The sequence below is a fragment of the Idiotropiscis lumnitzeri genome, chromosome 5, assembly GCF_059441095.1.
Source record: "Idiotropiscis lumnitzeri isolate Australia: NSW breed Sydney's pygmy pipehorse chromosome 5, RoL_Ilum_1.0, whole genome shotgun sequence".
Classification (NCBI taxonomy): domain Eukaryota; kingdom Metazoa; phylum Chordata; class Actinopteri; order Syngnathiformes; family Syngnathidae; genus Idiotropiscis; species Idiotropiscis lumnitzeri.
Genome location: NC_142395.1, coordinates 13137 through 85225, shown reverse-complemented (window position 1 = coordinate 85225; position 72089 = coordinate 13137). Strand labels below are relative to the sequence as shown.

General features: G+C 40.6%; 1 protein-coding gene across 1 annotated transcript; it reads right to left on the bottom strand.

Annotated features, from left to right (window-relative positions):
• Nucleotides 1-43607: 43607 nt before the first annotated feature.
• LOC148335951 (uncharacterized) lies at nucleotides 43608-47183 on the bottom strand. Its single transcript, XM_088297041.1, has 4 exons — nucleotides 47090-47183; nucleotides 45891-45986; nucleotides 44678-44830; nucleotides 43608-44570 (listed from the first exon to the last, which is right to left on the bottom strand). The coding sequence occupies exons 1-4, from the start codon at nucleotides 47165-47167 to the stop codon at nucleotides 44553-44555; spliced, it is 345 nt and encodes a 114-aa protein (XP_088153167.1). The 5' UTR covers nucleotides 47168-47183; the 3' UTR covers nucleotides 43608-44552.
• Between the last annotated feature and the right edge of the window lie 24906 nt (nucleotides 47184-72089).

Here is a 72089-nt window from a genome sequence, read left to right as displayed (position 1 = left end):
CTGAAGCCTGGAAAGTCATTAATTTGATTGTCCAGTATTTCCTTCATGAGATATTGCAACACTTAGAAAAAGTGTACAGCGCCAGCAGACAATGAATTTTCAGCACTAAAAAAACGAAACTTCATTAACAGCTAAACCAAACGTTTCCAATGTAAATTTCCACATTTATAGTGTGTAAAAAGGCATCCTGAAGCCTGGGAAGTCATTAATTTGATTGTCCAGTATTTCCCTTATGAGATAATGCCTCACATAGCAAATGTGTACAGTGCGAGCTGAAAATGCATTTTCAGCACTAAAAAACCAAACTTTTATAACAGCTAAACCAAACGTTTCCAATGTAAATTTCCACCTTTATATAGTGTAAAAAGACATCCTGAAGCCTGGGCAGTCATTAATTTGATTGTCCAGTATTTCCCTTATGAGATAATGCCTCACATAGCAAATGTGGACAGTGCGAGCTGAAAATGCATTTTCAGCACTAAAAAAACCAAACTTTTATAACAGCTAAACCAAACGTTTCCAATGTAAATTTCCACCTTTATATAGTGTAAAAAGACATCCTGAAGCCTGGGCAGTCATTAATTTGATTGTCCAATATTTCCCTTATGAGATAATGCCTCTCATAGCAAATGTGTACAGTGCGAGCTGAAAATGCATTTTCAGCACTAAAAAACCAAACTTTTATAACAGCTAAACCAAACGTTTCCAATGTAAATTGCCACCTTTATATAGTGTAAAAAGACATCCTGAAGCCTGGGCAGTCATTAATTTGATTGTCCAATATTTCCCTTTTGAGATAATGCCTCTCATAGCAAATGTGTACAGCGCGAGCTGAAAATGCATTTTCAGCACTAAAAAAACAAACTTTTATAACAGCTAAACCAAACGTTTCCAATGTAAATTTCCACCTTTATATAGTGTAAAAAGACATCCTGAAGCCTGGGCAGTCATTAATTTGATTGTCCAGTATTTCCCTTATGAGATAATGCCTCACATAGCAAATGTGTACAGTGCGAGCTGAAAATGCATTTTCAGCACTAAAAAAACAAACTTTATAACAGCTAAACCAAACGTTTCCAATGTAAATTTCCACCTTTATATAGTGTAGAAAGGCATCCTGAAGCCTGGAAAGTCATTAATTTGATTGTCCAGTATTTCCTTCATGAGATATTGCAACACTTACAAAAAGTGTACAGCGCCAGCAGACAATGAATTTTCAGCACTAAAAAAACGAAACTTCATTAACAGCTAAACTAAACGTTTCCAATGTAAATTTCCACCTTTATATAGTGTAAAAAGACATCCTGAAGCCTGGTCAGCCATTAATTTGATTGTCCAATATTTCCCTTATGAGATAATGCCTCTCATAGCAAATGTGTACAGCGCGAGCTGAAAATGCATTTACAGCACTAAAAAACCAAACTTTTATAACAGCTAAACCAAACGTTTCCAATGTAAATTTCCACCTTTATATAGTGTAAAAAGACATCCTGAAGCCTGGGCAGCCATTAATTTGATTGTCCAATATTTCCCTTATGAGATAATGCCTCTCATAGCAAATGTGTACAGCGCGAGCTGAAAATGCATTTACAGCACTAAAAAACCAAACTTTTATAACAGCTAAACCAAACGTTTCCAATGTAAATTTCCACCTTTATATAGTGTAAAAAGACATCCTGAAGCCTGGGCAGTCATTAATTTGATTGTCCAATATTTCCCTTATGAGATAATGCCTCTCATAGCAAATGTGTACAGCGCGAGCTGAAAATGCATTTACAGCACTAAAAAACCAAACTTTTATAACAGCTAAACCAAACGTTTCCAATGTAAATTTCCACCTTTATATAGTGTAGAAAGGCATCCTGAAGCCTGGAAAGTCATTAATTTGATTGTCCAGTATTTCCTTCATGAGATATTGCAACACTTACAAAAAGTGTACAGCGCCAGCAGACAATGAATTTTCAGCACTAAAAAAACGAAACTTCATTAACAGCTAAACCAAACGTTTCCAATGTAAATTTCCACATTTATAGAGTGTAAAAAGGCATCCTGAAGCCTGGGAAGTCATTAATTTGATTGTCCAGTATTTCCCTTATGAGATAATGCCTCACATAGCAAATGTGTACAGCGCGAGCTGAAAATGCATTTACAGCACTAAAAAACCAAACTTTTATAACAGCTAAACCAAACGTTTCCAATGTAAATTTCCACCTTTATATAGTGTAAAAAGACATCCTGAAGCCTGGGCAGTCATTAATTTGATTGTCCAATATTTCCCTTATGAGATAATGCCTCTCATAGCAAATGTGTACAGCGCGAGCTGAAAATGCATTTACAGCACTAAAAAACCAAACTTTTATAACAGCTAAACCAAACGTTTCCAATGTAAATTTCCACCTTTATATAGTGTAGAAAGGCATCCTGAAGCCTGGAAAGTCATTAATTTGATTGTCCAGTATTTCCTTCATGAGATATTGCAACACTTAGAAAAAGTGTACAGCGCCAGCAGACAATGAATTTTCAGCACTAAAAAAACGAAACTTCATTAACAGCTAAACTAAACGTTTCCAATGTATATTTCCACGTTTATATAGTGTAAAAAGACATCCTGAAGCCTGGGCAGTCATTAATTTGATTGTCCAATATTTCCCTTATGAGATAATGCCTCTCATAGCAAATGTGTACAGCGCGAGCTGAAAATGCATTTACAGCACTAAAAAACCAAACTTTTATAACAGCTAAACCAAACGTTTCAAATGTAAATTTCCACCTTTATATAGTGTAGAAAGGCATCATGAAGCCTGGAAAGTCATTAATTTGATTGTCCAGTATTTCCTTCATGAGATATTGCAACACTTAGAAAAAGTGTACAGCGCCAGCAGACAATGAATTTTCAGCACTAAAAAAACGAAACTTCATTAACAGCTAAACCAAACGTTTCCAATGTAAATTTCCACATTTATAGTGTGTAAAAAGGCATCCTGAAGCCTGGGAAGTCATTAATTTGATTGTCCAGTATTTCCCTTATGAGATAATGCCTCACATAGCAAATGTGTACAGTGTGCGAGCTGAAAATGCATTTTCAGCACTAAAAAACCAAACTTTTATAACAGCTAAACCAAACGTTTCCAATGTAAATTTCCACCTTTATATAGTGTAAAAAGACATCCTGAAGCCTGGGCAGTCATTAATTTGATTGTCCAGTATTTCCCTTATGAGATAATGCCTCTCATAGCAAATGTGTACAGCGCGAGCTGAAAATGCATTTACAGCACTAAAAAATCAAACTTTTATAACAGCTAAACCAAACGTTTCAAATGTAAATTTCCACCTTTATATAGTGTAGAAAGGCATCCTGAAGCCTGGAAAGTCATTAATTAGATTGTCCAGTATTTCCTTCATGAGATATTGCAACACTTAGAAAGAGTGTACAGCGCCAGCAGACAATGAATTTTCAGCACTAAAAAAACGAAACTTCTTTAACAGCTAAACCAAACGTTTCCAATGTAAATTTCCACATTTATAGAGTGTAAAAAGGCATCCTGAAGCCTGGGAAGTCGTTAATTTGATTGTCCAATATTTCCCTTTTGAGATAATGCCTCTCATAGCAAATGTGTACAGCGCGAGCTGAAAATGCATTTACAGCACTAAAAAACCAAACTTTTATAACAGCTAAACCAAACGTTTCCAATGTACATTTCCACCTTTATATAGTGTAGAAAGGCATCCTGAAGCCTGGAAAGTCATTAATTTGATTGTCCAGTATTTCCTTCATGAGATATAGCAACACTTAGAAAGAGTGTACAGCGCCAGCAGACAATGAATTTTCAGCACTAAAAAAACGAAACTTCATTAACAGCTAAACCAAACGTTTCCAATGTAAATTTCCACATTTATAGAGTGTAAAAAGGCATCCTGAAGCCTGGGAAGTCGTTAATTTGATTGTCCAGTATTTCCCTTATGAGATAATGCCTCACATAGCAAATGTGTACAGTGCGAGCTGAAAATGCATTTTAAGCACTAAAAAACCAAACTTTTATAACAGCTAAACCAAACGTTTCCAATGTAAATTTCCACCTTTATATAGTGTAAAAAGACATCCTGAAGCCTGGGCAGTCATTAATTTGATTGTCCAATATTTCCCTTATGAGATAATGCCTCTCATAGCAAATGTGTACAGCGCGAGCTGAAAATGCATTTACAGCACTAAAAAACCAAACTTTTATAACAGCTAAACCAAACGTTTCCAATGTAAATTTCCACCTTTATATAGTGTAGAAAGGCATCCTGAAGCCTGGAAAGTCATTAATTTGATTGTCCAGTATTTCCTTCATGAGATATTGCAACACTTACAAAAAGTGTACAGCGCCAGCAGACAATGAATTTTCAGCACTAAAAAAACGAAACTTCATTAACAGCTAAACCAAACGTTTCCAATGTAAATTTCCACATTTATAGAGTGTAAAAAGGCATCCTGAAGCCTGGGAAGTCATTAATTTGATTGTCCAGTATTTCCCTTATGAGATAATGCCTCACATAGCAAATGTGTACAGTGCGAGCTGAAAATGCATTTTCAGCACTAAAAAACCAAACTTTTATAACAGCTAAACCAAACGTTTCCAATGTAAATTTCCACCTTTATATAGTGTAAAAAGACATCCTGAAGCCTGGGCAGTCATTAATTTGATTGTCCAGTATTTCCCTTATGAGATAATGCCTCACATAGCAAATGTGTACAGCGCGAGCTGAAAATGCATTTACAGCACTAAAAAACCAAACTTTTATAACAGCTAAACCAAACGTTTCCAATGTAAATTTCCACCTTTATATAGTGTAAAAAGACATCCTGAAGCCTGGGCAGTCATTAATTTGATTGTCCAATATTTCCCTTATGAGATAATGCCTCTCATAGCAAATGTGTACAGCGCGAGCTGAAAATGCATTTACAGCACTAAAAAACCAAACTTTTATAACAGTAAACCAAACGTTTCCAATGTAAATTTCCACCTTTATATAGTGTAGAAAGGCATCCTGAAGCCTGGAAAGTCATTAATTTGATTGTCCAGTATTTCCTTCATGAGATATTGCAACACTTAGAAAAAGTGTACAGCGCCAGCAGACAATGAATTTTCAGCACTAAAAAAACGAAACTTCATTAACAGCTAAACTAAACGTTTCCAATGTATATTTCCACCTTTATATAGTGTAAAAAGACATCCTGAAGCCTGGGCAGTCATTAATTTGATTGTCCAATATTTCCCTTATGAGATAATGCCTCTCATAGCAAATGTGTACAGCGCGAGCTGAAAATGCATTTTCAGCACTAAAAAACCAAACTTTTATAACAGCTAAACCAAACGTTTCCAATGTAAATTTCCACCTTTATATAGTGTAAAAAGACATCCTGAAGCCTGGGCAGTCATTAATTTGATTGTCCAGTATTTCCCTTATGAGATAATGCCTCACATAGCAAATGTGTACAGTGCGAGCTGAAAATGCATTTTAAGCACTAAAAAAACAAACTTTTATAACAGCTAAACCAAACGTTTCCAATGTAAATTTCCACCTTTATATAGTGTAAAAAGACATCCTGAAGCCTGGGCAGTCATTAATTTGATTGTCCAATATTTCCCTTATGAGATAATGCCTCTCATAGCAAATGTGTACAGCGCGAGCTGAAAATGCATTTACAGCACTAAAAAATCAAACTTTTATAACAGCTAAACCAAACGTTTCAAATGTAAATTTCCACCTTTATATAGTGTAGAAAGGCATCCTGAAGCCTGGAAAGTCATTAATTTGATTGTCCAGTATTTCCTTCATGAGATATTGCAACACTTAGAAAGAGTGTACAGCGCCAGCAGACAATGAATTTTCAGCACTAAAAAAACGAAACTTCATTAACAGCTAAACCAAACGTTTCCAATGTAAATTTCCACATTTATAGAGTGTAAAAAGGCATCCTGAAGCCTGGGAAGTCGTTAATTTGATTGTCCAGTATTTCCCTTATGAGATAATGCCTCACATAGCAAATGTGTACAGTGCGAGCTGAAAATGCATTTTCAGCATTAAAAAACCCAACTTTTATAACAGCTAAACCAAACGTTTCCAATGTAAATTTCCACCTTTATATAGTGTAAAAAGACATCCTGAAGCCTGGGCAGTCATTAATTTGATTGTCCAATATTTCCCTTTTGAGATAATGCCTCTCATAGCAAATGTGTACAGCGCGAGCTGAAAATGCATTTACAGCACTAAAAAACCAAACTTTTATAACAGCTAAACCAAACGTTTCCAATGTACATTTCCACCTTTATATAGTGTAGAAAGGCATCCTGAAGCCTGGAAAGTCATTAATTTGATTGTCCAGTATTTCCTTCATGAGATATTGCAACACTTAGAAAGAGTGTACAGCGCCAGCAGACAATGAATTTTCAGCACTAAAAAAACGAAACTTCATTAACAGCTAAACCAAACGTTTCCAATGTAAATTTCCACATTTATAGAGTGTAAAAAGGCATCCTGAAGCCTGGGAAGTCGTTAATTTGATTGTCCAGTATTTCCCTTATGAGATAATGCCTCACATAGCAAATGTGTACAGTGCGAGCTGAAAATGCATTTTAAGCACTAAAAAACCAAACTTTTATAACAGCTAAACCAAACGTTTCCAATGTAAATTTCCACCTTTATATAGTGTAAAAAGACATCCTGAAGCCTGGGCAGTCATTAATTTGATTTTCCAATATTTCCCTTATGAGATAATGCCTCTCATAGCAAATGTGTACAGCGCGAGCTGAAAATGCATTTACAGCACTAAAAAACCAAACTTTTATAACAGCTAAACCAAACGTTTCAAATGTAAATTTCCACCTTTATATAGTGTAGAAAGGCATCCTGAAGCCTGGAAAGTCATTAATTTGATTGTCCAGTATTTCCTTCATGAGATATTGCAACACTTAGAAAGAGTGTACAGCGCCAGCAGACAATGAATTTTCAGCACTAAAAAAACGAAACTTCATTAACAGCTAAACCAAACGTTTCCAATGTAAATTTCCACATTTATAGAGTGTAAAAAGGCATCCTGAAGCCTGGGAAGTCATTAATTTGATTGTCCAATATTTCCCTTTTGAGATAATGCCTCTCATAGCAAATGTGTACAGCGCGTGCTGAAATGCATTTACAGCACTAAAAAACCAAACTTTTATAACAGCTAAACCAAACGTTTCCAATGTACATTTCCACCTTTATATAGTGTAGAAAGGCATCCTGAAGCCTGGAAAGTCATTAATTTGATTGTCCAGTATTTCCTTCATGAGATATTGCAACACTTAGAAAAAGTGTACAGCGCCAGCAGACAATGAATTTTCAGCACTAAAAAAACGACACTTCATTAACAGCTAAACTAAACGTTTCCAATGTAAATTTCCACCCTTATATAGTGTAAAAAGACATCCTGAAGCCTGGGCAGTCATTAATTTGATTGTCCAATATTTCCCTTATGAGATAATGCCTCTCATAGCAAATGTGTACAGCGCGAGCTGAAAATGCATTTACAGCACTAAAAAACCAAACTTTTATAACAGCTAAACCAAACGTTTCCAATGTACATTTCCACCTTTATATAGTGTAGAAAGGCATCCTGAAGCCTGGAAAGTCATTAATTTGATTGTCCAGTATTTCCTTCATGAGATATTGCAACACTTAGAAAAAGTGTACAGCGCCAGCAGACAATGAATTTTCAGCACTAAAAAAACGAAACTTCATTAACAGCTAAACCAAACGTTTCCAATGTAAATTTCCACATTTATAGAGTGTAAAAAGGCATCCTGAAGCCTGGGAAGTCATTAATTTGATTTTCCAGTATTTCCCTTATGAGATAATGCCTCACATAGCAAATGTGTACAGTGCGAGCTGAAAATGCATTTTCAGCACTAAAAAAACAAACTTTTATAACAGCTAAACCAAACGTTTCCAATGTAAATTTCCACCTTTATGTAGTGTAAAAAGACATCCTGAAGCCTGGGCAGTCATTAATTTGATTGTCCAGTATTTCCCTTATGAGATAATGCCTCACATAGCAAATGTGTACAGTGCGAGCTGAAAATGCATTTTCAGCACTAAAAAAACCAAACTTTTATAACAGCTAAACCAAACGTTTCCAATGTAAATTTCCACCTTTATATAGTGTAAAAAGACATCCTGAAGCCTGCGCAGTCATTAATTTGATTGTCCAATATTTCCCTTCTGAGATAATGCCTCTCATAGCAAATGTGTACAGCGCGAGCTGAAAATGCATTTACAGCACTAAAAAAACCAAACTTTTATAACAGCTAAACCAAACGTTTCCAATGTAAATTTCCACCTTTATATAGTGTAGAAAGGCATCCTGAAGCCTGGAAAGTCATTAATTTGATTGTCCAGTATTTCCTTCATGAGATATTGCAACACTTAGAAAAAGTGTACAGCGCCAGCAGACAATGAATTTTCAGCACTAAAAAAACGAAACTTCATTAACAGCTAAACCAAACGTTTCCAATGTAAATTTCCACATTTATAGAGTGTAAAAAGGCATCCTGAAGCCTGGGAAGTCATTAATTTGATTGTCCAGTATTTCCCTTATGAGATAATGCCTCTCATAGCAAATGTGTACAGCGCGAGCTGAAAATGCATTTACAGCACTAAAAAACCAAACTTTTTTAACAGCTAAACCAAACGTTTCCAATGTACATTTCCACCTTTATATAGTGTAGAAAGGCATCCTGAAGCCTGGAAAGTCATTAATTTGATTGTCCAGTATTTCCTTCATGAGATATTGCAACACTTAGAAAAAGTGTACAGCGCCAGCAGACAATGAATTTTCAGCACTAAAAAAACGAAACTTCATTAACAGCTAAACCAAACGTTTCCAATGTAAATTTCCACATTTATAGAGTGTAAAAAGACATCCTGAAGCCTGGGCAGTCATTAATTTGATTGTCCAATATTTCCCTTTTGAGATAATGCCTCTCATAGCAAATGTGTACAGCGCGAGCTGAAAATGCATTTACAGCACTAAAAAACCAAACTTTTATAACAGCTAAACCAAACGTTTCCAATGTACATTTCCACCTTTATATAGTGTAGAAAGGCATCCTGAAGCCTGGAAAGTCATTAATTTGATTGTCCAGTATTTCCTTCATGAGATATTGCAACACTTAGAAAAAGTGTACAGCGCCAGCAGACAATGAATTTTCAGCACTAAAAAAACGACACTTCATTAACAGCTAAACTAAACGTTTCCAATGTAAATTTCCACCCTTATATAGTGTAAAAAGACATCCTGAAGCCTGGGCAGTCATTAATTTGATTGTCCAATATTTCCCTTATGAGATAATGCCTCTCATAGCAAATGTGTACAGCGCGAGCTGAAAATGCATTTACAGCACTAAAAAACCAAACTTTTATAACAGCTAAACCAAACGTTTCCAATGTACATTTCCACCTTTATATAGTGTAGAAAGGCATCCTGAAGCCTGGAAAGTCATTAATTTGATTGTCCAGTATTTCCTTCATGAGATATTGCAACACTTAGAAAAAGTGTACAGCGCCAGCAGACAATGAATTTTCAGCACTAAAAAAACGAAACTTCATTAACAGCTAAACCAAACGTTTCCAATGTAAATTTCCACATTTATAGAGTGTAAAAAGGCATCCTGAAGCCTGGGAAGTCATTAATTTGATTGTCCAGTATTTCCCTTATGAGATAATGCCTCACATAGCAAATGTGTACAGTGCGAGCTGAAAATGCATTTTCAGCACTAAAAAACCAAACTTTTATAACAGCTAAACCAAACGTTTCCAATGTAAATTTCCACCTTTATATAGTGTAAAAAGACATCCTGAAGCCTGGGCAGTCATTAATTTGATTGTCCAGTATTTCCCTTATGAGATAATGCCTCACATAGCAAATGTGTACAGTGCGAGCTGAAAATGCATTTTCAGCACTAAAAAAACCAAACTTTTATAACACCTAAACCAAACGTTTCCAATGTAAATTGCCACCTTTATATAGTGTAAAAAGGCATCCTGAAGCCTGGAAAGTCATTAATTTGATTGTCCAGTATTTCCTTCATGAGATATTGCAACACTTAGAAAAAGTGTACAGCGCCAGCAGACAATGAATTTTCAGCACTAAAAAAACGAAACTTCATTAACAGCTAAACCAAACGTTTCCAATGTAAATTTCCACATTTATAGAGTGTAAAAAGGCATCCTGAAGCCTGGGAAGTCATTAATTTGATTGTCCAGTATTTCCCTTATGAGATAATGCCTCACATAGCAAATGTGTACAGTGCGAGCTGAAAATGCATTTACAGTTCTAAAAAACCAAACTTTTATAACAGCTAAACCAAACGTTTCCAATGTAAATTTCCACCTTTATATAGTGTAGAAAGGCATCCTGAAGCCTGGAAAGTCATTATTTGATTGTCCAGTATTTCCTTCATGAGATATTGCAACACTTAGAAAAAGTGTACAGCGCCAGCAGACAATGAATTTTCAGCACTAAAAAAACGAAATTTCATTAACAGCTAAACTAAACGTTTCCAATGTAAATTTCCACCTTTATATAGTGTAAAAAGACATCCTGAAGCCTGGGCAGCCATTAATTTGATTGTCCAATATTTCCCTTATGAGATAATGCCTCTCATAGCAAATGTGTACAGCGCGAGCTGAAAATGCATTTACAGCACTAAAAAACCAAACTTTTATAACAGCTAAACCAAACGTTTCCAATGTAAATTTCCACCTTTATATAGTGTAAAAAGACATCCTGAAGCCTGGGCAGTCATTAATTTGATTGTCCAATATTTCCCTTATGAGATAATGCCTCTCATAGCAAATGTGTACAGCGCGAGCTGAAAATGCATTTACAGCACTAAAAAACCAAACTTTTATAACAGCTAAACCAAACGTTTCCAATGTAAATTTCCACCTTTATATAGTGTAGAAAGGCATCCTGAAGCCTGGAAAGTCATTAATTTGATTGTCCAGTATTTCCTTCATGAGATATTGCAACACTTAGAAAAAGTGTACAGCGCCAGCAGACAATGAATTTTCAGCACTAAAAAACGAAACTTCATTAACAGCTAAACCAAACGTTTCCAATGTAAATTTCCACATTTATAGAGTGTAAAAAGGCATCCTGAAGCCTGGGAAGTCATTAATTTGATTGTCCAGTATTTCCCTTATGAGATAATGCCTCACATAGCAAATGTGTACAGTGCGAGCTGAAAATGCATTTTCAGCACTAAAAAAACAAACTTTTATAACAGCTAAACCAAACGTTTCCAATGTAAATTTCCACCTTTATATAGTGTAAAAAGACATCCTGAAGCCTGGGCAGTCATTAATTTGATTGTCCAGTATTTCCCTTATGAGATAATGCCTCACATAGCAAATGTGTACAGCGCGAGCTGAAAATGCATTTACAGCACTAAAAAACCAAACTTTTATAACAGCTAAACCAAACGTTTCCAATGTAAATTTCCACCTTTATATAGTGTAAAAAGACATCCTGAAGCCTGGGCAGTCATTAATTTGATTGTCCAATATTTCCCTTATGAGATAATGCCTCTCATAGCAAATGTGTACAGCGCGAGCTGAAAATGCATTTACAGCACTAAAAAACCAAACTTTTATAACAGCTAAACCAAACGTTTCCAATGTAAATTTCCACCTTTATATAGTGTAGAAAGGCATCCCGAAGCCTGGAAAGTCATTAATTTGATTGTCCAGTATTTCCTTCATGAGATATTGCAACACTTAGAAAAAGTGTACAGCGCCAGCAGACAATGAATTTTCAGCACTAAAAAAACGAAACTTCATTAACAGCTAAACTAAACGTTTCCAATGTATATTTCCACCTTTATATAGTGTAAAAAGACATCCTGAAGCCTGGGCAGTCATTAATTTGATTGTCCAATATTTCCCTTATGAGATAATGCCTCTCATAGCAAATGTGTACAGCGCGAGCTGAAAATGCATTTACAGCACTAAAAAACCAAACTTTTATAACAGCTAAACCAAACGTTTCCAATGTAAATTTCCACCTTTATATAGTGTAAAAAGACATCCTGAAGCCTGGGCAGTCATTAATTTGATTGTCCAATATTTCCCTTATGAGATAATGCCTCTCATAGCAAATGTGTACAGCGCGAGCTGAAAATGCATTTACAGCACTAAAAAAACAAACTTTTATAACAGCTAAACCAAACGTTTCCAATGTAAATTTCCATTTTTATATAGTGTAGAAAGGCATCCTGAAGCCTGGAAAGTCATTAATTTGATTGTCCAGTATTTCCTTCATGAGATATTGCAACACTTAGAAAAAGTGTACAGCGCCAGCAGACAATGAATTTTCAGCACTAAAAAAACGAAACTTCATTAACAGCTAAACCAAACGTTTCCAATGTAAATTTCCACATTTATAGAGTGTAAAAAGGCATCCTGAAGCCTGGGAAGTCATTAATTTGATTGTCCAGTATTTCCCTTATGAGATAATGCCTCACATAGCAAATGTGTACAGTGCGAGCTGAAAATGCATTTTCAGCACTAAAAAACCAAACTTTTATAACAGCTAAACCAAACGTTTCCAATGTAAATTTTCACCTTTATATAGTGTAAAAAGACATCCTGAAGCCTGGGCAGTCATTAATTTGATTGTCCAGTATTTCCCTTATGAGATAATGCCTCACATAGCAAATGTGGACAGTGCGAGCTGAAAATGCATTTTCAGCACTAAAAAAACCAAACTTTTATAACAGCTAAACCAAACGTTTCCAATGTATATTTCCACCTTTATATAGTGTAAAAAGACATCCTGAAGCCAGGGCAGTCATTAATTTGATTGTCCAATATTTCCCTTATGAGATAATGCCTCTCATAGCAAATGTGTACAGCGCGAGCTGAAAATGCATTTACAGCACTAAAAAACCAAACTTTTATAACAGCTAAACCAAACGTTTCCAATGTACATTTCCACCTTTATATAGTGTAGAAAGGCATCCTGAAGCCTGGAAAGTCATTAATGTCATTGTCCAGTATTTCCTTCATGAGATATTGCAACACTTAGAAAAAGTGTACAGCGCCAGCAGACAATGAATTTTCAGCACTAAAAAAACGAAACTTCATTAACAGCTAAACTAAACGTTTCCAATGTAAATTTCCACCCTTATATAGTGTAAAAAGACATCCTGAAGCCTGGGCAGTCATTAATTTGATTGTCCAATATTTCCCTTATGAGATAATGCCTCACATAGCAAATGTGTACAGTGCGAGCTGAAAATGCATTTACAGCACTAAAAAAACAAACTTTTAGAACAGCTAAACCAAACGTTTCCAATGTAAATTTCCACCTTTATATAGTGTAGAAAGGCATCCTGCAGCCTGGAAAGTCATTAATTTGATTGTCCAGTATTTCCTTCATGAGATATTGCAACACTTAGAAAAAGTGTACAGCGCCAGCAGACAATGAATTTTCAGCACTAAAAAAACGAAACTTCATTAACAGCTAAACTAAACGTTTCCAATGTAAATTTCCACCTTTATATAGTGTAGAAAGGCATCCTGAAGCCTGGAAAGTCATTAATTTGATTGTCCAGTATTTCCTTCATGAGATATTGCAACACATAGAAAAAGTGTACAGCGCCAGCAGACAATGAATTTTCAGCACTAAAAAAAAAGAAACTTCATTAACAGCTAAACTAAACGTTTCCAATGTAAATTCCCACCTTTATATAGTGTAAAAAGACATCCTGAAGCCTGGGCAGTCATTAATTTGATTGTCCAATATTTCCCTTATGAGATAATGCCTCACATAGCAAATGTGTACAGTGCGAGCTGAAAATGCATTTTAAGCACTAAAAAACCAAACTTTTATAACAGCTAAACCAAACGTTTCCAATGTAAATTTCCACCTTTATATAGTGTAAAAAGACATCCTGAAGCCTGGGCAGTCATTAATTTGATTGTCCAATATTTCCCTTTTGAGATAATGCCTCTCATAGCAAATGTGTACAGCGCGAGCTGAAAATGCATTTACAGCACTAAAAAACCAAACTTTTATAACAGCTAAACCAAACGTTTCCAATGTACATTTCCACCTTTATATAGTGTAGAAAGGCATCCTGAAGCCTGGAAAGTCATTAATTTGATTGTCCAGTATTTCCTTCATGAGATATTGCAACACTTAGAAAAAGTGTACAGCGCCAGCAGACAATGAATTTTCAGCACTAAAAAAACGAAACTTCATTAACAGCTAAACTAAACGTTTCCAATGTAAATTTCCACCCTTATATAGTGTAAAAAGACATCCTGAAGCCTGGGCAGTCATTAATTTGATTGTCCAATATTTCCCTTATGAGATAATGCCTCTCATAGCAAATGTGTACAGCGCGAGCTGAAAATGCATTTACATCACTAAAAAACCAAACTTTTATAACAGCTAAACCAAACGTTTCCAATGTACATTTCCACCTTTATATAGTGTAGAAAGGCATCCTGAAGCCTGGAAAGTCATTAATTTGATTGTCCAGTATTTCCTTCATGAGATATTGCAACACTTAGAAAAAGTGTACAGCGCCAGCAGACAATGAATTTTCAGCACTAAAAAAACGAAACTTCATTAACAGCTAAACTAAAAGTTTCCAATGTAAATTTCCACCTTTATATAGTGTAAAAAGACATCCTGAAGCCTGGGCAGCCATTAATTTGATTGTCCAATATTTCCCTTCTGAGATAATGCCTCTCATAGCAAATGTGTACAGCGCGAGCTGAAAATGCATTTACAGCACTAAAAAACCAAACTTTTATAACAGCTAAACCAAACGTTTCCAATGTAAATTTCCACCTTTATATAGTGTAAAAAGACATCCTGAAGCCTGGGCAGTCATTAATTTGATTGTCCAGTATTTCCTTCATGAGATATTGCAACACTTAGAAAAAGTGTACAGCGCCAGCAGACAATGAATTTTCAGCACTAAAAAAACGAAACTTCATTAACAGCTAAACCAAACGTTTCCAATGTAAATTTCCACATTTATAGAGTGTAAAAAGGCATCCTGAAGCCTGGGAAGTCATTAATTTGATTGTCCAGTATTTCCCTTATGAGATAATGCCTCACATAGCAAATGTGTACAGTGCGAGCTGAAAATGCATTTTCAGCACTAAAAAACCAAACTTTTATAACAGCTAAACCAAACGTTTCCAATGTAAATTTCCACCTTTATATAGTGTAAAAAGACATCCTGAAGCCTGGGCAGTCATTAATTTGATTGTCCAGTATTTCCCTTATGAGATAATGCCTCACATAGCAAATGTGTACAGTGCGAGCTGAAAATGCATTTTCAGCACTAAAAAAAACAAACTTTTATAACAGCTAAACCAAACGTTTCCAATGTAAATTGCCACCTTTATATAGTGTAAAAAGACATCCTGAAGCCTGGGCAGTCATTAATTTGATTGTCCAGTATTTCCTTCATGAGATATTGCAACACTTAGAAAAAGTGTACAGCGCCAGCAGACAATGAATTTTCAGCACTAAAAAAACGAAACTTCATTAACAGCTAAACCAAACGTTTCCAATGTAAATTTCCACATTTATAGAGTGTAAAAAGGCATCCTGAAGCCTGGGAAGTCATTAATTTGATTGTCCAGTATTTCCCTTATGAGATAATGCCTCACATAGCAAATGTGTACAGTGCGAGCTGAAAATGCATTTTCAGCATTAAAAAACCCAACTTTTATAACAGCTAAACCAAACGTTTCCAATGTAAATTTCCACCTTTATATAGTGTAAAAAGACATCCTGAAGCCTGGGCAGTCATTAATTTGATTGTCCAGTATTTCCCTTATGAGATAATGCCTCTCATAGCAAATGTGTACAGCGCGAGCTGAAAATGCATTTACAGCACTAAAAAACCAAACTTTTTTAACAGCTAAACCAAACGTTTCCAATGTACATTTCCACCTTTATATAGTGTAGAAAGGCATCCTGAAGCCTGGAAAGTCATTAATTTGATTGTCCAGTATTTCCTTCATGAGATATTGCAACACTTAGAAAAAGTGTACAGCGCCAGCAGACAATGAATTTTCAGCACTAAAAAAACGAAACTTCATTAACAGCTAAACCAAACGTTTCCAATGTAAATTTCCACATTTATAGAGTGTAAAAAGACATCCTGAAGCCTGGGAAGTCATTAATTTGATTGTCCAGTATTTCCCTTATGAGATAATGCCTCACATAGCAAATGTGTACAGTGCGAGCTGAAAATGCATTTTCAGCATTAAAAAACCCAACTTTTATAACAGCTAAACCAAACGTTTCCAATGTAAATTTCCACCTTTATATAGTGTAAAAAGACATCCTGAAGCCTGGGCAGTCATTAATTTGATTGTCCAATATTTCCCTTTTGAGATAATGCCTCTCATAGCAAATGTGTACAGCGCGAGCTGAAAATGCATTTACAGCACTAAAAAACCAAACTTTTATAACAGCTAAACCAAACTTTTTCCAATGTACATTTCCACCTTTATATAGTGTAGAAAGGCATCCTGAAGCCTGGAAAGTCATTAATTTGATTGTCCAGTATTTCCTTCATGAGATATTGCAACACTTAGAAAAAGTGTACAGCGCCAGCAGACAATGAATTTTCAGCACTAAAAAAACGACACTTCATTAAACAGCTAAACTAAACGTTTCCAATGTAAATTTCCACCCTTATATAGTGTAAAAAGACATCCTGAAGCCTGGGCAGTCATTAATTTGATTGTCCAATATTTCCCTTATGAGATAATGCCTCTCATAGCAAATGTGTACAGCGCGAGCTGAAAATGCATTTACAGCACTAAAAAAACAAACTTTTATAACAGCTAAACCAAACGTTTCCAATGTACATTTCCACCTTTATATAGTGTAGAAAGGCATCCTGAAGCCTGGAAAGTCATTAATTTGATTGTCCAGTATTTCCTTCATGAGATATTGCAACACTTAGAAAAAGTGTACAGCGCCAGCAGACAATGAATTTTCAGCACTAAAAAAACGAAACTTCATTAACAGCTAAACCAAACGTTTCCAATGTAAATTTCCACATTTATAGAGTGTAAAAAGGCATCCTGAAGCCTGGGAAGTCATTAATTTGATTGTCCAGTATTTCCCTTATGAGATAATGCCTCACATAGCAAATGTGTACAGTGCGAGCTGAAAATGCATTTTCAGCACTAAAAAACCAAACTTTTATAACAGCTAAACCAAACGTTTCCAATGTAAATTTCCACCTTTATATAGTGTAAAAAGACATCCTGAAGCCTGGGCAGTCATTAATTTGATTGTCCAGTATTTCCTTCATGAGATATTGCAACACTTAGAAAAAGTGTACAGCGCCAGCAGAAAATGCATTTTCAGCACTAAAAAAAACAAACTTTTATAACAGCTAAACCAAACGTTTCCAATGTAAATTGCCACCTTTATATAGTGTAAAAAGACATCCTGAAGCCTGGGCAGTCATTAATTTGATTGTCCAATATTTCCCTTATGAGATAATGCCTCACATAGCAAATGTGTACAGTGCGAGCTGAAAATGCATTTTCAGCACTAAAAAAACAAACTTTTATAACAGCTAAACCAAACGTTTCCAATGTAAATTTCCACCTTTATATAGTGTAAAAAGACATCCTGAAGCCTGGGCAGTCATTAATTTGATTGTCCAGTATTTCCCTTATGAGATAATGCCTCACATAGCAAATGTGTACAGTGCGAGCTGAAAATGCATTTTCAGCACTAAAAAAACCAAACTTTTATAACAGCTAAACCAAACGTTTCCAATGTAAATTTCCACCTTTATATAGTGTAAAAAGACATCCTGAAGCCTGGGCAGTCATTAATTTGATTGTCCAATATTTCCCTTATGAGATAATGCCTCTCATAGCAAATGTGTACAGTGCGAGCTGAAAATGCATTTACAGCACTAAAAAAACAAACTTTTATAACAGCTAAACCAATCGTTTCCAATGTAAATTTCCACCTTTATATAGTGTAAAAAGACATCCTGAAGCCTGGGCAGTCATTAATTTGATTGTCCAATATTTCCCTTATGAGATAATGCCTCTCATAGCAAATGTGTACAGCGCGAGCTGAAAATGCATTTACAGCACTAAAAAACCAAACTTTTATAACAGCTAAACCAAACGTTTCCAATGTAAATTTCCACCTTTATATAGTGTAGAAAGGCATCCTGAAGCCTGGAAAGTCATTAATTTGATTGTCCAGTATTTCCTTCATGAGATATTGCAACACTTAGAAAAAGTGTACAGCGCCAGCAGACAATGAATTTTCAGCACTAAAAAAAACGAAACTTCATTTACAGCTAAACCAAACGTTTCCAATGTAAATTTCCACATTTATAGAGTGTAAAAAGGCATCCTGAAGCCTGGGAAGTCATTAATTTGATTGTCCAGTATTTCCCTTATGAGATAATGCCTCTCATTGCAAATGTGTACAGCGCGAGCTGAAAATGCATTTTCAGCACTAAAAAAACAAACTTTTATAACACCTAAACCAAACGTTTCCAATGTAAATTTCCTCCTATATATAGTGTAAAAAGACATCCTGAAGCCTGGGCAGTCATTAATTTGATTTTCCAATATTTCCCTTATGAGATAATGCCTCTCATAGCAAATGTGTACAGCGCGAGCTGAAAATGCATTTACAGCACTAAAAAACCAAACTTTTATAACAGCTAAACCAAACGTTTCCAATGTACATTTCCACCTTTATATAGTGTAGAAAGGCATCCTGAAGCCTGGAAAGACATTAATTTGATTGTCCAGTATTTCCTTCATGAGATATTGCAACACTTAGAAAAAGTGTACAGCGCCAGCAGACAATGAATTTTCAGCACTAAAAAAACGACACTTCATTAACAGCTAAACTAAACGTTTCCAATGTAAATTGTCACCCTTATATAGTGTAAAAAGACATCCTGAAGCCTGGGCAGTCATTAATTTGATTGTCCAATATTTCCCTTTTGAGATAATGCCTCTCATAGCAAATGTGTACAGCGCGAGCTGAAAATGCATTTACAGCACTAAAAAACCAAACTTTTATAACAGCTAAACCAAACGTTTCCAATGTACATTTCCACCTTTATATAGTGTAGAAAGGCATCCTGAAGCCTGGAAAGTCATTAATTTGATTGTCCAGTATTTCCTTCATGAGATATTGCAACACTTAGAAAAAGTGTACAGCGCCAGCAGACAATTAATTTTCAGCACTAAAAAAACGAAACTTCATTAACAGCTAAACCAAACGTTTCCAATGTAAATTTCCACATTTATAGAGTGTAAAAAGGCATCCTGAAGCCTGGGAAGTCATTAATTTGATTGTCCAGTATTTCCCTTATGAGATAATGCCTCACATAGCAAATGTGTAGAGTGCGAGCTGAAAATGCATTTTCAGCACTAAAAAACCAAACTTTTATAACAGCTAAACCAAACGTTTCCAATGTAAATTTCCACCTTTATATAGTGTAAAAAGACATCCTGAAGCCTGGGCAGTCATTAATTTGATTGTCCAGTATTTCCCTTATGAGATAATGCCTCACATAGCAAATGTGTACAGTGCGAGCTGAAAATGCATTTTCAGCACTAAAAAAACCAAACTTTTATAACAGCTAAACCAAACGTTTCCAATGTAAATTTCCACCTTTATATAGTGTAGAAAGGCATCCTGAAGCCTGGAAAGTCATTAATTTGATTGTCCAGTATTTCCTTCATGAGATATTGCAACACTTAGAAAAAGTGTACAGCGCCAGCAGACAATGAATTTTCAGCACTAAAAAAACGAAATTTCATTAACAGCTAAACTAAACGTTTCCAATGTAAATTTCCACCTTTATATAGTGTAAAAAGACATCCTGAAGCCTGGGCAGCCATTAATTTGATTGTCCAATATTTCCCTTATGAGATAATGCCTCTCATAGCAAATGTGTACAGCGCGAGCTGAAAATGCATTTACAGCACTAAAAAACCAAACTTTTATAACAGCTAAACCAAACGTTTCCAATGTAAATTTCCACCTTTATATAGTGTAAAAAGACATCCTGAAGCCTGGGCAGTCATTAATTTGATTGTCCAATATTTCCCTTATGAGATAATGCCTCTCATAGCAAATGTGTACAGCGCGAGCTGAAAATGCATTTACAGCACTAAAAAAACAAACTTTTATAACAGCTAAACCAAACGTTTCCAATGTAAATTTCCATTTTTATATAGTGTAGAAAGGCATCCTGAAGCCTGGAAAGTCATTAATTTGATTGTCCAGTATTTCCTTCATGAGATATTGCAACACTTAGAAAAAGTGTACAGCGCCAGCAGACAATGAATTTTCAGCACTAAAAAAACGAAACTTCATTAACAGCTAAACCAAACGTTTCCAATGTAAATTTCCACATTTATAGAGTGTAAAAAGGCATCCTGAAGCCTGGGAAGTCATTAATTTGATTGTCCAGTATTTCCCTTATGAGATAATGCCTCACATAGCAAATGTGTACAGTGCGAGCTGAAAATGCATTTTCAGCACTAAAAAAACCAAACTTTTATAACAGCTAAACCAAACGTTTCCAATGTAAATTGCCACCTTTATATAGTGTAAAAAGGCATCCTGAAGCCTGGAAAGTCATTAATTTGATTGTCCAGTATTTCCTTCATGAGATATTGCAACACTTAGAAAAAGTGTACAGCGCCAGCAGACAATGAATTTTCAGCACTAAAAAAACGATATTTCATTAACAGCTAAACTAAACGTTTCCAATGTAAATTTCCACCTTTATATAGTGTAAAAAGACATCCTGAAGCCTGGGCAGCCATTAATTTGATTGTCCAATATTTCCCTTATGAGATAATGCCTCTCATAGCAAATGTGTACAGCGCGAGCTGAAAATGCATTTACAGCACTAAAAAACCAAACTTTTATAACAGCTAAACCAAACGTTTCCAATGTAAATTTCCACCTTTATATAGTGTAAAAAGACATCCTGAAGCCTGGGCAGTCATTAATTTGATTGTCCAATATTTCCCTTATGAGATAATGCCTCTCATAGCAAATGTGTACAGCGCGAGCTGAAAATGCATTTACAGCACTAAAAAACCAAACTTTTATAACAGCTAAACCAAACGTTTCCAATGTAAATTTCCACCTTTATATAGTGTAGAAAGGCATCCTGAAGCCTGGAAAGTCATTAATTTGATTGTCCAGTATTTCCTTCATGAGATATTGCAACACTTAGAAAAAGTGTACAGCGCCAGCAGACAATGAATTTTCAGCACTAAAAAAACGAAACTTCATTAACAGCTAAACCAAACGTTTCCAATGTAAATTTCCACATTTATAGAGTGTAAAAAGGCATCCTGAAGCCTGGGAAGTCATTAATTTGATTGTCCAGTATTTCCCTTATGAGATAATGCCTCACATAGCAAATGTGTACAGTGCGAGCTGAAAATGCATTTTCAGCACTAAAAAAACCAAACTTTTATAACAGCTAAACCAAACGTTTCCAATGTAAATTGCCACCTTTATATAGTGTAAAAAGGCATCCTGAAGCCTGGAAAGTCATTAATTTGATTGTCCAGTATTTCCTTCATGAGATATTGCAACACTTAGAAAAAGTGTACAGCGCCAGCAGACAATGAATTTTCAGCACTAAAAAAACGATATTTCATTAACAGCTAAACTAAACGTTTCCAATGTAAATTTCCACCTTTATATAGTGTAAAAAGACATCCTGAAGCCTGGGCAGCCATTAATTTGATTGTCCAATATTTCCCTTATGAGATAATGCCTCTCATAGCAAATGTGTACAGCGCGAGCTGAAAATGCATTTACAGCACTAAAAAACCAAACTTTTATAACAGCTAAACCAAACGTTTCCAATGTAAATTTCCACCTTTATATAGTGTAAAAAGACATCCTGAAGCCTGGGCAGTCATTAATTTGATTGTCCAATATTTCCCTTATGAGATAATGCCTCTCATAGCAAATGTGTACAGCGCGAGCTGAAAATGCATTTACAGCACTAAAAAACCAAACTTTTATAACAGCTAAACCAAACGTTTCCAATGTAAATTTCCACCTTTATATAGTGTAGAAAGGCATCCTGAAGCCTGGAAAGTCATTAATTTGATTGTCCAGTATTTCCTTCATGAGATATTGCAACACTTAGAAAAAGTGTACAGCGCCAGCAGACAATGAATTTTCAGCACTAAAAAAACGAAACTTCATTAACAGCTAAACTAAACGTTTCCAATGTAAATTTCCACCCTTATATAGTGTAAAAAGACATCCTGAAGCCTGGGCAGTCATTAATTTGATTGTCCAATATTTCCCTTATGAGATAATGCCTCTCATAGCAAATGTGTACAGCGCGAGCTGAAAATGCATTTACAGCACTAAAAAACCAAACTTTTATAACAGCTAAACCAAACGTTTCAAATGTAAATTTCCACCTTTATATAGTGTAGAAAGGCATCCTGAAGCCTGGAAAGTCATTAATTTGATTGTCCAGTATTTCCTTCATGAGATATTGCAACACTTAGAAAAAGTGTACAGCGCCAGCAGACAATGAATTTTCAGCACTAAAAAAACGAAACTTCATTAACAGCTAAACCAAACGTTTCCAATGTAAATTTCCACATTTATAGAGTGTAAAAAGGCATCCTGAAGCCTGGGAAGTCATTAATTTGATTGTCCAGTATTTCCCTTATGAGATAATGCCTCACATAGCAAATGTGTACAGTGCGAGCTGAAAATGCATTTTCAGCACTAAAAAACCAAACTTTTATAACAGCTAAACCAAACGTTTCCAATGTAAATTTCCACCTTTATATAGTGTAAAAAGACATCCTGAAGCCTGGGCAGTCATTAATTTGATTGTCCAGTATTTCCCTTATGAGATAATGCCTCACATAGCAAATGTGGACAGTGCGAGCTGAAAATGCATTTTCAGCACTAAAAAAACCAAACTTTTATAACAGCTAAACCAAACGTTTCCAATGTATATTTCCACCTTTATATAGTGTAAAAAGACATCCTGAAGCCTGGGCAGTCATTAATTTGATTGTCCAATATTTCCCTTATGAGATAATGCCTCTCATAGCAAATGTGTACAGCGCGAGCTGAAAATGCATTTACAGCACTAAAAAACCAAACTTTTATAACAGCTAAACCAAACGTTTCCAATGTACATTTCCACCTTTATATAGTGTAGAAAGGCATCCTGAAGCCTGGAAAGTCATTAATGTCATTGTCCAGTATTTCCTTCATGAGATATTGCAACACTTAGAAAAAGTGTACAGCGCCAGCAGACAATGAATTTTCAGCACTAAAAAAACGAAACTTCATTAACAGCTAAACTAAACGTTTCCAATGTAAATTTCCACCCTTATATAGTGTAAAAAGACATCCTGAAGCCTGGGCAGTCATTAATTTGATTGTCCAATATTTCCCTTATGAGATAATGCCTCTCATAGCAAATGTGTACAGCGCGAGCTGAAAATGCATTTACAGCACTAAAAAAACACACTTTTATAACAGCTAAACCAAACGTTTCCAATGTAAATTTCCACCTTTATATAGTGTAGAAAGGCATCCTGAAGCCTGGAAAGTCATTAATTTGATTGTCCAGTATTTCCTTCATGAGATATTGCAACACTTAGAAAAAGTGTACAGCGCCAGCAGACAATGAATTTTCAGCACTAAAAAAACGAAACTTCATTAACAGCTAAACCAAACGTTTCCAATGTAAATTTCCACATTTATAGAGTGTAAAAAGGCATCCTGAAGCCTGGGAAGTCATTAATTTGATTGTCCAGTATTTCCCTTATGAGATAATGCCTCACATAGCAAATGTGTACAGTGCGAGCTGAAAATGCATTTACAGCACTAAAAAACCAAACTTTTATAACAGCTAAACCAAACGTTTCAAATGTAAATTTCCACCTTTATATAGTGTAGAAAGGCATCCTGAAGCCTGGAAAGTCATTAATTTGATTGTCCAGTATTTCCTTCATGAGATATTGCAACACTTAGAAAAAGTGTACAGCGCCAGCAGACAATGAATTTTCAGCACTAAAAAAACGAAACTTCATTAACAGCTAAACCAAACGTTTCCAATGTAAATTTCCACATTTATAGAGTGTAAAAAGGCATCCTGAAGCCTGGGAAGTCATTAATTTGATTGTCCAGTATTTCCCTTATGAGATAATGCCTCACATAGCAAATGTGTACAGTGCGAGCTGAAAATGCATTTTCAGCACTAAAAAACCAAACTTTTATAACAGCTAAACCAAACGTTTCCAATGTAAATTTCCACCTTTATATAGTGTAAAAAGACATCCTGAAGCCTGGGCAGTCATTAATTTGATTGTCCAATATTTCCCTTTTGAGATAATGCCTCTCATAGCAAATGTGTACAGCGCGAGCTGAAAATGCATTTACAGCACTAAAAAACCAAACTTTTATAACAGCTAAACCAAACGTTTCCAATGTACATTTCCACCTTTATATAGTGTAGAAAGGCATCCTGAAGCCTGGAAAGTCATTAATTTGATTGTCCAGTATTTCCTTCATGAGATATTGCAACACTTAGAAAAAGTGTACAGCGCCAGCAGACAATGAATTTTCAGCACTAAAAAAACGAAACTTCATTAACAGCTAAACTAAACGTTTCCAATGTAAATTTCCACCCTTATATGGTGTAAAAAGACATCCTGAAGCCTGGGCAGTCATTAATTTGATTGTCCAATATTTCCCTTATGAGATAATGCCTCTCATAGCAAATGTGTACAGCGCGAGCTGAAAATGCATTTACAGCACTAAAAAACCAAACTTTTCTAACAGCTAAACCAAACGTTTCCAATGTAAATTTCCACCTTTATATAGTGTAGAAAGGCATCCTGAAGCCTGGAAAGTCATTAATTTGATTGTCCAGTATTTCCTTCATGAGATATTGCAACACTTAGAAAAAGTGTACAGCGCCAGCAGACAATGAATTTTCAGCACTAAAAAAACGAAACTTCATTAACAGCTAAACTAAACGTTTCCAATGTAAATTTCCACCCTTATATAGTGTAAAAAAACATCCTGAAGCCTGGGCAGTCATTAATTTGATTGTCCAATATTTCCCTTATGAGATAATGCCTCTCATAGCAAATGTGTACAGCGCGAGCTGAAAATGCATTTACAGCACTAAAAAAACCAAACTTTTATAACAGCTAAACCAAACGTTTCCAATGTAAATTTCCACCTTTATATAGTGTAAAAAGACATCCTGAAGCCTGGGCAGTCATTAATTTGATTGTCCAATATTTCCCTTATGAGATAATGCCTCTCATAGCAAATGTGTACAGCGCGAGCTGAAAATGCATTTACAGCACTAAAAAACCAAACTTTTATAACAGCTAAACCAAACGTTTCCAATGTAAATTTCCACCTTTATATAGTGTAGAAAGGCATCCTGAAGCCTGGAAAGTCATTAATTTGATTGTCCAGTATTTCCTTCATGAGATATTGCAACACTTAGAAAAAGTGTACAGCGCCAGCAGACAATGAATTTTCAGCACTAAAAAAACGAAACTTCATTAACAGCTAAACTAAACGTTTCCAATGTAAATTTCCACCTTTATATAGTGTAAAAAGACATCCTGATGCCTGGGCAGTCATTAATTTGATTGTCCAATATTTCCCTTATGAGATAATGCCTCTCATGGCAAATGTGTACAGCGCGAGCTAAAAATGCATTTACAGCACTAAAAAACCAAACTTTTATAACAGCTAAACCAAAACTGGGTTTAGCTAGTCAGTAAAACACTCTTTATAGTGTAGCAACGTTAGTAACGCTAAATTCTTACCTAGTTTATGAGACGAGTGCTGTACTTGACTATTTTTTGTAATTTATTATTATTATTTTTTTTTAATGCTTTAGAGAGCAAATTGCACCTATGACAGTTGTTATTACCACAGAAGCCATCTCAAATGGTTGCAAACTCTGAGGGTGACTTTGAACCGGAAGTCCCGCCTCAATCGTCATCTGATTGACAGCGGAATCCTGGAGCCAGAGAAGAGAAAAGAATCAGACACGAAGTTGAAGAAGCGAAAAAAAATAAACATCGAATCTTAAAGTTCTCGCAACGAGGGTGACTGTTGGGGTCTGGAGAAGTGACCGGGAGATGGGGAGCCCCGTATTTTGGTCTTGGTAAGAGGGTAACTCACTTGATGTTGACGAGGGAACCTATGCCGCTATGCTATATACCGACGTGAGAAAACTACGGCCTGGGGGCCACATGCGGCCCGTTAAACGTTTTAATCCGGCCCGCCGAATTTGAAAAAAAAAATAATAAACCTTGTTAATGTTTTATTTTCAAAATAGTGTGGTTTTTCAAAGACAAGCTTTTGTTCACTTTCATTTAAAATCAAATGTATTTTTTTTCTCAGATGAGATGAGGTTACCAAAACACTCCATCCATCTGCTCCTGGTCCAGCCCCTCTGTCAAATTTTAGAACCCATTGTGGCCCGCCAATAAAAAAGTTTTCCCACCCCTGCTATATACTATAAACTATGTTAATGTCGTCAGGCCATTATAGAGTATTTCTTCTGACATTTTGAAGGAGAAATAATACTCAACGTTTTATTTTTTTATGATGTTTGAGGCATTCTGACTGAAATACAGTTAAATTGAGGTTACCAGTAGTCATTTCCATTACCTGTAAATGTAAATTAGAATGTAACTTACTACAGTGAACCCTCGGTTATCGCGGTTAATGGGGACCGAGACCACCCGCGAAAACTGAAAATCCGCGAAGTAGCGGCGCACCTTCAAAAATGCTTAAAAAAAAAAAAGTGCGAAGTAGCGGCGCACCTTCAAAAATGCTTAAAAAAAAAAAGTGCGAAGTAGCGGCGCACCTTCAAAAATGCTTAAAAAAATAAATAAATAAAATAATATATATATATATACGGGTAGAGAGAGAGAGGGTGAAATTCATGTTATAACAAAAAAAAAAAATTATTAAAACATTTTTTTATTCCCCAGCCATTATTTTTGTATTTATTCAATTACTTCTTTTTGTATTTATTTAATTACTTCGACTTTTACCTGCTGGTACGCCGTCCGGTGTGCCCTGGCATTCTTCATTTATTTATTCATTTATTCATTCATAACTGACAGCCTCGCGCTCCGCTCATGCCCGGGCGGAAGGTGTTCCTCTTCGGCTTAACTGCCACGCACGCTGGCCGGAGCTCTGGTACGGTCCGAACCGCGCGAAACGTCGCCCCAAATCGTGCCCGGGGGAACGTGCTCTTCTTTGTCCACTCTCCTCTTCGCCCACGTTCTTCTTCGGCGCACGCCGGCCGTCTAACCACTCCAGCGCCCCGTCGTGCCGCTCGGCGAAACTACAATGCCCCCGAATATTTTTTAGACCCGCGAAGCACTGAACCCGCGAAAGGTGAACCGCGAAGTAGCGAGGGTTCACTGTATTGCAGCCAGATACCTATAAAATGTCATTTAATTTGCACTGTTTTGATCGCCACTGTTTTGCTCATTGAACAACAAATGAAAAGATGAATCATACACAGTGTTTGTAAAGATAATTGTCAATGTTTTATTAAATGAAATTCCAATGTAAAATTGTGTAATATTGTGTTATATAATGGGTCTACAACATACATTTCTCACAGACAAGTAGAGCTTTTTCTCATGAAATGTGTTGAAAAAAAACTAACATTTGAACATTGTTTTGCGTTACAACATCCGTGTTTACTGGTCATAAATTATTAACTTAAGTTTAATATACACTACACGAGCTGGGTAGCCACCACGCCTCAACCACCATAACAAGTTCGCTAACCCTTTAAGTCAAACGAGGTAGCTAACATATCGGGTTCAATTTGTACCAAAAATATGCTGTTGTGCCTTGTGTCTCTGTATATGTCGTCATGACGTGTCATTTGACAAAGCCTTGTGTCGATGTTAGTTGTCGATGTAACAGTCTATGTTAGATGTCAATGTATGTCTATGTTAGATCTCAATGTGTCGATGTTAGATGTCAATCTATGTGTCTATATTAGATGTGTTTATGTTAGATGTCTATGTAAATGTTTGTTAGATGTCGATGTGTGTAAGATGTCTATGTAAAGGTTGGTTAGATGTCGATGTCTATGTAAATGTTTATGATGGATGTCGATGTGTCTGTTAGATGTCCGTGTTTGTTAGATGTGATTGTAATGGTTTATGTTATAGACGTCAATGTAAGTGTCAATGTTAGATGCCCATGCATGTTTGTTAGATGTCGATATATGTGTCATTGTTACATTTCAACGTAAATGTTGTTCGTGCAAGTTTCCAGTCCTCCAGCCACGTGACATCATGCGCGTCAAAGTGATAACTCGTACATTTCACGGAGGGAAAAAAAACAGACACCATTGGTAGTTTTGACCGGGAAAAAAAAATCATTTATTTTTTTCGAACACCTCATGTCTCTTTCAGCGTAAGAATAAACATGACACGACCAAAATAAAATATACCAACACAGGCAAATATTTAAGGAGCACTCAAGAGATACACTTCAGCTCATTTAATCCCACCTATTTTTACTAACGCAAACCCTTCAATTCTAGCGCCCACAGAATAGTGTGCTATAATGCTATAAAAATATGGAGCCTTTACCTGACAGCGTTTGAATATAACTGAATTCCCATTGCTCACGAAAAACTGAGAAACTAAGAACAAACATTTCAAGCACAAGCTTGACTTAATAATAATAATAATAATGCCTTTATTAGTCCCACAATGGGGAAATTCGAGATTCGAACCCAGGCCTCCTGGGGAGACTGGGTCCTGAACGCGGCGCCTTAGACCACTCGGCCATCCTGGCAGCCACGAGATTCGAACCCAGGCCTCCTGGGGAGACTGGGTCCGGAACGCGGCGCCTTAGACCACTCGGCCATCCTGGCAGCCAAAATTCGAGATTCAAACCCAGGCCTCCTGGGGAGACTGGGTCCTGAACGCGGCGCCTTAGACCACTCGGCCATCCTGGCAGCCACGAGATTCGAACCCAGGCCTCCTGGGGAGACTGGGTCCGGAACGCGGCGCCTTAGACCACTCGGCCATCCTTCAACAGTTCTATTTTTTCTTTTGTGACAGCTCAGACATCAAAATAATGCTTTCCTTCTATAAAATAAAAACAGCATGACAAAAGGTGCTGAAATAAACTATATACGGAAGTGCGTGAGTGACAGTGTGTGCATGTGTTTTTGCAACGCATGTGTACACCCCGCCATACAAATTACACAATTCGTTGGGTATGTGGTATACACTAAAACAATTGCCTTGGAGCAAGTGAACACAACACGTCTCACACTGTATACATGCTGTAGAAGGGCTGGGCGATATGACCTCAAATCAATATCGCGAGAAATCGAGCAATTTTACCTCGATAACGATAAATGCACGATAAATTCCCACGTGGACTAAAATCAAAATAAATGCAGGAATTGCATATTGACTGTTTTTTTTATTGACCAACTGGTACACTTTACTTTCAATGAAAAATAAAAGTACAAAAATCATTTGTATGAACATTCCAAATAGCTTGCAGGGTTCGCGGTTAACTTTAAAAACTGCTTGCCCATAGGGCAAGTGCCACTAAAATTTGCCTTGCCCGAGTGGCCAAATTACTTGCCCGACTTGGGCAAGTGACAATTTTTTTTCTCTAAGAATAAAATGTTTATGGTTGTAAAATGTGCGCCACAAATGTAAATAAACATATAATCTGATAAGCATAAATTAATCTTGTTTTCATCGTCAACCATGAAACCCTACTCACAAGAGCAAATGTATCATCCTGTGCAGTTATTGAAAATGTTAATTGTAGTTTTAATAATTAACAAATCTGCATGTTAAATTGGGAAAATGATATTACAGCAATCCAGATGATCAATTTTAAGTCCAGGAGAGCGTATTAATTGAGGAATCACATGAGTAAATTATGAGTGTGGCAAATTTGTGTATTCCTTTAAGACCAGTGCCTGTGGTGCTGCCTCCATAAGTTTCATAGCATAAACAGAACACAGTCACTGACACTATGTCAGGTCACATCATGGAGCTAATGAATTAACAGCCAATAATCAAATATTACTCCCTTCCTTACTCACAACTGAATTGTCTACTTAAAAATATTCGAGCTATTTTAGTCATGTCAGAGGAATCCGAAATTTTCGGCCAAAATATCGTAGGTTTTTGTTGTGTTTTTCAAACTTCAAATGAGGATGCTACGACAGCGAGTTCCAATACTGCGGGATTTATTGACGTCCACTTTAACTCGACATTCACTGAACTAACTGATCCCCGTAGCGCCCGCCCATTGCCCCCGATAAGGCCAATGGACCATACCAAAACATAAGGGGTTGTCTGGGTTAAACCATCACCATACAGTGCACACAAACAGATCACACCACCGTTTTCGTCAAAATTAAAGATATTTGGCTGCTTTAAAAAATGCTTGCCCGGTCGGGCAAGTTGCCCATAATTTTACCTTGCCCGTGGCCAAATTTCACTTGCCCCGGGCAATCGGGAAGCGGTTAACCGCGAACCCTGAGCTTGCTTTGCATGACTTGAACAATGTCACAAAGAAAAAGGGTACCTCTTGCGAAATCTTTTTCTGCAAATAGATTGCGCCAAGATGCTCTCATGATGTAAATAATGGCAAATAAAAAAACGCGAAATAAAATGAAAGAAAATGTCAATGCAAGCCAAATAAACAAGTGGGTATTATCGGGGAAAATGTGCCGTCTCGAGTACTCTGCTGCGCAGTCGCCACTTGTCATCTATGTAATGCACAGTTAGGCTCAATCAGGGATCCATGTTGCGACCCGACCACAAGTCGGATGTAGATGCAAAATGCTTGACATGTCTAAGCTCCCGGCCCGATGTAGTCCATATCGGGAAATACGGCTTTCATGAAGCGTTTAAATCCTGTGCGCGCCACGTAACTAGAGGAGCTTTATCTTTAGCTATGTGCTAGGCTATCGCGTCCACCTCTGAGACGTTCTCTCGTATGGTGTCGCCTCCGTTCATGGGCTGTTGTCACTTGTCGAACCTTGCTTCTCACTTTGAACTTTCAGCACAGCATGGTTGTGTTGTGGGTGGTGAGAAAGCTTCTGGATTTGAATCGCCAGCAACGAGAGCGACAGACGGGTGGAGTCACATGACTAGAGGCGCTGTAGCGGTCTTAAAGGGGCATGAACATTGCCGCAGACAAAAGGCTTTTCTTTTTTTATTCATCGAATTTACCGACATGGGCAAAATGATTTCGGTCATTGTAATAAATTTCGGTAACGGTAAATTTTCGGTTTATCGCCCAGCCCTATGCTGTAGCATGGCTTTTTTTGCCGTGGGTGTCAAATATTTTACTTTGTTTTCAGAGTGCTTACAGACCTCTTGGTTTTGCCTCAAAATAATTGTCTGCAAAGCAGTCTGTGCCATCCGCATCATTGATGTGCAGGAGTAGCTTGTTGGTAATAAATAGCTGCAAGAAGTCCGCTGTTTGCCGCAGCATCCAGTGGTCCAGCGCTCGCAGTGAAAGTCTTGTCTGGCAGCCCGAACCATCCCCAAACATTTCGAGATGCACGCCCACTAAATTCCAGAAATATAAACATGGACAAACTTGACATTCTTCCAGATTCTGTCTCTTTGCATTGTTTTGAAGTTACTCCTGCAACTTTTCCACTTCTTCGATCCTCCCCATTGTCTGAAAAAGAAGTGTATATTTTGATTTGAAATAATGACCTCAACATACCAATACATTTGTTTATCATCTGAACTGGATTATTTTGAAACAACATTTGGGTTGGACATCTGGGATTTGTTGTTGTGTATATTCAGAGTAATCCTTTTCTTGTATATAGCAAAAGCAATAGTCGCTGGCCTTGAAAATGGGTACAAGACTTGACCAAATTAAGATGCCATAAGGTCTAATTTGCCCCTTCTCTACCACAACTGATTTAGAGGCCATTAGTAACAGATTTGAGAAGACCACTTTTAAAGATATGAAGCCAGAGCTCGGCACCGGACCCATTTTAATTATTTATTATAATTTTAATGTATTATTGAGCAAATGACACAATATGTCAGTAGTGATTACCACAGAAGTCATGTCAAAATAGTGCAAATTCTGAGGTCGACTTCAAATCAGACAGGCGGAGACGAGCGCCAGAGAAGAGATGAGAATCAGAAGAGATGTTGAAGAAGCTAATAACAAAAAAAACAAAAAACACATCAAATCTCCATGTAGTAGCAACGGGGATGGCTCATGGGGTCAGGAGAAGTGAGCGGGAGATGGGGAGTATGAGGTGCCGTTGGGGACAAAAGTCAGGAATCGCTTCACACTTCTGAAATGCACTCTTACACACCAGTGAAATTGTTGTTGCTCATGCATACTTATGAAACGCTATCATACATACGAGTGAAACGCTCTCATACACACTAGTGAAATAGTTGTTGCTCATACACTCGTCAAATGCGCTCATACACATAGGTGAAACATTCTCATACACACCAGTGAAAGGCGCTCAGGCACAATTGTGAAATTATTGTTATTCATAAATACAACTGAAACATGCTCATGCCCATACACGAGTGAAATGCTTTCATACAAACACCCACACTGTTGAAAATGCTGTCATGAACACAAGATCGCTTACAAATACTAAAATGTAAAAATTAATCATTTATTTAGCAGGGATGCATGGTGGGCGACTTGTTAGCACGATGGTCTCACAATGCAGAGGTCGCGGGATTGATTCCGGCTTTCCTGTTTGGAGTTTGCATGTTTCCCACACGCCTGCGTGGGTTCTCCGGTTTCCTCCCACATTCCAAACACATGCATGGCAGGTTGTTTGGACACCCTAAATTGGTGTGAGTGTGAGCGCGGATGGTTGTTTGTCTTTGTGTGACCTGCGATTGGCTGGCAACCAGTTTAGGGTGTACCCCACCTACTGCCCCAAGATAGCTGGGATAGGCTCCAGCACCCCCCGCAACCCTTGTGAGGAGAAGCCGTACAGATAATGGATGGTGGGATGGCATTCATAATGGACGGCCGCCACGGTGGGCGACTTGTGAGCACGATGGTCTCACAATGCAGAGGTTGTGGGATCGATTCCGGCTCCGGCCTTCCTGTGTAGAGTTTGCATGTTCTCCCAAGCCTGCGTAGTTTTCTCTGAGTTCGCCAGTTTCCTCGCACATTGCAAAAACATGCATCCATTTACTCTGATGCCAATGTTTTCTGTACCTTATGGCAGATTTTTCTCTTTGCCGAAGACTATTAGCACTTGTAGAGCGAGGACCTGTGCCACAGTCGTCAACTGCACCCTAAAATCTGATCATTTTGTATTTTAGACATTACACACTACACAGTTAAAGATGGTCCAAAAAAGAAAAATGGATTAATGTATTTCAACTTACATAATACTCTTTAAAGAGCTGACCAGCTCATTCCCAGAGGTACGTATTGGGGCGTATTGGTCGTCTTTACAGAAGACTCCAGGAGGTAACTCAGGTTTGACCTTCAGCCACAACAGAGTGTTGGGTGTGAGTGCTTCCAAGTCGTTGAGGTCGGAAGATGTCCTTGTGATAGGCCTGCTGTTTATAACTGCTTCAGCCTCACCAAGCAAGGTATATTGACTTTCTTCACCCGAAATTTGTTCTTTTACAGTGACATTCAGGATTTTTCTCACAGACCAAATAAGTCGCTCACAGCTTCCTCCGTGGTGGGAACCTGCTGGGGGATTGCTATGCCACTGAATACCTTTTTGCAGCAAGTGTTTCTCGATTTACTTAGTGTTCCATTCTTTGATTGATTTCTTCATTTCACTGTCAGCTGATCTAAAGTTGGTTCCGTTATCAGAATACATCTCTCTCACTTGTCCTCTTCTGACAAGAAATCTTCGGATTGCGTTGAGACAAGCATCTGTGTCACGTGAAGATGCAATTTCCAGATGTACGGCTCGTACAGCGAGACATGTAAAAATCACGCCGTATCTCTTTACTTGTCCTCTAACCCTACTTACTTAGAATGGACCAAAATAATCAACGCCAATTCTCTTGAAAGGCGGATCGTCAGGTAGCACTCTTCTGATGACTCTAGCAGCTCGAGGTATCCAAAACTGTTGATGCAGATTAGCCATCATGTGGTTCCTTCCAGCGTGAGCTGTAATCTCATGAATGTATCTCAGGACTAGCTTTGTGTTATGTGAATCCTTGGCAAGATGGCTTGCTGTTTTGCTGTTTCAGGCATGGCTGCGTGGCTCAACTGTCCACCAACCCTCATGACACCATCTTGAAGTACTATATTGAACTTGTAAAGTGGGCTACTTTTCTTCACCCTTTTTTGTTTTTCAAATATGGCTAAATCTTTTTTGAAACTTCGCCTTTGACAGTATTTCACAAGTTCTCTTTCTGCTTTATCCAAGTCGTCGCAGGTCAAATACTTTCCTTTGACAGTTCTCTTGAATAAATTCATCTTGCCTTCTTCACCTAATGTGATTAACTCCTTTCTATTTTCCTTTACTCTGTCAGTAAGTCTTTCAGCTTTAGAAACCAGGCTACGGCCTGCTTCAATGCTGTCCAAGACGAATAATGGTTCATCCACTGGCCCAGAGAATCTTTGGGCTACAGTGACTGAATTACATGCACTTGAGTCACTCATTTGACCTCCAGGTCATTAATTGGTAATTTGAAGTGGTTTTTGTGTTTAACTAAATTCCTGGACACTGCCTGATTTTTTTCAGAGCTGTACAACCACTAGAAAGGGTGGTTCCCACAATGTGAGTTTTGCTCAGGTGGCCCAACAATGTCACAAAAACAAGTAGGGGTGTGTGTGTGTGTTTGTATAAGCTACATGTTGGGGACCAACATCGGACAGCACACCCACTGTAGGGGACCAAAATTTTTGTGGGGACCAAAAATCTGGGCCCCACAAAAAAGAGCATTGAATTCAGTGATAAGAAGCTCAGGGGGAGGTCCTGTCAAAGTTTCAGGGCTTCCCAGGAAGGTCACAAAAACAAGACGAGTGTGCTAGAAATGTGTGTGCGGAAAAATTACTCAGGATCGCTGTCTAGTGGTCGGTCCCGGTACTGCACTTACGCACACTTCACACACTCGGCTGGTCTGCGCATGTGCAGGACAGTCTGCTTTATGTCAGGCAGCCACCCTCCCCTCCCCCACAGCCCAACCCGAAAAATTGAGATGTTAGTTAAGTATTTATTCCTATTATTGAGTGAGATTACATATTTTTACTTGGCAGCTGGCACAACAGCTAAGCTTGGAGCACAGTTATTGCAAAATAAAATAAATAAACAGTAACAACAATAACGATTGTTAATATTGTTATACTTTATAGCGTAACCTATTTATACTAATTTTCTGTATGCAATTTCAAGTGCAACTAATATAGTTGTGCATATAGATAGCCACCAAACTCCATACATTAGATAAAAATAAGAGCCACGATGTTAACCAATTAACAGTTCAAGAAAAAAGCAGACATCCAAGAACTTGCTTTGTTACTTTTGCGTGGCCAGAACTACAAACCCCGAAGCAGAGCAAACCCAAAACATCAGAGAAAGTACAATACTTTTGTCAAGGAGTGGTGCTGCTGCTTTGCGATCGCTGCCACCATAGTGAACGCGCTCCCACATTCGTGCACACGGCCACACACCTGTTTTCCACGTCCTGTCAGTCCACTCCGTCGGTCCGCATTTATTTCGTTGGTCAGCCATCACGGTTGGGTGCGCACTAGATCGCTGTTAAACCATCTTCTACGCCACAGTCCTCGTGTTCAACAAACATTTCTCCCGAATTCGCCTACCATGCACAACTCTCCACTTTCAAACCGAGCGCCGCTGTTACTTCCGGGTTTTTAGCGCCAAGCACTTGACGCTAGCGTGTGACGTCATGGCGAAATACTAGGTTTTAAAATAAAAATTTTCTTTTTTTTGTACAGTCTAAGTGCATGGGGTTATGATAGATCGAATGAGTATACCTTTATGTACTCACTAACATTTATGTTGATCATAAAATGTTGTTTTGATGAAGAAAACTGTTATTTTTTAGAATCAATTGGCTTAGGGCACTTGGGCAAACTACGGCCCGGGGGCCACTTGTGGCCCGTTAAACGTTTCAATCCAGCCCCCCAAACTTGAAAAAAATTAAATGAATAAGCCTTGTTAATGGTTTATTTTCTAAATACTGTGGTTTTTCAAAGACATATATATTGTTGTAATGCTTTTGTTCACTTTCGTTTAAAATTAAATGTATTTTAGGACTCATTGTGCCCCCCCCCCCCTCCCAATCAAAAAGTTTGCCCATCCCTGGCATAGTGGATGGGCCGAGGAGTTTAAAAGGCACACATCATGCATTTTTCAGTCAGTTTTAGCCAGGGCTTGGTATGGGGAAGACCAGCTGGTTTACATGTAATCATTAAATTTTCCCAAGTTTTATTTAAGTTAATTGGACAAAACAAAAAAAACGCAATATTCTTCTGCCAGAGAGTATGTAATATTCTTCTGCCATTTTATTGTAGAGGGCCATTTTGAGCCCCTAACAATATTATTCAACCAAGAGATCATGAGTCGTCGCCCACTTACTTTCTGAAGTCAGCTGGGATGTCACGGCTGTGACCCTCGTGAGGATAAAGTGGTTCAGATGGAAAAGTAGGACTAAGGGCTTTTTCTCAGGTTTCCATGCGCAAATCCATGTATATTAGGTTAATTGGAGACTCTAAATTCTCTACTCATCAAATGACATTCGTGACCCTGATGGATAGATAAAATAGATTATTAATCTGCCATGGGAAGTCCAAGGTGTCTGGTAGAAAGAAATGCATTCATACACTCATTACACAGTCAACCAAGCAAAGACACAAAGCCTAGGGCAGGGGCGGGCAAACTTTTTGATTGGAGGACCACAATGGGTTCTAAAATATGACAGAGGGGCCAGACCAGGAGCAGATGGATGGAGTGTTTTGGAAACCTCACCTCATCTGAGAAAAAAAATACATTTAATTTTAAATGAAAGTGAATAAAAGCATTCCAACAATAATATTTGTCTTTGAAAACCACAGTGTTTAGAAAATAAAACATTAACAAGGTTTATTCATTAAATTTTTTTCAAGTTCGGCGGCCCGGATTAAAACTTAACGGGCCGCATGTGGCCCCCGGGCCGTAGTTTGCCCTCGCCTGGCATAAACACATACATGTAATATCCAATCCGCTTATTCTCACAAGGATAGCGTGCTGGAGCCTACCCAGCTGTCAACTGACAGTAGGCGGGGCACACCCTGAAGTGGTTGCCAGCCAATCGCAGGGCACGCAAAGACGAACAACCATCTGCGCTCAAACTCACTCACAAATGCAACCTCCACACAGGAAAGCTGGGTCCCGGGATCGAACCCTGCACCTTGGGACTGCGAGCCGGATGTCCTAACCAGTCTTAACTCATTAAATACCAGCCATTTTCACTGGAGCAACCCGCTCAATCCCAGCGTTTTCCTGGGTTTTGACTAATATTGCAAGGCCCACAGAATATAGTATTCTAATGCTATATAGACATGGAGCACACCCGAAAAAAGATGAGACTCTCTTCTTTCAACAGAAAAAAAATGTTTGTTCCCATCTTTTTCCATTCTTGAGCAATCGGCATTTGAAAATAGCTAAATTTCATGAAAACTCCAATCCCTGGGGAAAAAACTGAGAAAATGAGCTTTTTGTAAACTGATGCATTTTGACCATAATTTGAATTTTGACACTATTATTTATGGCTTTTATGACACCTCTAACATCTAAATAATGCATGCCTTCTATAAAATAACAAAAAAAAGCACAAAAAATGTTTTTGATAAAATAAATTTATTTGCACATAACACTAAACGACTGAACTGTTGAACTATGTACAAAAATGAAATACATCAGTGTCATACATACTTTTTTTTTGTGTGATATAAAATAAAACAGTTGCCTTGATGCAAGGGCACACAACATAGTTCACACCACATTCTTGTTTCACTCCGTTTGCCTTTGCGCAAACAGACCCGACACTTTCGTTGTGGTCTGGCTTTGCTGGTCCGTGGAAAATAGGCGAGCTTGTGTTTGTCCACTGGGGTTTGTGTGAAAATAATTGTCTGGGAAGTGATTGCTGGCATCCGCGATGTGCTGCAGAAGCTCATCCGTGAGAAACAGCTGCAGGAAATCAGCTGGCTCCTCAGACTCCAAATGGGCAGCGGCATTCAGTGGTCCAGGGGTTGCTGTAAAGTCGATTTTCCTCGGTTGCCATCCAGTGTGACGCCATCCGGAACCACTGCTTCCTGATGCACAACCTGTAAATTACAGAAATATAAACAATTGGAAATATATATTTATTGCTGCATTTTATTGCTGGCGTGTGAAGTTTCATATTATAATTTACCTTTCTTTACACCAACAAGACGAGGAGGAACTTTCTTGCCGCGGGATGCACAATCTGTGAATTTTTGAAAGTATGCATGATTACCACACCATTCAGTATTGTTGTTTCCTCGTCGGGGAGGAGATGCGCTCGCGCGTAACTGCACATTTACGCGACATTTTCTGCCCGCAAGATGCATGATATGTACAATAAAAGCATGAGGGCTAAAACCACATGTTCAATGGTAACTTGCGAGCGTTTACTTCCTCGTCGGCGAGGACTTACGCTCGCGTGTAATTGTGCAATAGGCGCCCGGACGAGAAAGTCAGCGAGCAAGCTTGCGTCTAACTGCACATTTACGCGACATTTTCTGCCCGCAAGATAAAGATAAGATAAAGATAAAGATGTCCTTTATTAGTCCCACAATGGGGAAATTTGAAGTGTTACAGCAGCAAAGATATAGATCACACAGAGTCGGCGGCGTAATGTAGCCGTTAATGTATAACATTAGCAGCAGACATTCATAAAAAGCATGCAAATATACACAGTATAAACGTATCTAAGTGTAAGGAAACACTCCTAATGCCTGTCCATTATACAGAGGGGGAAACACTGTAATGATAAAAACTACTGAATGATTGAAAATACTGCAATGATAAAGATATTACACTGATAAAAGTACTGTAATGGTGAGAGTACTGAAATGACAGGAAAGTACTGCAATGATAGAAAATACTGCAATGATAAAAATACTGTAATGGTAAAAGTACTGCAATGATAAAATATACTGCAATGATAAAAGTACTATAATGGTAGAAGTACTGCAACGATGGAAAAATACTGCAATGATGAAGTATTGTAATAGTAAAAGTACCGCAATGATAGGAAATACCGTAATTATAAAAGTACTGTAATGATAAAAGTACTGTAATAGTGAACATCCTGCAGTGGTAGAAATACTACAGTGATAGAAGTATTGTAATAAGAATACTGTAATGGTAAACAAAATACATCATTGGTCGATGTTTAAGTACACCCTTGGCTGAAAGTAAAGTAGTAGTGTATATTGCATTCTAGGACTGCACAATTGCACTAATGCCCTCCTGTTTGTAGGCCTGACCCAATGTTCTTGTTAAAAAGCCTGACAGCAGTCGGCAGGAAGGAGCGGCGAAATCTCTCTTTGGTACAGCGAGGGTGTAAAAGTCTGTCACTGAAGGAGCTGTAGAGTGTTCTCAGAGTGTCATTGAATGGGTGGGCTGGTTTGTCCAGCATTGATGACAGTTTTGCCGTCATCCTTCTGCCCCCCACTGAGTCCACAGAGTCCAGGGAGCAGCCCAGGACAGAGCTGGCCCTCCTCACCAGTTTGTCCAGTCTCTTTTTGTCTCGGCCCGAGATGCCTCCTGCCCAGGAGACCACTCCATAGAAGATGACTGATGAAACCACCGAGTCATAGAAGTTCCTGAGGAGTGTTCCCCGAACGCCAAAGGACCTCAGCCTCCTGAGTAGGAAGAGTCTGCTCTGACCCTTCCTATAGAGAGCGTCTGTGTTGTCGCTCCAGTCCAGTTTATTGTTCAGATGAACACCCAGGTACTTGTAAGTTGAGACCCTCTCAACGTCTGTTCCCTGGATATTCACTGGTGCAGGTGGAGAGTGCCGACGCTTGCGGAAATCCACCACCAGCTCTTTGGATTTCCCAGCGTTGATTTGGAGGCGGTTCTGCTGACACCAGTCCACGAACCCCTGCGTAACCCCTCTGTACTCCCGATCGTCATCGTCAGTGATGAGGCCGACAATCGCAGAGTCATCAGAGAACTTCTGCAGGTGACAGGTTGTGGAATTGTATTTGTAGTCCGAGGTGTAGAGGGTGAACAGGAAGGGAGCCAGCACAGTTCCCTGCGGCGCTCCCGTGCTGCAGAGGAGCACGTCAGACACACAGTCCTGTGTTCTCACGTACTGTGGCCGGTTTGTGAGGTAGTTGTGAATCCATGTGATGAGGTGGTGGGCCACTCCCGCCTGCTCCAGCTTGTCTCCCAATAAGGCGGGCTGGATGGTGTTGAAAGCACTTGAGAAATCAAAGAACATGATCCTCACCGTGCCCCCCGCCTTCTCCAGGTGGAAGAGTGAAGTGTGGAGCAGGTAGATGATGGCATCATCCACACTGATGCCAGGCTGGTATGCAAACTGGAGTGGGTCCATTGAGGAGCTGACCAGGGGGCGCAGATGGACGAGGACCAGTCTCTCCAGGGTCTTCATCAGATGAGACGTCAGCGCCACTGGTCTGAAGTTGTTGAGCTCCTTCGGATGGGGTGTCTTTGGAACCGGAACCAGGCAGGATGTTTTCCACAGCTGGGGGACTCTGCCCAGCTTCAAGCTCAGGTTGAACATGTGCTGGACGATTCCACACAGCTGGTCTGCGCAGGATTTGAGGAGCTGGGAGCTGATCCCATCTGGGCCTGCCGCCTTCCTCGCCTTCATCTTCCTCAGCTGGTTCTTCACCTGAGATGTTGTGAGGAACAAGGCTGAGCAGGAGGAAGTGGTGGTTGTCTGATAAGGCTGGGAACTGGAGCCTGTGGAGAGAGAGAGGGGCGAGAGAGGGGGAGAGAGGGTCTTGTTCGCAGTGGCAGGAGGGGTGGGTGGGGGCTGCGTCAGGGAAGCCTGAGCGGGGTCAGACATTTGATCAAACCTATTGAAAAATAGGTTCAACTCATTTGCCCACTGAAGCCCCCCCCCCTTCTGGGTCTTACCTGCTTGTCCGTGGCCTGAGATGGTCTTCAGGCCCCTCCAGACATCCCTGGCCTTGTTCCGCTGCAGTTGTTCTTCCATCCGCATCCTGTAGGACTTTTTCCCCTCTCGGATCCTCCTTCTCAGCTGACGCTGCACTCTCTTCAGCTCGTCCTTGTCGCCTGACACAAAAGCCCTCTTTTTCTCCTTCAGGAGAGCTTTAATGTCCGGTGTGATCCAGGGTTTGTTGTTGGAGAAACATCTTACAGTCCTGGTGGGAATGGTGTTCTCCATGCAGAAGTTAATATAGTCTGTAACTGTGTCTGTTAGACCATTAATGTCCTCACCGTGAGCTTCGCTGAATACCTCCCACACAGTTGTGTTGAAACAGTCCTTCAAGGCCTCCTCGGCTTCTCCGGACCATCGCTGAACTGTGCGTGTCACAGCTGGCTGCCTGCGGACGAGAGGTTTGTACACAGGCAGGAGAGCAACCAAGTTGTGGTCAGCTTTGCCCAGCGGGGGGAGGGGCAGTGACGTGTACGCCTCCTTGGTGTTGGCATAGAAGAGGTCCAATATTTTAATGTCTCTGGTTTGGCATGTTACATATTGTGTGAATGAAGGCAGAGAGGAGGAAGGAGAAGCATGATTGAAGTCACCAGAGATAAGGAACAAGGCATTTGGGTGCTGTGTTTGTAGCCTGCTCACAGCTGCATTCAGTACATCACAGGCTGTCTCACCGTTAGCAGAGGGAGGCACGTACGCTGCCACCGCGATCACATGACTGAACTCTCGCGGTAAATAGACCGGACGCATGCTAACAGCTATCATCTCAATGTCCCGACTGCAAAGTTGATCCTTAACAGTTATATGCCCAGGGTTACACCATCTATCATTAACAAACACAGCCAGCCCTCCCCCTTTTCTCTTACCGCTCTCCAGTGTCCTGTCCGCGCGTAGTATTTGGAAGCCGTCCAATTCCACGACGGCGTCCGGCGTTAGCTCTGTTAGCCACGACTCCGTGAACACCAGCAAGCTAGCCTCCCGGACAATCCTCTCGTGCCGGGTTAGCGCTGTTAGCTCGTCCATTTTGTTGGGGAGGGATCGAACATTCCCCATAATAACGGACGGGAGGACGGGGTGATAACGTCTCCTCCTTGCCTGGCGTTTAGCCCCCGCACGACATCCCCGTCTCTTCCTCCTCAGCTCGCGGGGAATATCGGGTCTCGCTCCGGGAGCCCACGCGGGGTTAGCACGGAGTGCTAACAGCTGATCTCTTGTGTACACGATCGATCCGTAGCTCCGAGTTTCGTCTCCGGACACGATCGCGCAAAAAACAGCCCCCAACAGTAGTAAAACCACCGCAAGTTGGATGTCCATTGCTGAGGTGAGGTAAAAATAAAATAAAAAAGGGTAAAGGGAAAAAACACACGAAAAAGACTCAATAGTGAGCCACGCTGCTGTAAACAGGCAGCCACTCGCGCGGCGCCGGAACCGATGCATGATATGTACAATAAAAGCATGAGGGCTAAAACCACATGTTTAATGGTAACTTGCGAGCGTTTACTTCCTCGTCGGCGAGGACTTACGCTCGCGTGTAATTGTACAATAGAGGCGGCCGGACGAGGAAGTCAGCGAGCAAGCTCGCGTCTAACTGCACATTTACGCGACATTTTCTGCCCGCAAGATGCATGATATGTACAATAAAAGCATGAGGGGTAAAACCACATGTTCAATGGTAACTTGCGAGCGCTTACCTCCTCGTTCGGGGGGATCTGGTGAGGACTCTCAGCTGCTTTGGCTATTGTCCGAAGGCAGGCGATGCAGGCCGCAAGGCACGCGCACCCTCTTTAGACGCCGTTTTGTTGTGACGACGACGAAGCGTCATCCTCTCAACCAAAGCGTCTCCATCGCCTTGATGCTTTTAGGAAGCTTTTTTTTACAAAAAAGCATTCCTCGATCGTCATTTGCTTGGAGGATTTCATTGCTAACGCTACTAATGCGACTGCTGCTAGTGCTGCCGATGCTGCTGCTACCCACGCTGCTCTCCACACTTATAAGTCTACCCCAGGATCCCGCCCCCCCATTTGTACCTCTGGCGCAGATTCAAGGCGGATCTTTTGCACCTCTGCCCCCTGCTGGGTGATTTTTACATGATTCACAATGCGGACAAGGCTGATTCTCAGTCAGAGGTTGCATCAGACCCTTATGTACACTATGACGTAAAAAAGACAGGAAACGTACTTATACGTCTTTGGTAGAGGGCGCCATTGCATTAAAAGACGTCTTTGTACGTCTAAGGGAGTAAATGAGTTGAACAAAGTACAGGGTCCTTCACCTGACTACAGATGATCCTCTGGGGACTTTATTTGGTTTTAATCACTTTTGGGGTCTGTATCTATGCACACTCCCTGGTTTTGCTACCTTCCTGGGTACCAGTCACACAAACGTCAGACGACTCAGCACATACCGACTGTCTCAGCACTACACACTTTCACTCCAAGGCAGTGCTGTGAACCAACTTACTGACAAGAGGTAGTATTTAGAATTTTAAAAAGTGCTTGAAAGGTTTTGTTCATGTAAAACCAACAGATTATGACATTATTATTATTATTTAAATCAGTATTAAACAGCATCAGCATAGGTTAAAGATATTATACAGACTATATACGATAAAAAAATACTAAACCACCCTTGCTTTTCCGTCATTTCTTGTATAAGTTAACACACAGATGTATAACATTTGTTTATACAAATATAACGATTAAAAAGTAGCTGATTAGAGTTTTAATTTTGTATTCATTAATCTGTAATAAAAATGGACATATTTTGGTTAATAAAATTAACAAGAAATAAAAGTAAAGGGTGTTCTAATACTTTTTTCAAGATTGTCCTAACATACATTTAATGTTTACAGTATATGTCTTCGGAAGAAGCGCAGCATTAGATTTTTTTTTTGTTCTCTCTCTTTGACTTCTGAATTTGAATTTCTGTCACAGATGTGCTTGAATTCTATTTTGGATGATTTGTGTTAAACTGCACAAATATTTGAAGAGCCATAGAATTCAAGAATCACACCAGTGCTGCTACTCCTCCGAACGGGTGAACGCCCTTGATTAACAACCTGCGTTGAGGTGGCTTTTGAGATTCGTGGTGTGGGAGAAAAATCTCTGAAGGCATTCTTAGACTTCAAGAGAGGGTCCACAATTTTCAAAGATTCACTTCCGTCTGAATCAGAGGCCTCACTTGTATCCGGAATATATTCATCTCCACTGTCATCTGAGTTGGAGTAATAATGCTTATCCATTCCAAAGTCAGCCTGTTTTTTTAATCTAAAAAACAACAACAACAACGAAATATAAAGGATAGAAGGCAGGAGACCAATAAAATATATGCAATTTGCTTGTAAGATTCCCTGAAATCTATATGGGTTGTTTACCTGTATACTTTTGGTCCTCCTGAGCCTTGGGATAGTAATATGGTCTGGGTCTGAGGCACAAAGTTCAGGGGCAGGATTTGACAATGATTCGTCAGAATCTGTGTCGTTATTCCAAGGAAGATTCAGCCCATATTTTTTGTCCAATGGAGGAGACTGGGTTGCATCAGAGTCCAAGAGAAAATTGAGAACCCATTAAATACTTAATCCCCAGAGGAATCTGCACAGAAAAAGGTCTTAATTCTATTTGAAAAAAAAAAAAAACTAAAATATTGATGAATGATATTATGACAAAATAATGTAATAACAAAATTAGAATGATTTTAGGAAATTATTTGCAAAACCAAAACATTGTGGTACGATAATAATGCATATAATTATTCTACGCAGCTATATTTAACAAAAACACTTAATTGACCGTAACAAAAAGCTCCCGGGAGGAAAACTACATTAAATGTTTTTTTAACAGGGCAGTGAAAATATTGGAAAATAAAAAAAATAATGAATAAAATAATATGAAAAAAGAATTCAATGTGTATCGATGGACCCATATGAAATACTTATATCTCTATGTACTTATCAGCCATATCGCCCAGCCCAATATGTAACTGCAACTTCAAAACCTCGGGCCATAACAGGATTGTAACATGGGATGCATATCTTCATTCCTAAATTTGTAGATCCCGAGGAGGCTGCTCAATGGTCCTGGTAATGTAAACCTCAACCAATTCGGTCACAGCCAATGTTCTCCATCCTTGTTAAGAAGTTTTGAAATGATTTAATAGATATACTATTGCAAACTATACCAGAATTTTATACATTTTAAACTTTTGATCACAATTTTACCTATTTTCTAAAAATCTGAAGAATCCACATGCCAAATCACCTGCTGTGGACACATAGGTTCTGTTCTGACAGATAATTCAGTTACAGGTTGTGTACTTAAAGCCAATAAGAGGGCAATGCAGCAGTCGACAGCCTGACGAAAGCTTAAGTCTCCCAATGAGAGAACTGTAGTGGCTGGTAGGTTCTTAGATTGTAACATAGTAAAGACATACACTACGCATAACTGTATATCATATGATGATGAGGGAAAATATTATTAGCTACGATTTATGTCCAGATATATTAGAAAACTTGTCCAACCAGCACAGGTCTATCTAACTGTAATTTTAACATCTCAAGACACGACAGGATGACCACATGATACGCATACCTCCTTTTCAGAGTCTGTCAAAACTTGAGAAGGCTGCTTCGATGTTCTGGTGGCATCAACCTCAGCCGATTCAGTCATTGTCGGTTGTCCTCCATCCTAATGAACAAGTTGAATATTAATTTAATGAATTAAAAAAAGAAAATGGATCAGAATTTTACACATTTTAGGCTTTGGCCACCCAAAACAAAAACTAACAAGTTCACGAATGAAACAAAACCAATTACTTTAGCGCATGACAATTAATCTTCAGTAGAGATATGTTGTGACTGATATTTCAGTCACAGGTTGTCTTTTGAACGCCACCAGGGCCGCAATGGAGCACAGGACAGCCAAAAGTCTTCTTGTCGGACACCTGTAGTGGCTGGTAGGTTCTAAGATTATAACATAGTAAAGGCACATACAACTCCTAACTGTATTTCATATGATAATGAAGGAAAAGATGATTAGCTATGATTTATGTCAACAATAAAAATGGCTCTACGGGGTCCCCACGAACGCAAACCTGACAGTTGGGTGTCAGATGGCCAACATACCTGACTCGCAATTCAACTCAACTGGACCCCACAACACAAGAAAAAGCTGAGTGAGCCTCAAACCAGACATACACATTCACTGACAAATATCCTGTGACACCAGATATATTAGAAGTCTTGTCTAATCAGCACACGTCTATCTAACTGCAATTTTAACATCTCGAGACACGACAGGATGAGCACACGATACGCATACCTCCATTTCTGAGTCTGTAAAGCCTGGAGGAGGCTGCTTCGATGTTTTAGTAGCATCATAAATTTATTGAATTAATTATATTTGAGGTTGGATTAGATTTTTACACATTTTAAGCCTTAGCCACCCAAAACAAAACATAAGCTCATGAATGAAATAAAACTAATTAATTTCGCCCATGCCAATTAATCTTCTGTAGACACGTGTTGTGACCAGTGTTGTTTTTGGCAGGCATTTTAGATTTTGTCCAAGTCATTTGGACAAAGTGCTGATTTGTTTACATCACATTTAGTCATCCCAATTCGTTATAGTTTTAGTCCAGTTTTAGTCAACGAAAACTAAAAAAAGGGTTTTAGTCCAGTTTTAATCGACGGAAACGCAAAAAAAGTTTTACCCTAGTTTTCGTCAATTTATTCACAAAGGTTTTAGTCCAAGCGGCACGGTGGCCCAACTGGTTAGCATGATGGCCTCACAATATTGAGGTCGTAGGTACGATTCTGGCTCCGGCCTTCCTGCGTGGGTTTCCTCTGGGTAATCCGGTTTCCTCCCATATTCTTAAAACATGCATGGCAAGTTGCTTGGACACTCTAATTGCCCCGAGGCATGATTGTGAGCGTGGATGGTTGTTCGTCTATGCATGTCCTGCGATTGGCTGGACACCAATTCAGGGTGTACCTCGCCTACTGCCGAAGACAGCTGGGATAGGCTCCAACACCCCCCGCGACCCTAGTGAGGAGAAGCGGTACAGATAACGGATGGATGGATGGATGGATGGGTTTAAGTCCATTTGAGTTAAAACAAGGCATTCAAGGTTTCCACCCAATAACAAAGACTTTTGGATGGACTACTAAGGATTCTTCATCACAAACAGAAAAAAGTGGCAACAGTGGAATCAATACTCACTGCTCCAAAATAAGCAGAGAAGCAAAACATTTTGTTGGGCAACTGTTGTGGCTTTATTTCACTAAAAGCAACATAAAATAATTTATGAACCACATGCTAACAATTTTGTCTAGTCAACGAAAAAAATTCATGTACATCACGTCATGTTTTCGTCATAAAAGAACCTCGTATAGCTTGTCATCGTCATTAAAAAAGGGGCGTTAACGAAGTATTTTCGTCATAGTCATCAGTGACGAAAACAACACTGGTTGTGACTGATATTTCAGTCCCAGGTTGTCTCCTGAACACCACCAATTGGGCAAGGGCGCGCAGGAAAGCCTGGGGTCTTCTATTTTTACAGTATAGAAAGGCTAAATATCAAATTGAAACAGTGTTTTATATCATGAATATACAGGGTTGGTGCTGGTTCTGGTAGGGAAACCACAACATAAAGATGTCCTTAATTAGTTCCACAATGGGGATATTTGCAATATGGCATATGATGGCCTAACAGGGCCACCGCCCAGAAAGGAGTAACGCAGAACTTTGTAATACTGTCACTCCCTGACCAGTTCGTTGTTCCTGCAGAGCCAAACTTTGACTCAGACCCACAAATTTGAATTACAGATAGTGGACAATGGAGAACTCCCCCAGTCAGTCAGCATGTTCAACTTCCATAGAAACCTCACATACATTTATTAGATTGCCAAACTAATTGGAAACTACATCACCAGAACACCACAAGTGGGCTCTGTTATTGTACTTAAAGATGCATCTTACAAACCTGTGTTCTCCAAGGCCAGCTGGTCCATAGTCTTAAGTTATTTCTTCGCCAACATCAATGTCTCGGAGCGCAAACAGACAGAGGTGTGGTCTGTCCTCTGTTGTCATCTTCTTCATTTTACAGTTGGGGTGCATGTGGTCATCATTAACCAGTCTTCCCAGACTGCCATCTTCTTGAGCTGCATCAACACTTAAAATAGATTAAAAAAAACAAAAACAATTATTCAATCAATGTCAGAAATTAATCTTTGAGACAATCTTGTGTACACAAAACATAAAAATAGGAAATCCACAATTTTTAAATCTAAATCAAATCATACAAGAAATTTCTATTGGAATCAGACCCTATTAACAGCTTGTCTTTGAGACTTCATGATCTATATTTTCATTTGTACAGATTCAACGCATGAATAAAAGTAATTATACATTTTTGCTTAGAGAATGATTTTTCCCCTAACACTTATGGGATGAGTATGTGTTTATTTTTTTAAATAAAAACAAAAATAAGATAACATCTCAATCTTTGCCTCACCTCCAAGTTTTTTCTTGCCGGCGGAAGTCAAACAAAAAGACAGTGCCTCTTCCATCCATCTTCCTGCGTTGAGATTCATCAGAATCTATCAATTTTCCTCTGTACTCCATAATAAAGAATAAAGTCGTCTTTCCTGAAAGGGGCCTTGGTAAATACTCCTCGACCTAGTTAACAGGGAAATCAAGTTAGCTTCGTCATATTTTTAAGCACACAAATAAGGAGTCATCATATTCATTTGGGCCACTATACTAATGTAGGGTGGTTTGAAACATTGCTTCTTGTGAGGGATAGAGCAGAGCCCTTCTTTATGATTTTAAAGGAACAGACCAGCCAAAATTCATTTTCCAGCATTGCATTAGCCAGTATGTATTAGGACTGAAAGTACAAATGTCAATTGCACCTGGTTACGTAAAAAAAAACTTTAAGATTATTTAGTTTCAAAACAATGACATACACTGTACACAGTCATATTGGATCGCGTCACGTGATCTCTGTGACGTATTACGTGCTTTACACTAGACTATCAATATCGGACTTGTTCACTGGTCTATTGTGGTATAAAAATGCTGGAGGGCGTCATCAAGTACAGCCTTAATTTAGATAGAACTCCTACCATCAGGTTTCACACTCACTGAAATAACTTGAAACTGACAAAAGTGGCAAAAGAAAAGGTCAAGACACTCTTAATGTAAAATAACCACTTAAAAAACGATGTCAGCTTGGTTATCAGAAAACAATAATATATCTTAGCAAAAGCGTTAACATCATACCTTTAAATTAGTTTATATACTTCGCTTCTAACTCTGCAGTCTTGTCCAGACCCTTGACTGCATGTTCAATAGTATCCTGCTTTGGGGACTTCCTGCATCTCAGGGAAGGCATTGTTTATTCTATAAAGAAAAAAGACAGTATTGTGTTGAGAATTATTAATACTATGGGCTAAATGGAGTTTTAACAATATCAGTGTAAGAAAAATAAATTATAAATTAAAAAAAATATCAATTCCTCCATCCCAATTAACGATTTCAACCATAATAGTTTATATTGAAGTTTAAACAACAGACACAGACAGATTTATGCAGTGTGACTACAAAAATCTTACCAAAATTGCATTCACAGTAACCTTTGCTTTAAGAATCATGTAATTAACCAGTGAACATCGTGTCTTACACAAAAATTAATGACAGAAATTATCATGGTACTTGCATTCTGTGGTTCTCTAACAAAAGTGCAAGCTGTTAGCTCCGCAAAGCTAACGCAACAAGCTAGCGTCCCTCGTGCTCACATTCAATGCAAACCTGACCACCGGATGACAATACGCGTCGGTTTAGTTCTTTAAATGAGTAAAAGCACCATGACGTTTTATAATTATTCAATGCTTAACTGGAGCTCGTCAATTATGTCGATGTAGGAGCACATGTTTGCTAGGCCAGTGTTGTAGGCCCACATCCATGGTGCTACTTTGTATAGTGTTTTCCACACAACTATCTCTAACTATGAACAAATGCACTCGACGCATGTTTTGAAAAAAACCCAACGAAAAACACTTACCTCTCCGTTTCAACAGCAGTTCGAACTTCGAAGTGGTGATATTCTCCAGCGTTAAGCACCTGCTAGAACTGCGAATAGGTCAAATTCAACAGCGTCTTTTTTCTGTCTTAATAAGGACGCGATGAGAGGAGGAGCGCTTGCCTTTTCGTCAGCACGCCCCGCGCGGGTGGTGCTGCTTTATCACTCTCTATCTGTGCCCGCCCGCCGGCACGTCGATAGAAAAATAATATTCCTTCAAACATTACTTTCATCTTCTTAACGTTTTGTAGTGAATTTAACAGGTTCACCACTTTTTTCAAATACACCAATGGAAAACAGGTCTTAATTGAGGAAACATACAAAGAGCGTCTCACAAACACCTTATGATGAGCAATGTAATTTGATCACGTTTTTTGTCACTGCCTGGACGTTGGGTTCACTGGCCTGGTGGCAGTGGCTTGTAGACACTGTCACTGAGTGGGAACGGATCTCAAGGTGGGTCAAACTAACCCAAGCAGTGGATCGGTCCGTTTTTTAAATTTATTAATTTTTTTATTTTATGTATTTATTTACTATTTAATACAAGGGCTTCGGCTCACTACCAGTGGGCGGGACCAAAGAATTTGGGTTTCCTTTGAGCTAGGAGGCAGTCAAAGGCAGTCCAATCCCCGGCAACATAAAGCGCCTAGCTCTGGGGACATGGAATGTCATTTCTCTGGTAGGGAATGAACCCGAGCTGGTGTGTGACTAGACCAGTGGTTCTCAATTATTTCCTGTCATGCCCCCCCTACCAAGAAGAAAACAATTCGCACCCCCCCACCACAATTTTCTTTTACATTTCGTACTAATGTACATGTTCTTTGCATATTAATGTTAGATTGTCAATAAAATATCTTACCTTAACAAAGCTAAATTGATAAAAATAAAATATCATTTTGAGAACGACTATTGTGAGGATCTCGAAACTCAGTACTCTGTGGTGCTAATATTGATGAGATGATGAATATGTTGAAGCCACAGAACAAAAAGATTAGATATTGTTTGGAAATTAATGACGTACATAAAGGAATATCAGCCTTGATTGGAGTACATTACTGCATTTAAATTTTTAATAAAAATGAAACAATTATTGATGTTATGACCACTATGAAGAATTTAAAAAACAATATATAGGGATAATTATAGTTTTCATTTTGTTATGTGTAGTCTGTTCATGTTGCATTATTTTTATGACAAAGACGATGGTTAATCGTAGGTTTGTTGCCCAAATGTACCATTACAACCTGATTAATGTTGAGAATGACGAACTCAAACTGGACACTGAAACGTAAAAACACATGGACTTCTTGCCCCTGTCCTCACACGTGCACACACACACACACCATACACGAAGATCCGGGAGGTAAGGACGGCTGTCCTACAGGATGCGGATGGAAGAACAACTGCAGCGGAACAATGCCAGGGATGTCTGGAGGGGCCTGAAGACCATCTCAGGCCACGGACAAGCAGGTAAGACCCAGAAGGGGGGGGGGCTTCAGTGGGCAAATGAGTTGAACCTATTTTTCAATAGGTTTGATCAAATGTCTGACCCCGCTCAGGCTTCCCTGATGCAGCCCCCACCCACCCCTCCTGCCACTGCGAACAAGACCCTCTCTCCCCCTCTCTCGCCCCTCTCTCTCTCCACAGGCTCCAGTTCCCAGCCTCATCAGACAACCACCACTTCCTCCTGCTCAGCCTTGTTCCTCACAACATCTCAGGTGAAGAACCAGCTGAGGAAGATGAAGGCGAGGAAGGCGGCAGGCCCAGATGGGATCAGCTCCCAGCTCCTCAAATCCTGCGCAGACCAGCTGTGTGGAATCGTCCAGCACATGTTCAACCTGAGCTTGAAGCTGGGCAGAGTCCCCCAGCTGTGGAAAACATCCTGCCTGGTTCCGGTTCCAAAGACACCCCATCCGAAGGAGCTCAACAACTTCAGACCAGTGGCGCTGACGTCTCATCTGATGAAGACCCTGGAGAGACTGGTCCTCGTCCATCTGCGCCCCCTGGTCAGCTCCTCAATGGACCCACTCCAATTTGCATACCAGCCTGGCATCAGTGTGGATGATGCCATCATCTACCTGCTCCACACTTCACTCTTCCACCTGGAGAAGGCGGGGGGCACGGTGAGGATCATGTTCTTTGATTTCTCAAGTGCTTTCAACACCATCCAGCCCGCCTTATTGGGAGACAAGCTGGAGCAGGCGGGAGTGGCCCACCACCTCATCACATGGATTCACAACTACCTCACAAACCGGCCACAGTACGTGAGAACACAGGACTGTGTGTCTGACGTGCTCCTCTGCAGCACGGGAGCGCCGCAGGGAACTGTGCTGGCTCCCTTCCTGTTCACCCTCTACACCTCGGACTACAAATACAATTCCACAACCTGTCACCTGCAGAAGTTCTCTGATGACTCTGCGATTGTCGGCCTCATCACTGACGATGACGATCGGGAGTACAGAGGGGTTACGCAGGGGTTCGTGGACTGGTGTCAGCAGAACCGCCTCCAAATCAACGCTGGGAAATCCAAAGAGCTGGTGGTGGATTTCCGCAAGCGTCGGCACTCTCCACCTGCACCAGTGAATATCCAGGGAACAGACGTTGAGAGGGTCTCAACTTACAAGTACCTGGGTGTTCATCTGAACAATAAACTGGACTGGAGCGACAACACAGACGCTCTCTATAGGAAGGGTCAGAGCAGACTCTTCCTACTCAGGCGGCTGAGGTCCTTTGGCGTTCGGGGAACACTCCTCAGGAACTTCTATGACTCTGTGGTTTCATCAGTCATCTTCTATGGAGTGGTCTCCTGGGCAGGAGGCATCTCGGGCCGAGACAAAAAGAGACTGGACAAACTGGTGAGGAGGGCCAGCTCTGTCCTGGGCTGCTCCCTGGACTCTGTGGACTCAGTGGGGGGCAGAAGGATGACGGCAAAACTGTCATCAATGCTGGACAAACCAGCCCACCCATTCAATGACACTCTGAGAACACTTTACAGCTCCTTCAGTGACAGACTTTTACACCCTCGCTGTACCAAAGAGAGATTTCGCCGCTCCTTCCTGCCAACTGCTGTCAGACTTTTTAACAAGAACATTGGGTCAGGCCTACAAACGGGAGGGCATTAGTGCAATTGTGCAGTCCTAGGATGCAATATTAACTACTACTGTACTTTCAGCCAAGGGTGTACTTAAATATTGACCAATGATGTATTTTGTTTACCATTACAGTATTCTTATTACAATACTTCTATCACTGTAGTATTTCTACCACTGCAGGATGTTCACTATTACAGTACTTTTATCATTGCAGTACTTTTATCATTGCAGTATTTTTCTATCATTGCGGTACTTTTACTATTACAGTACTTTTACCATTGCAGTACTTTTACCATTGCAGTACTTTCATCATTGCAGTATTTTTCTATCGTTGCAGTACTTTTACTATTACAGTACTTTTACCATTGCAGTATTTTCTATCATGCAGTACTTTTCTATCATTTCAGTACTCTTACCATTACAGTACTTTTATCATTGCAATATTTTTATGATTGCAGTATTTTCAATCATTCAGTAGTTTTTATCATTACAGCGTTTCCCCCTCCGTATAATGGACAAACATTAGGAGTGTTTCCTTACACTTAGATACGTTTATACTGTGTATATTTGCATGCTTTTTCTGAATGTCTGCTGCTAATGTTATACATTAACGGCTACATTACGCCGCCGACTCTGTGTGATCTATATCTTTGCTGCTGTAACACCTCAAATTTCCCCATTGTGGGACTAATAAAGGACATCTTATCTTATCTTATCTTATCTTATCTCTCCTACAACGAGGCAAGGGCCTCCACCAAGTCACCCCAGGGACAAGTTTTATTCCCTGATGGTCATCAAATTATGAGGATCTCATTCTACGCCGGAAGGGAGGAGGGGAATTTTTCCCTAATGTGAGGTTTTCGCTCCTCCACTGATGATCACACTGTTGTATGATTTCATTATGATGATCTGTCTTAAAGCCGTAAGGACATGATTTTTAAATCCACAACAGGGGGGAAATGTAAGATGGGCTGAGGATAGGTAATCAGTTTGTGTATTCATAATCATGTTTTTATACACTCATTAATGTTGAACACACACAGAGACACTTACTTGTTATTTTAACACACACACACACAGACACCGTATCCTGAAGATGTGTTTAGTTAAACTGACCTTGGGTTATGATTTTCTGCCTGCTGGAGTCCCTGGTGATTAGTTATTGATGCTTTAGTTAAACTGACCTTTATACCGTGAGTTATTGATGTTTTCTGTCTCTTGGTGATTAGTTGTTGATGCTTTTCTGTCTTCTGGTGATTAGTTATTGATGAGTTAGTTTCAATAAAAAGGCAGAACGGAGGGTGAGAGTCAGAGGGTGTGCGGGATTGAACTGGCAAGACGGCTGTTTCGCCTCCTGGCTCCCTCTCCCATTCTGAATGGCACAAAACGAAAACTTTAGTAAGTTATTTCAGTCTAAAAAAGGCGTCAGGGCATTTTTAAACCGGACAGTAAGTCGCCACTGTCTTGGTTCCTTTTTGTGCCTTGACCCATACCGGAATTATTGAAAGGATGCAGTCCTATTTACAGGCCCCAGTGACACCCCAGGTTTCTGTTGTTTGTACGAGGGCGCTTAATAGGTACTGCTATTCACAATCGTCTTAGGCTGTTTCTTTGCAGAAGTTTATGGACAATGTGTAGTGCTGTAGGATGCAGTCTAGAGCATTCTTGACATTGAAGCTTTTGTTTCCAGCAACTGCTAATGCGACCGTGCATCAAACATGCAAAACACAGACCCTTGCTCCTCAAGAAGTCAATCTTATCCTTGTGATGCTTTCTCCTAAATTCCTTACCAATTGTGAGACTGTGTTGCTCTCCATTACAATTAGCACATGGTTTGGCAATAGCATCCACTGAAACAGGTTCTGCCTTTGGCGTGGTGGTTTTGTTGTTTTCCATCTTGGCGGGTACAATGACTGTTGTGAAGACTTTCTTTGATTTTGTTGTTTCTGTGTGTTGTGATTTTGTTTTCTGTTTTATAGAAATCTTTCGTGCTTGTCAACAAAGTCAACAAAATCCTTAAACTTCACTCTTCTATTTGTTCTTTCTTGGAGATTGCAGGCAAATTTTCTCCAAGATTCTATAAGTCTGTATGGAAGTTTGTTTGCCAATGCCTTTATATTAGCCATGTTGTCCAAGTCCTCCATGTAATTAACATCTGCCATTATGTTCGAACAGCCCATAAGGAATAATGTGAAAGACTGAAGTGCAACACCATCTTCAGACTTGATTGTTGGCCAATCCATGGCTTCCTTTAAATATGCTTCTGCTATCATGAAGTCATCACCATAAAACTCCTTCAAGATTTGTTTTGCTTTGGTATATCCTGTCAGAGGTTCCATATGGATGCAGCTCTTCACCAACTCATGTGGTTGTTCACTAGTATACTGCAGCTAAAATTGAAGATGATCACGGTTATCACTTGTACGGCCTTCAATCCCATGTTCAATGGCACCTATACAGGTTTTATAATGCAGAGGGTCGCCTGTAAAACGTAGGAATGGAAAGTTCGGGAAGAAGCGATGCTTTTTGACTCTTTGCTAAGTATTCTGCGACACTGGCTTGCTGTGAGATTGCGTGGCAAAGGCCATCAAGCACATGTCCCTGTTGTTCTCTACTTTCTGTCTGATGTGGAAATCTAGCCATTGGAATAGTCGAAGTGGGAGCATTTCAGGTCAACACTGCTTGTTGCTCTGATAGGCTGTGATGGTAATTGAATGTTTTTCCTTGTTTAAATTGTAACACACTCATCAGGAATGTGGATACCATCCTCCTGGGTATTTTCATATCTTCTCAAGACATCCAATTTAGCATCAGACTCAGGGAGTGCCGTTTGCATTGCATGCATTTCCTTCTTTGCTTTAATTGCAGCTTCTTCTTGCTCAAGTGCCAACCTTTGTTGTAAATCAGCAGCCTTTGCCTTTAAACATGCTCGTTCCATTTGAGCCTTTAATTTAATTGAAGACGTTGACAGAAGTGAGCTTCTGTCTGTTAGATTCTTTACTTCTACTTCTATGGGTGTAGTTAGTTGATGCAGATCTACTATCAGCAGGTGATATTTGTTTATTGCATCCTTCCTCTGCACGTTTCAAAACGTCCTTCTTCCATTGCTCACATTTCCATTAATTACATTTTTTGGATCAAACCAGTTATTTTGGTCATCGGCAAAATCCTCTTCAGTCTTTAAATTTTGCAGACCGGAATTGAGGTCCACAAATTCTTGCTCCATGCCGCTAAAGCAAACACGAACCTCAGTTTTTTACAGCGTCAACATTTGCATCATCCTCCATCAATTGTTCAATTTGACGTTGCATGGAGGTCAATTGAGCAAATTTGCAGCTGCGTGCCTGCATCCGTTTAGGCTTGTGATCTTCTACAGCTTTTCTCCGTCATTTTTAATGTCCGCTTTCCACTGTCTTGTTCCTCCATGTCAATCCACAATGAAGCAAACAAAAACGTCAAACTGACTGTAGCGTCTCAATTTGTAGGTCAGCCGAATGACGATCAAAGTTTTAAGCGGTTTACTCACGCACCTGTTACGTGCGCGTCCTTGTTAACTCGCGATGCTTGTCAAGTATGGACGCATGCTAACAGCTAGCAGCTCATTGTCCCGACTGGAAAGTTGCTCCTTAGCTGTGATGTGCCTAGGGTTACACTATCTATCATTAACAAACACAGCCAGCCCTCCTCTTTCCTCTTACCGCTTTCCAGTGTCCTGTCCGCAAGTAGTATTTGGAAGCCGTCAAATTCCACAACGGTGTCCGGCGTTAGCTCTGTTAGCCATGAATCCGTGAACATCAGCAAGCTAGCTCATTGGAAGTTCCTCTCGTGCCGCGTTAGCGCTGTTAGCTCGTCCATTTTCTTGGGAAGGTATCTAACATTTCCCATAAAAACGGACGGGAGGACGGGGTGGTCACGCCTCCTCTTTGCCTGGCGTTTCGCCCCCGCGCGACATCCCCCGTCTCTTCCTCCTCAACTCGCGGGGGATATCGGGTCTCGCTCCGGGAGTCGGCACGGGGTTAGCACGAAGTGCTAACAGCTGATCTCTTGTGTAAACGATTGATCCGTAGCTCCCAGTGACATCTCCGGACACGATCACGCAAAAAACAGCCCTCAGCAGCAATAAAACCACCGCAATTTGGATGTCCATTGCTGCGATGAGGTAAAATAAATAAAACTGGGTAAAGGGAAAAACACGCGAAAAAGGCTCAAATAGTGAGCCGTGCTGCTCTAGCAGGTAGCCACTCGCGTGGCGACGGAACCGGAAAAACAAATGTGGTCCCATCAAAATCTGATTGGATATTTAAAAATAAAAGCGTGAAAATTTGCTTATTTGTCTGTCGTCACCAATGATTAAAAAAATTAAAATCATTACAAAATCCTCAAGCTATCGTGATACCAGACGAGTTCTGCGGGACACCAGACCACCCCAGTTGTCCACAAAAAGTGGTCACTTCAAAATTTGATGTGGCATTTCAAAATAAAAAAATCACCTGAAATATGCACTGTGATCAACACTGATTTAAAAGAAAAATCTTTAAAAAATATCCTCAAACTATCGTGATACCAAACCAGGACTGGGGATACTAGACCACACCAGCTGTCCACCAAAAGTGGTCACATCAAAATGTGATGTGGCACTTCAAAATAAAAGTAGCCTGAAATTCGCTTATTTCACGGTCATCACCACTGAGTTAAAAAAAAACATAGCTCGAGCTTTCGTGATACCAGACCAGTTTTGTGGGACACGAGACTACCCCAGCTGTCCATAAAAAGTGGTCCCATTGAAATCTAATTTGTAATTTCAAACTAAAAGTTGCCTGAAATCTGCACATTTCACTGTCATCATGCCTGACTTTAAAATTTCATTAAAAAATATCCTCTAGCTATGGTAATACCAAACCAGGTTTGGAGGACACTAGACAACACAGCTTTCCACCAAAAGTAGTCCCATCAAAATGTAAGGAGGCATTTTAAAATAAAAGAGCTGGAGCTGTCGTAATACCAGACTAGTTTTGTTGGACACTCGACGACCCCAGCTGTTCATCAAAAGTGGTCCCATCAAAATCTGGTGTAATTTCACAATAAAAAAAAAAACACCTGAAATATGCACATTTCATTGTCATCAACACTGATTTTAAAATAATCATTTCAAAATACCCTCGAGCTATCGTGATATCAGACCCATTTTGGGGGACACTAGACAACCCCAGTTGTCCATCAATTGCGGTCCCACCAAAATGTGATACGGCATTTCAAAATAAAAGTAGCCTGAAATCAGCATACATCACTGTTATCAGGCCTGACTAAAATATCATGACAAAATATCCTCCAGCTATCATGATACCAGACCAGACATATTTCACTGTCATCACCATTGATTTTAAAAAATTTATTAAAAACTAGAGCTGCGAGCAGCTATAAAGGGCCCTCGCCACCCGGACAACGTTGGGGTACTGGCACGTTGGAAATGTGAAATATTTCCGAGAAATAACGTGAGGAATCTTCAAGAGGAATTTGCTTGTAGTTAAAGTTAGAGCAGCTTTTGTTTTCAAAGCCTCGTCAATGTTTGAAGTAAATTTGTTGGCAGGCACTACAGGTGCATCAAATCAAAGACTAATAGACTGAAAAACATTTTCTTTCCGAGAGCCATCACCATTCTGAACTCTCACACACATGCACACACACACGACCACCCTTACCTTGCTGAACAGCGACGTATTGTGTTGTATTTCTCCAATTTCATACTATTTTCCATCACAATATTTATTCTCTTATTTATCTAATTTATATATTTGATTAAATTATTGTTGTATTGCACTGGAGAGGGGAGCTCCCTAATCTTGTTGCACACTGTACAATGACAATAAAAGGATTTCGGATTCTGATAAATTTAGAATGGCCGACTTCCTGTTCAATTTAGCATACGGCTCCATGAGACTTTTTATTAGGTCTTGGCTTTGTACACACTTCATCAAATTTTCAGTTTGGTGAAACAGAGATATGGGGCTGTTTTTTTTGTTGTTTTTTTTTTCTAGGGGGCGATAGCGAGCCATTTTTAAACAACTGTACGACAAAATAATAAAATATTGTGAATATTGAATCAACTCCCGGTTGGGTGGACGCTGGCACGTTTGGCTGCCACTGCTCACCGGTAACTCTCAGAAATTTTTTGGATCCGCTTGTTGTACCTGCTTTAGCAGTTTACAATCCCTCCAGTTACAGTGATTTTATTTATTATCTGTATGTTGAGCGATCCCGATTCTCATGAATGCCACCCACCGATTGCATAGTCGCTGACGCGTCTACTGTGGCTAAAGTTTAGCTTACCTATCAAAGTTAGCACCTGTCTGCCATGTGGACCCGCAGGCCAGTCTGCTTCTCGCACTTCTGCCTGTTCCTGTCATGTCATCAACCTGTGTCAGGACAACTTCAATCCACTGCCGCTGAACTCCGCTGGATTTACCGACACATGCCCGAGGGAAACGCACCACCACCACTGCTCCTCCTCCCGAACATCGCTCGTCGACCCTTGAAGGATTGTATGGCAATTACCGGCATTTTAAACATTTATGGGACAGAATGTCAATTATTTAATTTAGCAGGTTTATATTTACTGAATATGCTATGATCGCAAAATTCCGGACGAACTGGCGAGGCTGCCCGGCTCACCGTGGCTTGTCATCGGGACCGGGAGGCGGCGCAGGCGACGCAGAGAGAGGAAGCAGTAGCGGGGCTGCAGGTCCGGTGTCTTGCAACGTCTGCGACGGCAGCCCCATAGGCAACCACTGCCGAGCCTGTACCTCACCAACGCCAGATCCGTGGTCCACAAAATCGACGACCTGGGATTACAAATCCTGGGAAACCGCTATGTGCGAGACAGCAGTGTGATCGTCGTCACGGAATCCTGGCTGCACGCAGACGTCCCCGACGCTAGCATCCAGCTGGCCGGGCGCTCGCTACATCGCGCGGATCGGACGAGGGACACCGGTAAGAGAAGGGGCGGGGTGGCTCTGTGTTTACGTGCATGAGAACTGGTGCGGCGATAGCACGATCGTCGAGAAGCACTCTTCCCCCGACATCGAGTTCATGTCCGTTAAATGCCGGCCTTATTTTCTCCCGAGGGAGCTAACGGTCGTGATTGTCACAGCTGTTTACATCCCTCCCGACGCTAGCACTAGCACGGCGCTCTCGCTACTCGCGTGCGTCATCAATAAACATCAGTGGGCCCACCCTGATGGCGTTCACGTAGTAGCGGGAGACTTTAATAAGGCCAATTTAAAGACTGTACTCCCAGAGTTTCACCAGCATGTCAAGTGCCCAACGAGGGGAGACAACACTCTCGACCATGTGTACTCGAACATCAAGCACGCATACAGGGCCCTCCCACTCGCCCCCCTCGGCCAGTCAGACCACCTGTCCTTGCAGCTCGCACCTGCATACACCCCTCTCAGGCGCAGATTCAGGCCCACCACAAAGACTGTGAAAACCTGGCGTGACGGCGCCATGAGTGAATTACAGGACTGCTTTCAAGACACAAACTGGGGCCTCTTTGATCATCAGGACCTTGATGTCTACACACATTGTGTACTGGACTACATCAAGTTCTGCATGGAAACTGTGTCCCTACACAGGACTATACGGACCTTCCCAAATGCGAAGCCCTGGATGTCCAGCAGGGTTCGCTCTCTCCTCAAGGCCCGTGACGCTGCCTTCAGGTCAGGCGACAAAGCCCAGTACAGGGTGGCTCGTGCTGACCTGAGCAAAGGCATCAAGCTAGCCAAGGCAACCTACAAGGGGAGGCTGGAGGCCCACCTTGCCAGTAACAGACCACGGGAGGTGTGGCAGGGTCTACGGAGCATCACCAACTTCCGTGGCAGCAGCACGACCTCTGCAGACCCGAGTGCATCGCTGGCAGAGGAGCTTAACTGCTTCTTCGCTCGCTTTGACTCGTCCCAACCGTCACACCCCCGCACTTCATGCTCCAACTCCCCCCCACTCACCGTAGAGGAACACGATGTGAGGCGCGCGCTCCTGGCTGTTAAACACAGGAAAGCTACTGGACCCGACGGAATACCAGGCAAGGTCCTCAAAACACCAACTGTCACATGTTTTCTGCAGGATCTTCAACCGCTCCCTGGCTCAAGCAGTCATCCCCTCCTGCTTGAAAACTTCCACCATTATTCCTGTCCCCAAAAAGTCACCAGCCGTCCACCTGAATGACTACCGTCCTGTTGCTCTCACACCAGTCATCATGAAGCGTTTCGAGAGGCTGGTTCTCCAGCACATCAGGGACTGCCTTCCTCCCACTCTGGACCCCTACCAGTTTGCATACCAGATCCACTGAGGACGCCATCAACACTGCTCTGCATGTTGTGCTGGGCCACCTGAAACAACAGCGGAGCTATGCAAGGATGTTCTTTGTGGACTACAGCTTGGCATTCAACACAATCATCCCAGACATCCTCGTCGCCAAACTGGACATTCTCGGCCTCCCTGCCCTCACACGCATCTGGATTAAGGACTTTCTGACCAACAGACCCCAGACTGTGTTGCTCGGCCCCTACACGTCCTCCACCTGCATGCTGAGCACCGGTTCCCCTCAAGGATGCGTGCTGAGCCCTCTCCTATACGCCCTCTACACCTACGACTGCAGCCCGGCCCACGGCAACAACACCATCGTCAAGTTTGCTGACGACGCGACAGTGGTCGGTCTGATCTCGAAAGGTGACGAGACAGCCTACAGAGAGGAGGTAAAGAGACTGACAGCTTGGTGCAAGGACAACAGACTGCAAAAACAAAGGAGATTGTCGTCGACTTCAGGAGGAACAAGACGGTGCCGCCCCCCCTCTGCATCGAAGGCGTGTGTGTGGAGAGGGTCCACACGTTCAAGTTCCTCGGAGTACAGATCTCCGACGACCTTTCTTGGACTCACAACACCACAGCAGTGGTAAAGAAGGTCCACCAGCGTCTGCACTTCCTGAGAGTCCTCAGGAAATTCAACCTGGACAGGAAGCTGCTGCTAGCCTTCTACCACTCGTCCATTGAGAGCCTGTTGACGTACTGTGTCTCCACCTGGTACAGCGGCTGCACTGAGGCGGACAGAGTGAGGCTCCAGAGGACAGTCAAAACAGCGCAAAGGATTATTGGCTGCCCTCTCTCCTCACTGTCGGACATCTAAACCGCCCGGTGCCTCAGAAGGGCTCTCAACATCGTCAAAGACAATACCCACCCAAAATCACACCTGTTCGACCTGTTGCCCTCTAGCAGGCGCTACAGATGCATCAAATCGAGGACCAATAGACTGAGAAACAGTTTCTTTCCGAGAGCCATCTCCATTCTGAACTCTCACACACACACGAGAACACCCCTACCTTGCAGAACAGCATCGTGATGTGTTTTTATATACCCTATTCTGTACTAAATTCCATTGCACTCTCTTATTTATTTATCTAATTTATATATTTGTCTGTATTATTGTTGTATTGCACTGGAGAGGGGAGCCCTCTAATCTCGTTGCACACTTGAGTACAATGACAATAAAGGGATTTCTAATTCTAATTCTAATTCTACTACGCATAGGAATGACTGATTGTAGTCATGGTCTTTACTGTTTTATGATATTATTTTCACATGCTAACGTTATATTACTTAGTTTATAAATGTGTGAACATAGTATTTTCATGACCTACACTCACATTCACATCATACATATTCAGTCTGCACATTACAAACTGATGACAAGCCAGACAGCACTTCATGGACAAATATGACAAAGCACATTCTCCACGTAGGCCATAGAGATGCAAACATACCAAATTGGGCACTGGATTTAGTTTTAAAATCGCTGCATTGGCTCCCCGTGTGTTTCAGGATTGATTTTAAGGTGCTTCAATTAGTTTTTAAATGCCTTAACGGTCTTGGGCCATCCTCGCGGACCCTGAGGTCCTCTGGCACCGGCCTGTTAATTATTCCTAGGGTGAGGACTGGAACACATGGCGAGGCTGCATTCAGCCATTCTGGTCCTCGTCTATGGAATAGCCTGCCGGAGGACATCAGGTCCGCAGAGACCGTTGATATTTTTAAAAGGAGGCTCAAGACCAGACCTGGGCATTGCACGGCCCGCGGGCCACATCCGGCCCGCCGGGTGGCACTGACTGGCCCGTATGACAGACCTGGGCATTGTATGGCCCGGGCCACATACCTTTGGTTGACTCTGACCGCGAGTGTAAGGTTAATTGGAAATTTCAAAATAAACATACTTTTTAATTTCACCTCATTCATGGGCTAAAGCTGCACTGCTTTTATTCTGAAATTGTTTTTTTTTTTTTATTCCCGCACAATGTGCGTCGCACATAATGACGTAATGCGTTTATCAAGACATGCGCGCAATTGAATCACAACAAGACGACGTTCGCCCTCAAAAATGTCCGCTCAGGCTAAAAAAAGAAAGGTAGATGCCGAATGTAGAATTTTCAACAAAAATTGGACAGCGAAGTATTTATTTACTGAAGTTAGAGGTAAAGCTGTGTGTTTAGTTTGCGGGGAGCAGATCGCCGTGTTGAAGGACTACAATTTGAGTCGGCATTACCAGACGAAACATGGAGAGAAATATAAAAACGGCACCAGATAACAATGAACTGGGACACTTTTTCTCAAAATCACAGTTCAGTGACAGTCAATATGTTGTATCTTGCTTAATGTTTGGTGCAAAAAGACAATATTGTGATGTCTTTAAAATGCTCAGAACCTTTACACAACTATCCAACAGTATATGGAACTCAAAATGTGTTTTGAAGTGAATGTGACAGAATATGTTTACTAATATGAGTCACAAATAGTAAAAAATGTTAATATTTTGTCTACCATTGTGTTGAGAAATTTGAATGAATAAATTTTTGGAAGGCAACCTCATTTTTTCAGTTTATTTGGTATTTAGTTTCATTGCTTAACTTTAATATATACTCTTGCCAGCTTGTCAAAACAGTGCTATTTACTGCTTTTTAAAAAAGAAATACAATTAATATTATGCAGAATTGAGTTCAGCCTTTTGGCCCGGCCCTCCACAATATTTTATGTTTCTTATGCGGCCCCATGGAAAAAATAATTGCCCACCCCTGCTCAAGACTCACCTTTTTTGTTTGGCTTTTAAATAATTTATCTTAGTCTTTTAATTCAGGACTGTCATTTTATCTATTATCATTGTCTTTAATTTTTTTTAGCTTCTTTGTCTTTTAGTATCATTTTTCTTATACATTTTAGCTCCGTCGTTTTATATTATTGTCTTTTAATTTTTAGCTTCTTCTATGTCTTTTAGTATCATAATTTTTCTTAAATATTTTAGCTTCGTCTTTTTATATTATTGTCCTTTAATTTTTAGCTTCTTTTTTGTTTAGCATTATCATTTTCTTTTATATATTTTAGCTCCAGTGTTTCCTCAAGGGGGGCCTCCGCGCTGGGAGGTGTGGCTGGCCTTCTCACAGGGGGCTTCATCCCGGAGGCTCCTTAGGCCCGGGGCCCTCTGCACTATGTGTAGGGTCTACCCCGGTCAGTCTGGGCTAGGGGTCTGTGTGTTGGCGCAGCTCCCTGTGGGCGTGAGCCGTCATCCCTTTCAGCGCGGATTACCTACCCTGGGTACATTTTCTCATATGGTTTCTCTGTGCCTTACCCTGTCTTTCTACTAAGATGGTTTATTAAGTTGTGTGAATGCGAGTGTTCTGTGTGTATGCGAGTTCAGGCGTGTATGTTGATGTGTCTTGTGTTTATGTTGAGTGGGTGGAATGGGTTTTAGTTTTTCGTTGTAATTTGGATGTTTTTATTGTACAGCACTTTGAGCCGCATTTTATGTATGAAAAGTGCTCTTATAAATAAAATTTGATTGATTGATTGGAGGGTTCACTGGGACGCCATTGCAAAAACACATTCTGAAAGACATAATTTGATTTTGGAGCACACATACATGCACACTGACAAGATTACAGGGGAATACCAGCAGGAGAGACGGAGAGACGGAGAGACTGCCCGCCGGAGAAGGCCAGCCGTGGAATACCAGTCTTGGGGACCAGCTGGGAATCAACCATCCAGACAATGATTAATCTGGAGAGGACCTTCCCTTGGACGTAGACCCGTGTCGGGGGAAGAATGTGAGGCTGGGCTGAGATAACGCACGACTCTTTTCGACTGTGCTTGCCCGAGTACATTTTCTCATGAGATTAAGAAAAAGCCGCTCAGTACTATTTCCTGAACCTCTGCCCCATTCATTTCAAAAGTCCTAGATAATGTAGTCGCCACTCAACTCCACTCTCATCTCACCTGCAATAACCCTTTCAGTCCGGTTTCCGTGCACTTCACAGCACTGAATCAACTCTACTCAAGGTCACCTCTGATCTCCTCATTGCAGCTGACTCCGATTCATTCTCCATTGTCATCCTTCTTAACCTGACTGCGGCCTTTGACACCATCTCACACACCATCCTTCTCAAAAGACTTTCTTCCATCGGCATCACCCACACCGCCCTCAACTGGTTCCATTCATACTTCAAAGACCGCACTCAGTTCATCCAGCTTAAATATTTCTCATCAAAGTCCCTCCCAGTCACCTCAGGTTTGCCCCAAGGCTCGGTCCTGGCCCCCCTATTATGTATCATATACCTCCTTGCCCTTGGCAGCATTTTCCGAAAATTCAATATCGCTTTATATTGCTTCGCGGATGACACCCAGCTCTAGTTCTCCTGCAAACCCAGCATATCACTCCCTCCCACCTCCGTCACCTCCTGTCTATCTGAAATCAATGACTGGTTTTCTAATGATTTCATGAGGCTTAACAGCGACAAAACAGAAGTTATTCTTTTCAGTACAAAATCAATACAATCCAAAGTTGTCAGTTTTCCCATTCCTGTTGGCCCCTCCATTGTTTTCCCCTCCCCTCAGGTCAAGAGTCTGGGTGTCATCCTTGACAGCACTCTATCTTTCCATAAGCATAATAACACAACCCGGTCAGCCTACTTCCATCTGCACAATATCAGTCAACACCGCCCCTCCCTTTTTCCCTCATCCACTTCTATTCTGGTCCAAGTCGAGTCAAGTCAATTTTATGTGTATAGCCCTTAATCACAGACAGTCTCAAAGGGCTTTACATAACCACAATCAACATCCACTGATCTTAACCCCCAGGAGGGCAAGGAAAAACTCAAAACCCCATTGGGGGAAAAGTGAGAAAACTTGAGAAGGGACCACAGATGGGGGGGAAACCCCCTTCCAGGATGACCAGGCTGCTTTGGATGCTAAGTGGGCAACATTTGACACATACAATGATGCTATACAATGTTAGATGAGATAATGTGAGAGTCAATTAAATGAAGTGCTGCAGGAAGATGACTTTAGTGGAGTGGGTCCTCATCCAGGACCGTAATCTCCATGGCAGCATATCCGAGGATGAGCCTTCGATCTTGAAATAGTCAGTTTGGGGTAAATTCAGAACAGCCACTTCCAAGTGAATCACCATCACCTAATTCCCAAGCCGTGGAATTGGGAACAGAAAAAAAAGAACAGAAATAGTAAACAGGCCAACAAGTAGTTCAACGAAGTGCTGAAATATAGGGAAATCAGAAGAGGCGCTGCATGAAGACGACTTTGGGAGAGCAGGTCCCTCCCCGGTTGGTCAGTGCCGTAATCTTCATAGCAGGTCACCATCACCTAATTCCCAAGCAGGGGAAGAGGGGGCAGAAAAGAGGAGAAGCGGCAGTAAACAGGCCAACAAATAATTAAATTAGATGCTAAAGTATATAAATAAATTGATCAAATGTCGCGCTGCAGGAAGACGACATCACTGGAACAGGTGCATGCCCAGTTTGTCAATGCCTTAAACTTCCTAGTGGGTCACCGTCACCTAATCCCCCAGCCGGGGAAAAGGGGGCAGAATAGAGAAGAAAAGAGAAAAAGCGGCAGTAAACAGGCCAACAAATAGTTCAACTAAATGCACAAGAGTATAAATGCGTCTTTAATAGTGTTTTGAACATTTCTACTGAGGTGGCGCCTCTAATACCTGAGGGTAGTGCATTCCAAAGCATTGGTGCCCGAATAGAGAACGCTCTAGAACCTGTGGACTTCTTTTTGGCTCGCGGAATCACTAAAAGACCAGCATTTTGTGAGCGAAGGTTTTGGGACGGAACATATGGTACCACGAGGTCAACGAGATAGGAAGGAGCTAAGCCATGCAATATTTTATAGGCAAGTAGCAGAACTTTAAAATCACATCTCAAGTGGACCGGAAGCCAATTCAAATTGGCAAGTATCGGGGTAATATGATCAAACTTTCTCGTTCTAGTCAAGAGTCTAGCTGCTGCATTTTGAACTAACTTTTAATACTAGACATGGGGAGACCCGAGAGCAAAATGTTACAATAGTCGAGGCGAGACGTAACAAACGCATGGATTAAGATTTCTGCATCACAAGTTGATAGAATTGGGCGAATTTTAGCAATGTTACGCAGATGAAAAAATGCAGTTCTAGTAATATTTTTAATGTGCATTTGAAACGACATAGTTGTGTCAAATATAACACCGAGATTTTTTGTTGAATCCTTTTGGGCAATTTATCGATACTCATAGTGGTGTCTTTGAAAAAGGTACCGATGACGCGCTGGTCCAATGATCAGCATCTCGGTTTTATCTGAGTTAAGACGCAAAAAATTGAAAGACATTCATAGTTTAATTTCGGCAAGGCATGCCTCTAATTTATAGCAATCACACGGATTCGTTATATCCAACGGCATGTATAATTGCGTATCATCAGCATAACAATGAAAACTAATGTTATATTTCCGTATAATATCACCAAGCGGTAGCATCTAGTACCAATCCCTGCGGAACTCCGCGTGTGATCTTACAAAGATCAGAAGTCGCATTGCCATGAATTACACGGTGCGTCCTCTCCGACAGATACGAATTAAACCAAGAAAGCGCTGAACCTGAAATGCCAACACAAGTTTCAAGGCGTTTTAATAATATGTTATGATCAAGTGTCAAAAGCGGCGCCAAGATCGAGTAAGAGTAATACAGTGAACCCTCGGTTATCGCGGTTAATGGGGACCGAGACCACCCGCGAAAACTGAAAATCCGCGAAGTAGCGGCGCACCTTCAAAAATGCTTAAATTATATATATATATATATATATATATATATATATATATATATATATATATATATATACGGGTAGAGAGAGAGAGAGTGAAATTCATGTTATAACAAAAAAAAATTATTATTAAAACTTCTTATTTTTTTATTCCCCAGCCATTATTTTTGTATTTATTCAATTACTTATTTTTGTATTTATTTAATTACTTCGACTTTTAACTTCTGGTACGCCGTCCGGTGTGCCCTGTGAATGTTATGATCCTCCAGCAGAGCTGGAGGATTGAGCAGGACTCTCCAAACGCAGACACAAGTAGGATAACAATCCGACGCCAGGTAGTCAGTGTAGGTGGTAGTGAGTGTAATCAGTGAGTGAATGGGAATCCGGTGCGGGGCTGGTGGGCGCGTCTCGCAGCAGCTGACCGCATGGCGCGAGACGATCGCTGGAGGAACGCCCACACAGCTGAAAAAACAAAAACACACGCGGCATGACAGGCACGGATCATGCCAGTGAAATGAAAGGTGGCATTCTTCATTTATTTATTTATTCATTTATTCATTCATAACTGACAGCCTCGCGCTCCGCTCGTGCCCGGGGGGAAGAGGTGCTCCTCTTCGGCTTAACTGTGACGCGAGCATGCCCTCCTCCTCCGGAGCTTCCATTCGGTTAAACTTAGGGGCCGCTTGACACCGCCCGTGCCCGGGGAAGGTGCTCCTCTTCGGCTTAACTGTGACGCGAGCATGCCCTCCTCCTCCGTAGCTTCCATTCGGTAAAACCTGATTGGAAAGGTTCAAATTGATTATTACTAGTCATATATTCATTAAGTTTTTCAAGATTTTTGCAATAAACGGAAGATTTGAAACCGGTCTATAGTTGTTGAGACTCTCTGGGTCGAGGTTTGGTTGCTTAAGTAGCGGTCGCATAATGGCGGTCCTAAAGCTGCTGGTACTATACCCGTGGTAAGTGATAGATTAATAATATTTAAGACAGACGGTCCTAGGGTCATAAACAGTTCTTTAATTAGTTTGCCAGGAAGCGGATCGAGCACACAAGTTGTCGGTTTTGCCCCACTAACCAATTTTGTTTGGCTTTCAAGAGATACTTTTTTAAATTGAGATAAGGTTATCGGACAGTTATCAGCCCTAATGTCCCTATTAACACCATTTATGACGGAATTCAACGGAATTGTAAGAACAGTGTCTTTAATCTCATCACGAATACACTCAATCTTCTGAGTAAAGAATTGCATGAAATCGTGAGCTGAATAGGAAGAGCTATCCGAGGTTGGTTGCTGTTGCGTTAGCATTGCTACAGTAGCAAATAAATATTTAGGGTTGTTTTTATGTAAAACAATTAATCTAGAGTAATAATTAGTTTTGGCTAGATTGAGCGCTTCCTTGTATAAACTAGCGCACCATGCCTGACGGAAGACCTCCAGTTTGGTCGCACGCCATTTGCGCTCAAGCTTCCTACAAGAATCGTTTCAGTATGCGTGTTTCCTCATTAAACCACGGAGTCAGCCTCTTTGGACAAGTTTTAGTTTTTAAAGGTGCGACGGAGTCAGGCGCATTTAACAGAGCGACATTAAAGTTGTTTGTAAGATCATCAATCGTACCAATATAATTAGGAAACGAATCGGTTACTAAAGGGAGTAGCTCAGAGAGCGCAGCGGTGGTTAAGGAGCTAATGTTGCGGCTGCTATAGCTTTGATCATGGTCAGAACGATGGCAATGCGCCAAGACTTCAAATTTGATTAAGTAATGGTCAGCTATAGCACTAGTATATGGTAATACAATTATTTTTGAGGATGCTAAGCCCCGGGTTAATACCAAATCTAACGTGTTACCATTTATATGCGTTGCTTCATCTATTATTTGCATGAAACCAAACATATCAATTATTGTCCGAAACGCCACGGTAAGTGGTTCCGACGGGAGATTCATATGAATGTTGAAGTCGCCCATGATATATTATCCGCATGAGTTACCAAATCAGCCACAAATTCAGAAAATTCATCTAAAAAGCCTGAGTAAGAGCCAGGGGGACGGTAAAAAACGGCAAGATAAAACGGCAGTGCGGCCGTGGATCGCATAATGAGAACTTCAAATGTTTTGAAGGAATTGCTAGGACGAGGACTAAGTTTTAGATTAAATTCGGAAATGAGGGCTACACCCCCATCTTTCTCATCATTGCCTCTCGCAGGCAAGGGGCCAGAGACAATTACTCGACTCAGACTCATCTTTCTGGCGAGATCACAAGTCCTTGCTATGTTTTTTCTTTGTGATCTCTGATTGCTTCATCCTAGTTGTTGGAGCAGTTTTCTTTTGAGTAATGCAGTATGGCAACACCACCACTAGGGCAATTGATGACGTCAGCACTGGTTGCGTTCATCCATAAATAACAAATGCAGGACAGGTGGGGGAACGCTGGTCGGATACCGTTTTTCAACCGCACTTACTCAAGACGCATTATTTATGTACAAACTGGAAGATAGAAGATAGTATATTGTATTGATTACCGCATATGCGCGGATGTTTTTGATTTGAAGTTTGGAAGACCGTAGCCATTGATTTATTTATTTGATTTACTTGACTTCACGGCATGACATCTGGACTGAAATGACTACGATTAAGACTAACCCTTGACTGTTTGACGTGACATACATAACTACACATCAACATCAAGACCAGTGAAGCCGAGCGAACGTCATCGCAACTTCAACCCATGGTGAGTGAGTGCGCGTTAAAACTTTCTTTAGCCAGCGTATCATTGAAACGGCAGTAACACTAGTGTCATTGGAGCCGACGTGTATTACTATATCTGAATAGCTAGCGTTGTTTGCACTGCGCTGGTGTCTAGGTCTCTTGCGTGCTAGCTCCATAAGATTAGCTTCAATGTCGGGTGCTCTGGCCCCAGCAATACACATTCTGTGGTTGGATTTTCAAGCTTAATGTATCGAGTAATGGAGTCACCTTTCACTAAAGTGCGGGAGCCAGGAGACCGAGGTGGAATGGAACTGCTCTGTGTCTTAACAGGCTCAACGCGATTAGCAAGCCGTTTACGGCCAATGCTAACCGGTGCTGTCCGCCACATTTACGCTTACCACATTACTCTGCTCTAGCTGGCGGACACGTCCCTCCAGCAGGGAGAGTCTTTCCATGAGAATGGTGCAAGTGTTGCATGTGGTGGTGCACGAAACCATAGTTGCGTTTACTCGCCTGGTGGATGAAAGCAGACGAACAGATGTCGCGCCGAAAGTGACGACACCCTCCACGACCGGGATTCCCACGTTGTCGTCGTGTGGAGGCTTGAGCGGCTCCCTGGAGTGCAGCCAGCATTCTGGGGGCCTGACTAAGAGGAATCCCACCCTGGTGGTCGAACCAAGCGTTAAAAACTTGCTCTCGACTACACACCTCAAAAATGGAAATGGAAGCTCAAAGAAGGAATATTCATACTGGATCGGCCGTCGCCCAGGATAACCAGGTC

Excerpts from the sequence above, each read along its gene's own strand:
- LOC148335951 (XM_088297041.1), bottom strand. The coding sequence starts at position 47,167 with ATGGGAGGAAACCGGATTACCCAGAGGAAACCCACGCAGGAAGGCCGG. Across the intron at positions 45,987-47,089 it reads GTACCTACGACCTCAATATT|GATGGAGGACAACCGACAAT; the intron begins GTGAGGCCATCA and ends CTTGTTCATTAG. Across the intron at positions 44,831-45,890 it reads TGACAGACTCTGAAAAGGAG|TCTCCTCCATTGGACAAAAA; the intron begins GTATGCGTATCA and ends GATGCAACCCAG.